The sequence below is a fragment of the Lathyrus oleraceus genome, chromosome 6 (assembly GCF_024323335.1).
Source record: "Lathyrus oleraceus cultivar Zhongwan6 chromosome 6, CAAS_Psat_ZW6_1.0, whole genome shotgun sequence".
Taxonomy (NCBI): Eukaryota; Viridiplantae; Streptophyta; class Magnoliopsida; order Fabales; family Fabaceae; genus Lathyrus; species Lathyrus oleraceus.
This window is the reverse complement of record NC_066584.1, coordinates 64,146,583-64,218,671: the sequence shown is the minus strand read 5'-3', so window position 1 is coordinate 64,218,671 and position 72,089 is coordinate 64,146,583. Positions and strand designations below refer to the sequence as shown.

Sequence of the window (72,089 nt, the reverse complement as noted above, 5' to 3'; positions counted from 1 at the left end):
ACTACTTTCTTCTTCAGATACAGCCTAACGTACGGCTCATTCTGCAGCTCAGATACGATCTAACGTACAATCCATTCTGACCTTCAAATCCTCAGATACGGCCTAGCGTACGGTACATTCCGAGGTGTAGTCTAGCGTACGACTACTTTCTTCTTCAGATACAGCCTAACGTACGACTCATTCTGCAACTCAGATACGATCTAACGTACGATCCATTCTGATCCTCAAATCCTCAGATACTGCCTAGCGTACGGTACATTCCGGGGTGTAGTCTAGCGTACGACTACTTTCTTCTTCAGATACAGCCTAACGTACGGCTCATTCTGCAACTCAGATACGATCTAACGTACGATCCATTCTGATCCTCAAATCCTCAGATACTGCCTAGCGTACGGTACATTCCGGGGTGTAGTCTAGCGTACGACTACTTTCTTCTTCAGATACAGCCTAACGTACGGCTCATTCTACAACTCCAATACGGTCTAATGTACGACCCATTTGGATCTTCAACTCAGATACGATCTAGTGTACGATCCATTCTGATCTTTCATCCCCAACGAAGTCACCCGCCTAAGGGATAACTCATTCTGCAACTCAGATACGATCTAGTGTATGATCCATTCTGATCCTTTATCCCCAGCAGCGTATGATCCATTCTGATCTTTCATCATCAAACTTCCTGGATGGCATCTTTAAGCCCATCTCCATCAGGAATGACCTCTGATTAACAAGTGCAAATTTTTGGGGCATTCTAGTGTTCAATAATCTTCCACCTCCAGACCACGAATGGCGTACATACCATTCTAACTCTCTCGGTTCAAGAATATTGAACAGGGGCAGCTGTCATACCCCAAAATTTGCCCGTTAATATTACAAGGCATTTCTAAGGCACTCCAACTTATTTTTCAAGGCATTGATCTTAAACTGGTTTGCTCGCTAGACGAGCAATTCCTTCGCCTAGCGAACCCTTCGCTACGCCACTCGCCTAGCGAAGCTTGCGAATACCATAAAATTCTGGGCTTCATTCTGAGCCCATTAGGTCATAAAAAGAGCATTATAAATACCACAACTTCAGTGAGAAAAAGGGAGAACGAAAACGGAAGGAAAACGGGAAAGAGGCGGACGAACCGGAACCCTAGCAATCAAACCCTGGAGGCTAACCAAGAGAATTCAGAGCAACCCTAAAGGAAACCCTGAAGGCAACTCATCTGCACAAAGGTTACCTCTGCCCAACTCAATCTGATATCAAAAGTGATCTGCCAATTCAACGTTGCAATCCAATTGCAAACAGGTTTGCGCATCACTACTGTTTTATGCTTCCAACCTGTAATCTCTAAATACATAATGCATCATGACTGAATTTTTGGATATGTAATTAGATTTTGCATGTGAGTTTAAGTATGCCTGAATATCCTGAATGTTTGACCATGTTATTTCTGTAATTGAATGCCATAGGGTTCGGATTCCGAAAATTGTACTGCTATCAAACTCAAAACCCGTAGCCGCTCGCTAGCACATCGCTAAGCGAGCATGTAGCGAGCACTCGTTAAGCCTTCGCTAGGCGAAGCAGCAGCGAACATGACAGTCGCTGAATTTTTTTGTTCTGCTTTGTGCCGACCTGATCCGATTCATTATAATCATGCATTATTACTACTGCTGTGTTTCTTTTGTAGTGCAATTCTCAATTGCACTTTGTCTCGATATTCTAACCTGTTTGCTGAATCTTGTAAGGGCGTACATACTCCCGAAGAAACGGCCTGCTAGGTATTCCACTTTATTTCTGGGATACCCTTATGGAGACATATTTGGAATTGCCTAATTGATTATAATATGGACCTAATTACCTAATTGATTACAACTACCTAATCGATTGTAAAATATTGCCTTTGAATATGTGATTTTGGACCTCTCTTTGTTGCCTTACGATATTACGGTATTATGGTCACGTCCCGCGAATGTGGGGATACACTTAGCAAAGACCCTTCGATTAAATCATCATGTCCCTATAAAATAAATCATAGTCCCTCGGATGTTGCCTGCGAATATATGATTTTGTCCCTCGATGACCCTTCGTTGTAGCCTACGGTTAAATGATGATTGTCCCTTCGAATGCTAAGGTATCCTTACAAATGTTGCCTTCAATGACCAATCGATGACCCTACGATGTCCCTTTTACATCCAAAGGATAAAACTACTTACTTCTCAATAGTAAGGAAAGTTTTACCCTCATAAGGATAGGAAATGCCCATAAAGGCCTTTGGTAGGTATAACCCTTAATTGCTGACTCACAACCTAAAACATTTTTCACACCCCACACCTTTCAAAACATCTTTTAGAAAATCACCACTTGGTATACATTTATACTAGAATCATTATCGAGTTATATTTTTCTAATCAACTTTCAAAACTAAACGAGATAACCACTTTGTATACATTCATACAAGAATCATTACAAAGTTAAATTCTCTTTTCAAAACATTTTCTAAACAATTCACAAACACTTTTTCAGACAAGAAAAAAATAACATAAGTGATCAAGCAATTAAGAGCCCATGGATAACCATGGATACAAAGGGTGCTAACACCTTCCCTTTGTATAATGTACCTCCCGAACCCAAAATCTAATTAAGGTCTTTCCTGTTCTTTTCCACCTTTCCTTATTGGATAAAAGAAAAGTCGGTGGCGACTCTTGCTATCCGCGACATTTGCTTTCCAAAGCAAAACACACCAAAGTCAGTTCACCGTATGACACTCACCGTACGAATGGTTGAAGATGCATTTGCATTCTACAAGGAACTCTCAAACGAAAGTTGGAATGAATGCAAAACATTCCATAAAACACATTCAAAATTATGATCCAAACAATATTGATCAAATGATCAATGCAATTGACAATATGAAAACCATAAAATAAAATAAAAGAATATATATATATATATATATATATATATATATATATATATATATATATATATATATATATATATATAGATAGAGAGAGAGAGAGAGAGAGAGAGAGAGAGAGAGAGAGAGAGAGAGAGAGTACACAAGGATTTGTTTAGGAAATTCCCCAATCGACCTCGCTATGGGTATGTCTGCCCTCAATTCGAATTCGAATTGAGATATTATAATAAATCGTACTTTGCAAAATGTTTGTATACAAGAGATGAATAAATTGAACTCTACAAACCCTAAGTTTGATGTTGACTCTACCACCTCCAAAACCCTTTATCAAATATTGATCAAGTAACCAACAATGATGCTTCAATTCACCTGTTCTTGCTACCTCCTTGCAAGTCACTCCTTGTCCCAAGGATTTCACCTAGTTGAATTAATCCCAAGCGTACACTTGTTGAAACTCAAGATTTACCAACAAAATCCACCGTCTTACGCTACTCCCTTGCAATGCACCCCTTATCCCAAGGCTTTCACTCGATCAGATCTGAATTCTATAATATTGTCCAAAACCTTCAAACCCTAAGAGATCTTGAAGGAAAAACCAAAATTGATTTTCTTATTTGAATCCCTCAAAGTTCTCAACCCAATATTCTCGACACAATAAACCTAATTGGATGTTATCAACCCTAATCTAGATGACACCCAATCAAAAAATGATTATGTGTAGTTTGATTGTATGTATGCATGGATGAAGTTGAAGATGATGAGAATGCTTTAAAATCCTGGGTTCATGTAGGTTTTACTCACTCTAAAAATCTTATTGTAGAAAATGCATGTATGTAGTATTTATATGCATGAGTGATTTAAGGCAAAAAGGAATGCAAAAGGAATGGAAACAAATGCAATTTGATGATTTTTTATATATATGCCAATCTAAACGAGCCATGTGTCGACCTACACAAGTCATGTGTCGACCTATTTGAATCATAGGTCGACCTGTAAAGGTCATGTGCTCCCTATAGGTCGACCTAACAAGGTGGCATATGGAACAGAGCCTACATGCTTTAATAATGTAGTATGGATGTCGGCCTTTACATTCTATGTGTCGACCTGTAGTTTAAAAAGGTCTTCTATAGGTCAACCTATGATCGTATATTTCTATCCATAGCGAGTATTTTTCACCAAAAACCAAAATTTTTATGTACAATACAATATCTTAATACACAATTCTTTTCTAGAACATTTCCAACAATGTTGACATGCTTCCTAATGCAAGAACACTAAAATGCACATCTAGACTCATATGATATTGTCCAATGTACATAAATGTTATTTCCTATTTTTGACATTATACAAAACATATCTAAACAAAAAGCTGCACTCACATGAGTTAGTTAAACTGGCAGCAGGGGGTCTCGACTACTTCATTAGGAAGAAGTTAGACACCAAATACTTGAGAGACATAGCTCAGTTGGCCGATAGAGTTCAAAAAGTCGAACACTTAAAGGCTGAAAAGGATAGGACTTCCAAGTTCAGTAAAAAGAAGGTAGGTTACGTCGAAGTCAACAACATAGGAAACTCATTTGACTTAGAGTATGCGTGTGTGGAGGAGAACGAGGTTAATGTGGCCGAACTAAAGTCAGGGCCTCCTTACACATGCAAGTTGATGAAACCCTCAAATGAGAAGAATCTCGTAGATCCCAAAAATAAAAAACTCATTGCTAGAACATATACCTTCAATGTTACTAAGTGTGACAAAACATGTGATCAATTGGTTGCTGATGGATAAATTGTTGTACCTAAATGGGTTAAAGTCCCACCCTTAGAACAGAGAAAGAAAAAGGATTTTGTGAATTCCATAATTTTTTGGGTCATAAAACTTCTCAATGTGTACTTTTCAAGGACCTGGTGCAAAATGCTCTCAAGGATGACAAACTCAAGTTTGCTGACAAGCAGAAACCAAGCCTAGAAGAGGAAGCTGAAATAAAAGCTAAGGCTCTCTTTGTCGAGCCAGTGGACATCATGGTTGTCGACATTGTTAACAACATTGAGGCTGAAGACAGCAAACCAAACTTCTAGGATCAAGCAACAATGGTTTATCCCAAAGCTGAAGAGGAACTGGTTAATTTTTTGAATTGTTGCTGGTTGAAAGATTCAAAGGTAATGTTGTGTCCTAGGTGGAGCTCTGTGTTTGACAAAGAAGTTGCTAAAGAGATGAATAGGACAAACCCTTACCTAGCCAAAAAGTTTGTCCGACTGGATAAACCCAAGGAACCTTTCTCTAATAAAGGAAAAGGCCATACAAAGTTCTAGGGTAGGACTTATGTCCCTATCGCAGATGCATATCCTAGGGAATGGTTACACCCTGCTCGGGAATCAAAAACCGGTGGGGGTAAATGGAAAGTAGTGAATGTTGATTTTGGTTCCTTATACAAAGACAAATCTCAAGTCCCTCAATACGGGTTTACCTAGGAATATGAAACTGTCATAGGGTATAACCAATGGTTGGAATCTGATGGAGACCATGATTGTGTCAAGCGCGTTGGCTTGGATTTAATCCTATGTGGCTTAAAATAAAATCCTTACGGCCTAGGAGGCCGAATCTCAACAAATACTGGTTGTCAAAGCCATTAAGCCTGAGAACTCTTGGGTAAATCAATATGGCGTTACCGACTAAACAACAGCTTCAGAAAGCCGGAGGTTAGATTGCATCTATGATAATGAGCCTTTGGGGTTCGAGAAAGACCCGAAAATCTCGACCAAGAGAATGCAGGCGCATGATCCTTTGGAAGAGATAGACCTGGGAGATGGGATGACAAAATGGTTGACGTACATTAGTGTTAAAATCTCCCCACACTAAAAAGTAGAAGTAACCAAGGTGCTAAAGGAGTTCAAATATTGTTTCTCCTGGAACTATGATGAAATGCCCAGACTCAGTCACAATTTAGTAGAGTTAAAGTTATCGATCATACCTGACAAGAAGCCAGTGAACTAGACCCCACAGAGGTTAGCGCCTGAAATCATGTCCAAGAGAAAAGCTGAGATTGAGAGATTGCTCAGAAACAAGTTCATCAGACCTGTCAAGTATGTCGAGTGGCTTACTAATATTGTTCCAGTTATTAAGAAAAACGGTACCCTTAGAGTTAGCACAAACTTTAGAGATCTTAATGTTAATATTCCTAAAGACGAATATCAAATGCCAGTGGATGAGATGTTGGTCGATTCCGCGGTTGGATTCGAATACCTGAGTCTCCTCGAATGGGTAATGATGCCTTTTGACTTGAAAAATGTTAGTGCTACTTTATTGATTTAATCAATTTTTATTAGCTTAATTAATTGATTTAATAAATTTTTAATTAATTGATTAAATAATAATTCACTTGTTTACTTGTTTATTGGGCTTGTATTTTAATTGGTTGAGTATATCCCTATTCGACAAAATTTACCCCCATTCTCATGACGTGTAATAATTTTACCGCTTTAATTTATTTTGTTCTTATTGCGTTAGTTAATTGTTAATTCAAGATTAGCGTAAAATCAACCATTTTAAAAAAAATGAATAAAAATAGTGCACGATCCAACGTCGAGCAATTTTCCCAAATCAAACCGTTTTCACCATCGACTTCAACTTCATTTCAAACCATTTTCACCAATGCGAGTGTTTGATCCAATGCCAAGTACCTTTTTCGGCTTAACTCAAATCGTTTCCTAATAAGCGTAACATTGAAAATATTTTATTAACAAAAATGAAAGAAAAGGATCCTTAGAGTCTCGCATTCCTTGAATCTTCAAATGATCGGTCTTGAGGCACACATCTTGGGTTAGACGTTTATTCTTTCTTTCGTTCCCAAAACACTTAATATAAACTTGGACAAAAAGAGGGACCGTTGGAGTCTAGCATTCCATTAGAACCTTTGAACAATCAATTTTGAGGCATATGTCTCGTTCTTATTGAATGTTCGTTTTCCATCAAACAAATTTCATAATGACATTGCATGAAAAGGGCCATTGGAGTCTAATATTCTAGTGAAACCCCAAATAGTTGGTCCTGAGGCTCATGTATTGTTATCCTCGAGTATTCGTCATTCGCCCAAAAAAATATTTCCAATAAACAAACTCATTTTCTTGGCCTTGTGAGACCGAAAACCTTTTTCAAAAGGACATTGTTTGGTCCATCTTAATGCGTATACAAACTAGTGCTTAAGTCTCTACTGCGAGCATGCACGCCAACATTTAACCGTTAGAATGAGATCTAAGCACTTGTCCAATAAAACAAACCAACAAATCAAACTTGTTTTTTGCTCTTGCGCGGCCTCAAAACCTTTTCAGAAATGAGTATACTTTATCCATATCGACGTAAAACAAATAAAGGCTTCCACCTCCAAGAGCGAGCAACAAGGAAAGGTTTAACCACTCGATATGTCTAAAGAGTCACTCCTTAAAAGAAACCAACAAATAATTATTCTCTACAAATAACTAAGTAGCCTTGAGTTCTCTATCACACCTAAAAATACGTAGGAGCAGGATTTTGAAATCTTGTCAGGCACAATAATAAAAAACCTAAAAAAACCTTTCTTTCTTTCTTTCTTTCTCCCTGAGTAGAAGAAAACAATCAATATAAGTTAACATTCAATCGCAAGTTTAACTAAAAGGTTCCCGTTGAGTACAACGAACGTGAGATGTGCTAATACATTTCTCTCGCGTAATCGACTCCCGAACCCAAATATGGTTGCGACGACCATCTTATTTTTTTAAGGGTTTTATTAATATTTTCCCTTTACTTATTTAGAATAAATAAAGTTCGATGGTGACTATTTGAATAATTTTCCACGAGCGTGTGAACGCCCGACGATGGATCATATTTTTCGAGATGAGACACATTGCATCTATTGGAGAGTATATTTTTCATTGATTTTGATGAATACTTCTTATTAACTCATGGTATTTGTTAATTTCACTATGAGTATCTAGGTTATTTTAGATTAGGTCTTTGGAGATGAACCTAATTGTACTTTGTTGGATCATATGACTATTTGAGATTACTTGAATGTTTTTATGTTATAATTATTATTTAATTGTTCTAATATTCATTGTTTTTTGTTTGTTAACGAGCGTGCAAATTAATCTTAGATGATTAAGTATTATTAATCGTAAGTGTACCGATCTGAACTAGGACAATTATTCAACTTAGTAATTAACTAAGAATAGTTAATTATAAGTTGTGGCTTTTGAATTAACAAACTTAGAAACACTTGATTTAACTTTTAATTGGCCTAAGGAATTAGGGAATTATTGTGTAAATTAGTGACTTGCACACCGAGGAATTGGATACAGTGGTCTTGTTCATTCGTCGTGATATTAATGTGTAATTGTTATTCATCTGATACACAATTATCAACGGGTATAATTAAGGGATTTAGTAAAAATATCTAATCATTTTTCCTTATCGAACTTTATTCTGAAAGTTTTACGCATCTTTGTTTTCTTACCAAATCATAATTGAAAATCCCCTGCTATTTGATTTAAATCACATTGTTATTACCTTGTTTACGTTTTTGCAATTCCCGTGGAGACTAAATATTTTATTACTTCGACAAGACTAGTGCACTTGCTAGTTTAGTCCATCAAGTTTTTTGCGCCTTTGACGGAGATTGTTGATAATTTCAACAAGTTGTGCGAAATTTTGAATTTTGAATTATAATTTCATTTTTGTTAGTTTTTTTAGTTTTCAATTTTTATTTTTTATTTCCTACTTTTATTCTGTTTGGTGCAGTGTTACTAAGGTATTGTTTGTTTGTTATGTGGGTTTGAGTTCAATGTTTGATACCTATAGACCCAGAAAATGAAAAAACATTGCACGCGATTCATAGAAAAAAACAAGGAGCATACATGTCACGGAAGAAACGAAATAAGAAAGAGAATACATGGATAATCTACCATGATAGACGCTAGGGGATTATTGTAGAAGGACTAACGTTGGACATATCTCTTTTGGGTTTCAACCGACTAACCTGGTGACTTTTGAATTTAAGAATTATGTACTTTTAAGTTTGAGAGATAACTTGTTCGATGATCAAGATATCAGAGACCAGTGGGAGCATCTTGCTAAATTCTAGGAGACATGCTCCATGTGTAAACCAATGTATGTGATTGGCGATCAGGTAAAATCATATTTGTTTGATTTTTCTTCGACAAGTCGCGCTAAGGATTGGTTGCAATGCATTCCAAATTTAATTATCCACGCCTGGGAAGAACTATAAGATAAGTGTTTAGAGAGGTATTATTCAAATTCTCAATTTATGGAAAGAAAAGATGAAATTTCCAACTTTGATCAGGACGGGTCGGAATCATTATTTGATGCATAGGAAAGGTTCAAGTTGTTACTCCGTAAGTGTTTGAATCATAATACGAGTTCTATGGAACATATGACACACTTTATCAGTGGGCTGAAAACACCAACAAGAATTCTTCTCTCGATGCCTCAGTTGAACGTACATTGAGAACAAAAACAGGTGATGAGGTTAAGACGCTGATTAAAAATATGTGTCAGAATGAGTATCACTCAAGTGATCGAGCGGTGAAGCAAAAAGGTATTCTTGCAGTTTATTCGAACGCAACATTATTAGCTCAAATATAAGTACTTTCTTAATAGTTGGCTACCTCCCAATTAGCCCAAGAAAATGTGAGTCAAGTTCAGATACTCATGTGTGATTTTTGTGGAAAGGGACATGCGACTGGAAACTGTTTGCCAATGTTGATAGTGTTGAAGCCCAATATGCAAACTTTTTTAGAAGAATAATCCATATTCCAATACCTATAATCCTGGTTGAAAAGATCATCCAAATTTCAAGTGGATCAACAATTAAAACCTTGAATACTAATCAACGAGTTCAACAGGTTCCTCAAGCACCTTGATGAAAACCATCACCTCTAAAGGAGATCTTGGTCAACTTCATGAAAATAACCCAGTCAAGTTTTGAACAAGTGAGTAAGAGTCAAGAATACGTGTTTAAGACTCAAGGGGAAATTATACAAAATCAGATCACCATGAGCAAGAACACCGAAGCTTCAATAAAGAACTTAGAGTTGCAAATTGGTCAGTTATCTCGACAAGTGAAAGCCCGAGGTAGTTCAAGTGGGGAATTTATTGGTAACACTGCAGACGACATAAAAAGTGAAATTTGCACAACCATTTATTTGAGAAATAAAGTGGTACCTTCAAAACTAAAAGTGAGTGAGGAAAAGAAAGAATCGAGCGAGGTCGAGAAAAAGAGTAGAAAAGAAATGGTAGTCGAAGAGGAGGTTGAGAAAATTTCTGAGGGAGAAAAAAGTGAGGATACTAGCGAAAGTGAAGTTAAACAATAGACCCTTGACCAATTCATAAATAAAAACACACCTTTCGAAAGAACCAAGAAACAAACCTTGAATGAACCAAATCCCGAGTTACTTGATTACATCAAACCACCTTATTTGATTCTGACAAAGAAATCAAAGAAAGAGAAGGAAGTGATTCAGTTTAAAAAGTTAATTGATATGTTGAACAAAATACATGTCAGTATTTTGTTTTGTGAAGCTCTTGAGCAAATGCGTGTTTATGTTAAATTCATGAAGAAATTTTCATCGAAAAAACATAAGTTAAAACATGATAAAAACATCACTTTAGAAGAAGAGTGCACCACCCAAACTTATTGATCCAGGTAGATTTAATATTTATTGTTTTATTAATTTATTAACTATTGGTTGTGCTTTGTGTGCTTTGACAATCTAAAGAAATTTATATTGACATAGATATTATGTGTCATATTATAAAGAAAATCACAAAATCACAAAATAGCATATATTTAGGAAAATATATTTGAGGTCGTGTATATGTTACCTGTCGTTAGCGTTTGAAAGTGCATGATGCTCTTGCCCATAAGTCATAACTAGGGCTTCTCAATGATGAATTTAGCTTCCCATCTCCGCGGAAAGCCTTGTGCGTACTATAAGGAGAAAATTAAGTTAGATTGAAATATGTACAAAAATCGTAAATGATATTTATGTTTCATTTTCACATGTCTATTGCGAATTGATTATATGAATGTTTTAAGAGATTCGCAAAAATATTCAAGGAATTGTCAAATTCAAGATCGACACAAATGATAATTACAAATAGATCCCAAAAAAAAATTAAAACCAAAAATCAAATAATTTTAAATGTATTAAAATTCTACTTTCTTTTTATGAAAATGGCTTGCATCCAATTAAATCTTGAATTAATTTTCAAAAGTAGTTCAATCCGAACCATACTTATTTATTTTTTATTAATATAATATAATATAATATAATATACTTATTTATTTTTTATTAATATAATATAATATAATATACTAATTTATTATTAGTTTGTTTTAAGATTAATTATTAGGTTAGTCTATCTATTTACTTTTAGTATTTCATTTGTTTCAAATATAATTAAGTATTCTTATTTTAAAATTTTATTTTTTAAATTTATTATTTCATTTTTATAAAATTAATATTAATAAAAATTATAATTTTCAATTTAGATATTAAAAAACCGATTCAAATTAAAACTAAATCGCATGAAATTAAATCGATTTGATCAATTTTTTTAATTAATTACTTAAAATCAAGACTTAATACTCTTTTAAATTTTATAAGTTGACGTGGATTTTATTTTAATTTATATATATTTTTTTAAAATTATGAATGTTAATTTTTCTTTTTAATTCTTAAAATTAAAATTTACACAAAAATTTAAAGAAAAATTCATAGAAAATCTACGAATTTTTACTTTAAGAACAAAATTAAAAGACATTAAATATTTAATGACTTTATTAAAGAAAGTTACAGAGACAAAAATATCAAAATATTATTTAAACTTAAAATTAATTAAATCATGAGTAATTTTATATTTTTCTCAAAATAGAAACTTAATTATATAAATAATTTATTATTATAAATTTAAAAAACTTAATTATACCTATAGCTTATTTATTTTAAACCTCTCACAAAACTAATTTTTTTTATTTTAAATTTTAAATTCAAATTATTTTACTTTTCTTACACTCATTTGCATTCAAAATCGATGACATATATTTTTAATAGAAAATTAGTGAAATATGGAAAATTAACAACATTCTATTAAAAATGAACGAATTATCAATTTTAATGGTAATTCAGCCAATATTTTTATAAATCCATAATAAATATACAAAAAATACTCATGAAAAAGAAATTAAACTCGATAATTAAAATAAATTTTAATAAATATAAATTCAAATTTTAAAGTTCAAAAGTTGAACAAGTCAAATATAAACATCTAGTGAATATATATATATATATATATATATATATATATATATATATATATATATATATATATATATATATATATATATATATATATATATATATATATATATATATATATATATATATATATATATATATATATATATATATATATATATATATATATATTAATTTATCATGAAAATTAGATACATAGTTTTATACATAATTCTAGATTTTTGGGTTATATATAGATTTTGTTGTCTGAATTCATAAGATTAGGTTACTCCATGAAAGTACATCTTGAAAAAAATGAAGTAGGTGCCAAAAATCTCCTTTTGAAATATTAATAGTTTTATGAATCAATGATAAATCCACATTGTTTTTATTAGAACCTTGAATAGTGATTGAAGTTGACATCTTAATGTAGAAAACTATATATATTCCTGTTTGGCAACCGACGGTTTCGTAAGAACTTACCGTCCAAAGCTTCTAAGTGTTCCACGTGCATTCGAAAATGACGTCATAATTACGGATGATGACGTAAGGGTCAGCCGCTACATGACTAGGGACGGCGGCTACCACCGCCACGCGGAGAAGAGTGAGTAGTTTGAGTGTCAATGTTTGAATTACTGAAGAAGGAAAAACGATAGGGACAGCAGGTGATGGTTCCGTTTCGGAAATAGTGGGACCAGTTGTTGAAGGACGCGTGGGTAGAACAGTAGTGTAGGATGAATACATTTGGAAGTATTAGTAGTATCATTTTGTGGTGCTCAATTGCTAAGCATTTCTCAACTTTTTTAAAATCGTCAACCCATTAAGAGATATAAAAATGTTGTGGTTCTTTAAAGGACCTGAATTCATAGCTGTATACAAACATTTTATCTATGAGCTAAATACATATTTTTAAAATGAATTATAATGTGAAATAAGCTCAATTATTTATTGACTTGGATATTGAAATGTTAACTTTTTAGGTCCATCCAACGCAATCGCATTATAGATATACAACAACATCCCCTACAAGAAAATTGTATTTTAGCGTCGACCAAAATTCCTTGCTGAATCGCTCAAAATCAACGCTAGAGTGGGTTAGCGACAACCTAGCGTCGGAGTTGAGGCGGACACACTAAAGGTGGAAGCAAAATGTAATGTTGAGTCGTCGCTATCTTAAGTGACAACTTTAAGGAACGCTGGCGTGATGCTAAAATTTAAAAATCGACGTTGTAATATACTCATTTTTAATTTGTGACGTCGGTTATAGTCGACAGAATGTTTTATGTAGCGTTGTTTATAGTGACACTTAAAAATATTATCTTCAATGTGTTAACGTTGGTAGACAATCTAGATATAACTAGTTGGCGTCGGTTAATGGAGACAATATAGTGTTGTGTACATGGTGTGTAGCATCGGTCATGTTAAACGATACATGTATATAATCGTGTGTTTTAGCGTCGATTATAATTGACGCTATTGGTTTTGTTTTTTTGTTGCCATTTATTTTTTTAATGAAACCTATTTAAAACCACATTTAATTGCTACATGATATTTTTTTATTCATATTATTCATTGATATATCATCACATCAAAATACCAACACAAGATATCAAACTTGTGTAAATCCACAATATTGCTACATTAATTAAGATGTCAAAGTTACATCAAAATATTGATACAATATATCAAACTTGTGTAAATCCATAATATTGATACATTAATTAAGATGTCAAAGTTACATCAAAATACCATCACAAAATATCAAACTTGTGTAAATCCACAATAATTTGAACAAGTTATAAAACTAAGAAAAAGACAATGCATAACAACAATGCATTAGCTAAAACTAAGGACAATATCATTCTTTAAAAGCAAAATACATGTAGGAGATGGCATGGTATGATCAATTGATTATGACTCAACATCTATAACTCATTTCCTCTAGATCCATCGCCTGCTCATCAGAGTCATCATCGTAATGACCATGAGTATTAGGATGGACACTAAAAGGAGCAACGGAAAGACACACCTGAATCGACTGTCAAGCAAACAGCTATTTCTGAAATTCTTCAATTTTCCTTTTCAAATCTGTTGTCTCGGCTATAGCTATGTCTGCACATGCATTAGCTAATACAACCTATTCACGTGTTATAGAAGCCCCAACTCTAGCCACCTCAATGACTTGGTTATCCGTTCTCTATTCTGGTTTGAAATTGTCACTTGTGTCAAGACACTCCATACTGTATGTTGACCGCCATTCGGGTAGTTCCGTAACACCGACCTCGTGACTTACCGTCGACAGCTTCTTTCCAAAATTATAGCTTTTCTGACTCATCCACATTATTATCAGTTTGAGTGTCTTGTGTTAGATGATTCACATAATATTCATGCAAAACACAAGACAAACATGTTAATATTACAAAACAATAAAAAAAACATATAATTGTGGAAATTAAACCATTGTCTACTAACAACAATCATTAAAGTTATTAATTAAAAATAGGGGAATCAAAAAACATTCTATTATGAGAAACATAACTAATCAGTGAAGCTCCATTGTCAATGGCTTAATGACCATATTAGCATCATCCAGCACCGCTATTAACATTAAAAAAAATTATTAAAAAAAAAGAGAGACAAACAAAATTTGTGGGGGATTTGAATATTTTTCACACTAGCATTAGCATCGGCCAACACCACCGCTAATGTTAAAAAATAAATAATTCATTAAAACAATAAGAAAGGAGGCAAACAAAATTTGTGGGAGGATTGAATATTTTTCGCATCAATATTAGCATTGGCTTCCACCGCCCCTAATAAAAAAATATATATAATATTTAATAAATAAATGAACATTAAATGAATTACTTTAAATGGATTAAATTGAATTCATGATTAGCGTCGATTTAGGCCGACACTAGTATCTAAAGAAACACAACAAGTGATTTTTAGCTAGTAGCGTCGGCTTATTGAGACATATATGCAACGCTATTAGCGTCAGGGTTAGGACTGACATTATTTTATTGAGGCTAAAATGTGTTTTTCTTGTAATGATCAAGAATCTACACCAACAACTCTGGTTCTTGAACTAAATAGTGGAGCCATATGTGAGAATCAACTTTTGATTTCTGTGAATTTCCACAATAAGTTTCCTTATGATTCAATCAAGTCTTTTCTAATTCAATCAAACATCTTCTAATTCAAACCTGAACTGCTTTAATAGTAACGCTAAGATGAAAGCAACTTTGGATCTCATTTTCAAAAGATACTTTGAAATCCTCCAATTCAAGATCACCTTCAGTCTTTGTCATATATGTAATTGGTGGAGATCAATTTGAGATGGAAGAATCTTCACCACAAGGTTCTTTCAAATCAGCGTCGCTAATTGGAGAAGCATTAGATAAACTTGATTCCCTTTGGACCATAGAAAAAAAGAGAAATTTTGAAATTGATTTCAAAACAAAAAACTTTCTAGTAATGTCCTTGATGATAAAAAACTTCTTTATGTTTATAATTTCAAACACACCAAGAGAATGTGGTATACTCTTGAAATGATATATGGAGTTTCCCTAAGTATTAAACATGAGGAAATGAACACATGAGGCAAAAAAGATGAAAGTATATTTCATAAGTGTGTTTCTAAATTTAGAAATTATATCGGATTGCTTGTTACTAATAAATATAAAAAAATAAGAATTGGAACTATAATCCATTCGTTAAATCAAAAGATAAGAATGCTCATGAATTTCAAGAAAAATCAAAGATAAGTGAAATCATTGAAAAGTTGAACGAACTAGTTCAATTACTCAAAGATGAAGGTGTAAGCTCAAGAACTGAAAAATATTCAACAACTTCATCAAACTCCTGTCAAACAACTCGCATGGTCTCCTTCGAAAGAACAGAATCAGTAGTTGAACGGTCCTCGGAAGACTCAACATCAAATGAAGGAACTTCGTATGAGAGAGGATGTGAAGAAGAAGCATCGTTTAGTAAAATCATCAAAAGAAAAAGAGAAGAAGAATCAACCTCGGGGAGAACCATAGAAGAATACTAGTCAAATGAAGAAGATGAAGTTTGCTTGAAAGCATCTTACAAGAAATATGATTATGAGATAACTTAACCATCATATAAACAATTTTTTAAAATTAGTGCTAAGTTGGTTGAAGAAAATGATAGGATTAAAAAATGAAACTTAGACCTTAAGAAGTATCTAGAGTTTCTTGAAGAAAGCAATAAATAATTTAAGTTAGAAATGACTAATATTAGAAACTCAATAGAAACCCATGAGACTAGTGTCTCTTTGAGAAAGGAAGTCACAAATTTTCATGAAACCCTAGGTAAATTTACTAAGGGGAAAGAAAACCTTAAATTGATCCTATCACGTCAAAGGACCTCCTTAAATAAAAGTGGACTTGGATTTAAACTAGATAAAACACCCGGTAAAGGGTTAAATAATAAGAAAAAGAATCGACTCATTTATAAATGCTTCCACTACAAGAAATTTGGACACTTAGAGACTTTCTGTTTTGATAAGATGAAAAGGTATAAAGGTAACAACCTTATACCTTCTAGAAGAACTAGAGCACCTGAACCCAAGAAAATCTAGGTATCAAAGGTGAAACCCTAGTATGTTTTACAAGGATGATTTGCAGTTATAAGCCTTATTGTATATAAAGTAAAGTTGCGCAAAGCAAAAAAGATCAAACCAAGGTTTCTCGTTGAGGATGATCTTAAAATATATGATCCTCGGTGATCGACTAACCTTATAGTAGGTTGAGTGGATTCGTCTGGGGTGAACATATTTGTCGGACATGTGACTTCACACATAAGAGAGAGAGAGGGGGGGGGGGGGGGGGGGTAAATTATGTGTTTTAGAAAACTTAATTTTGAAAAACTTTTAGGACTGAAATTAGAGTTTGGAAACATTTTAGAAATGTTTTAGGATTAAGCAACAAAAAATAAAGTTCAGAAAATAAAATTTGAAAAATAAAGAGTTTAAGGGAAGATAGAAGAAGACCATAAATTATATAAGCTCAGTAAAAAAAGACTTAATAATGTCCCCAACATTTGATCTTGAGAGTATCCAATAAAGTTAAGAGTTTTTAGTAGGTTGAAATCTCTAACCTCTTATACAAGGAAAATGAAGTTTGTGGCTAACTTCCAACCAAACAACAAACAAGAAGAGAAGCGACGAGTCTTTCTTCCAAATGATGGGTCAAAGCGGTTAGTCTCATTTCCAGAAGAAACTTGGAGTGGTTTGTAACACCCCAAGTTTTCTAAGCATGAGTATGAAACATTAATCTCTTATCACTAAACCTAATGGTAAATGGATGAGGGAATAGTAGAGGAATCAATGTGAGATTAGCTTAAGAAAGAGAATGGCATGCTTAGAAATTTCATTAAAACATGAAGGCTAGACTATAATTTTGAAAGGACATAATATGAGTGGAAGACCAACTCAAGTGCTAACTCCACTCTTAATTTCTCTTCCCTCTAAATCAGGAAAAAGAAAAGGAATTAGAGAGAGAGGTGGATAGTGAGCACGTGAAAGAGGAAGAGGGAGTATGGTCTCAACTTCTTCCATGGATGCATGTAAAAAAAGGTTGAAGATAGAAATGATTTAGCCTCAAGAAGCAAGCTTGGTTTGATCATCAACATCATTACCTCTTTCACCTCTCAAGGCCAAAATCTTCATTCAAGGTGATTCCTTAGATAGGACCTTAGGGAAATATTGGGACTTGCATGTTTGGGTAAGGGTTGTGAGAAATTCCTTGAGGCGTGTCATCTATTGATTATATGTTCCAAATGTGTCAACATTTGTACATGCATGTTAAAGTATGATTGGTATTCATAATATGATCTTTGCATGTAAGAAATTTAATGGTTTATAGAAAACCACTTATTAGAATAGACACCCTTAGAACATCATGAACATGATAATGGTTTTGAGAAGAGTTCTTTCATAATGCCTTAAAAGTTAATGCATGTCCTATCAATGTCTTGCTCTATTATGTTAATATCATTAGAACTTGATTGGTGAGTGTTTTACTTGATTTGGATTGAGAAAACCATGAAAATAATATGAAAATCTGGAATTTCACAGGTTTGATTCGAATCAGAGAAGTTCTGATTCGAATTAGAAGCCTTTTGGTTGGATTCAGGTTGAAATGATTCAAATCAAATTTAACACTTGATTTTGATCATTTTATGATTTTTTCACTTCTGGATGAAATGATTAGAATCAAATTTAACACTTGATTCTGATCATTTTCTGATTTTTCATTTCAAGATGAAATGATTCGAATCAAATTTAACACTTGATTCTGATCTTTTTTCTGATTTTTCACTTATGGCTTAACTGATTCAAATCAAATTTAACACTTGATTCTGATCATTTTCTGATTTTTCACTTCTGGTTGAAATGATTCGAATCAAATTTAACACTTGATTCTCATCATTTTCTGATTTTTCATTTCTAGATGAAATGATTCGAATCAAATTTAACACTTGATTCTGATCATTTTCTGATTTTTCACTTCTGGCTTAATTGATTCAAATCAAATTTAGCACTTGATTTTGATCATTTTATGATATTTCACTACTTACTGAATTGATTCAAATCAAATTTTACACTTGATTCGAATCATAAGGCATATTTTGCCTAAATGTTGTTTTTGTTTTCATCATAACTTATGTTTCATAACTTGGATTGGAGTGTCGTATTTTGCTTTGGAAAGTTACTCCAATGATCTATCATATGATCAATAAATATTATGTTTTTATATCAGTTGGTGAAGCATGATTAGTCCATGTTTTTTTATATGTTTATACACTAAGTTTAGTTACTCTAGTTACATGCCAATGTGATGACGTTACTTGTGATAATACCATGCACTGATGTTAGAATAATATCTTAATGATATGAATTATTGGATGCATGATCCTTTCTCACTTCAAATGGTGGGCATATGCCGCCATTTTTATTGTAAACTATCTGAAGTATTATGACTTAGTGGATACGATGATATCGTCCATTTATTTCCCCTTGTTTGTTCGTTCGGGTGGAACGTTCAGAAATGTTTGGTTTGGATATGCTTGAATACGGAGTGGGCCTTTATTGATAGGTGGTAAATAGCTTACCCTTAACACATATGAGCTATCTTATATAGTACTTGTGGGGCCCAATTGGGCGTACACTCACTTGTTGACTCACCCGAGGTGTGCTTGTAGGGCCCAATGAGGCATACACTCACTTGGATACACACATAAGGGATTGGTATGGTGGGGTCATATTATGTCGCCACATAAGCAATGTCACTTTGTTACTCACCATTGGCGGGGTTGTGTAGCCACTTAGGCGTAAATCCTTCATTACTCACTAGTGATATTGTCCAGTGGACTTGTGTAGTCATGTAGGTGTTTTGGAATTCACAGTTAACTCACATGTGTATTGATGGTTGATGGGGTTGTGTCGACACATAGACAATGACACTTAGTTAATCATCACAAATGGGGTTTTGTAGACACATAGGTGTAAATCCCTCGTTACTCATCTGAATCATCATGCGATGAGCTTGTGCAAGTCACTTGATGCTAGGAACTTGGTTACTCATCAAGGGTGTGCTTGCATGGCCTAGTAGAAGGTGTACATTACTTCGGGATTCTATCATACATGGGTACGGGTATGCATATGTGGTTGTGCTAACCTTGTTATGAGTTGGTGATTTTGGAGTTGTGTAGTCAAGGGACTTCCAATTCGATGTTATGTTGATAACCTAAAATTGGGTAGTCAAGGGACTTCTAATTCGATGTTATGTAATATATGTGTATTCCTGAAAATATAAGTAAGGAAACCTCTAAGCAATGGTGGATCCGTATATGACTATGCACCCTGTAGAGCCGGGTGGACCCATGAGATATGATGACTCACTAGGATTTAGTAATCTCGCCTCAATCCTATTTTTTTAGGTTACCGGTTAAAGTGAAGAATTTGTGAGAAGGTCAAGATCAAAGACTTGGACGAGCTAATGGCTTGAAGGTCGTACCTGGTCTTATTTTTCGTTGTTCATTCTATTATAGACATATGTATTGTATACATTTTAGCTATGGATTGCATTGTATACGATTTTCTTATGTCATCTTTAGCTTTTGTATGTTCTCAATACCAAAATTTTAATGTCTTAATGATATGGTTCTAGACACACATACTAGTGGGGAGTTATAGTTGGTATCAAAGCAGGTTGATTCTCGACCTAGCCATGAGATATCATCGACAATTATCTTCTTCCTCATATGTGTGTGTTGCTAGCCTAATTTCTACTATCATTGTATTCAATTGTTGAGCCTGATCAACTCACTGACTGTGTACGTGATTGATAGGATCACAACGGAGCCACCACGAGGACGTGCAACATCCGAGGTGAATCGAATGCATGTAGTAGAATTCGGTTAAGTAGGGGAGCGATGGAATTTCCAGGCGTAAGTGGAATGTCTAATATGGAATAGTCTATAACCTCAACTTTCATGGTAAGAGTTAAGGGAACTAGAATTTTCAAGATTTTGACTGGAGGAAGTGCACCTTTCATATGGTCCATGTAGGAGAGGAAGTTCAAGAGACACATGTAAGAAGTCTACGAAGGGGATGAACTTTGACTCAGTATGTTTGATTATCCAATCATTATTGCCAGTGACATATATGATTTGAGAACCTGTTGAATGGAGAACTTTGGGTGTTTAGATACAGATATCAGACCCTTTTGGTTGCCCTGGTGTGCAGGAAATACTTGAATCGACGAGGTGTTGGATTATAACTCTACTCAATTTACCCTAAGCAATAAGAAGTGATATAGTTAAGGATTTGCAGAATATGTGAATGCGTTGTTTTCCAATTTGGGAAAATCATATGTACCAAGTTGGAGAAGGGATTACTGTATCTCATTCCTTATTTTGACCTGCCTAAGTCCTAAACTAAACTAGGCGGCAATTGAGGTGAATGAATGTGCGGAGTATAGTAGGCCACGTTCCCTGCTAGTTATAGTTCATCTAACCCTGAGTAAGGTCGTAGAACTACACTAGGCATCGAGTGATTAGGTGAATAGAAACTAGTGGTTATCTAGAGAATTAGAGAGATGATTGCAGACTATGACATTAGTTGGAGCCATGGTGTTCATGCTGGTAGTATAATCATTAGAATCTCTTATGTGTGTTTTAGGTGGATGATCGCATGCGAGGCATAACCTTACGAGTTAAGTCTTATCAAGTCAAACCTATCTTGTTGTGTTCAGAGTGAGCAATCCCTAGGTGTGTGACACTCATAGGCTTTAGCGTCCTAAGGAGTGGGACTTAAAGAACTTGAAAGGAGATGATCTCAGTGGAGACTTGTACAGGCATCCGTCTGTCGTGACTATAGGATACAGATGGAGAATTTGTGAGAAGCCCGGGATCAATAAATTTTGATGAACTGATGGCTTGAAGACTGATAAGTTCCAAAATTGTGTTAAATATGTGTGTAGTTTAGTGTCACTTATTAACTTGTCTCATTTGATTTTCTTAGGTAAACCTCAAATTTTGTGTAAATATTGTGTAGTTTGCATTTTCATGTAAATATCTTTTGTTTGATCAAATTTGTGCAGTTTTGTAGGTTTTATAGCCTATTGGAAGCCTTAGATACTTGCTAGCACAAAGCAAGACCCAAAGATCTATTTTGGAATATTCAAAGTTTTGCAAAGTGGGCTTAGCGCGGTCCTAACGTGCTTAGAGAAACAAAAGGCAGGAGGAAATTGGGAGATTTGTGCTAGGAGTGTGCTTAGCGTGAATCAAGGTGGTTTAAGTGTATTTTTTCTGATCACGCTAAGCAAGCTATACACGGGCTTAGGGTGATTTCACTTTTTTAGCCCCTATATATTCATTTGTACACATATTTTTTAGTGAGGGTTTTGGGAAGTTTTAACCCCAATTCCATCACCATCATTTTTGTGGAGATTAGCGTAGAAACAACATTAGGGGTTACAATATTGAAGATCCGGAGTGCGATTTGCATCAATCTACTACACGTGGATAAATTCTTGTTCATCTTAATTCTTCTCTTTGTACCTCTCTTATTGGGTTTGTATGTAAGTTTACTTTGATAGTATATATATTTATTAATCATGGTGTTGTATACAATCTATTTTATGAATCTATATTGATATTATCCTTGTTTACTTGTTTATCTATTTATTTGAACCATTATTGAGAAATACTCTTCGAATCTAGATCTAGGATAATCATCTATTAGACGCTAAACTTTAGACATAGATTTAGATCTAACATTCACATTAGTATTAAATCTTAATGCTCCGTATTATTTGATAGGCTGAGAGATCGTGGATTAGACAATACGGCATAACTCTCGTCAGCATTGCAGACATGGACACTGATGTGAGCGATAGATGATGATATTGATAAGTGCTTTAGATTGTGTACAACTGATTGGTAGATTTGCGTATTAGATAGGTAGATGAAATTCATTCATGACGTGTTCTCTTCGTTACTTTAATTACTTGTGCATGTGTTTTACTTTACGATCTTTTTACTTTCAAACTCTTGCAAACATAAGCTTAGAAACGTAGAGACCGTTAAAAGGCATTTGATTCCGCATTAACCCCTGTGGAGACAATAAAACAAAATACTTACTTTTGCTTGCTACTTTACCACAACCAACAAAATGGCGTCGTTGCGGGGGATTGGTGTTTAGATATTGAAAGTATCACAATAGTTTCTATCTTTTTAAGCTATGTACATTTGTGTATAATATATAGATACTTGCATATAAACACCTATATATTGTATAGATACTTTCTTTGTACTTTTTTCCATACTTGTTTATATTATATATATATATATATATATATATTCTTATTTTCCATCATATTTGCTCAAGTGTTGGTTATGGGTAGCTTTTGGGTGAACAACTAGCCACACAAAAGAGGCAACATGGAGGAGCGTCTAATACATAAAGGCGTCGAGATAATGACGTAAAACAAGCGCTTGTTGGGAGGCAACCCAACCTTTTAATTCTTTAATAGCTTTTCATTTAGTAGTATACTTATTAAAGAGTAAGAGTGGATGGAAAGCTTAAAAAAAATTGGCATTTTTGAAAAACCTTGTTTTGCTGATGTCGCTTAGCGTAACTAGAGGGCGCTTAGCACGCTCTGCTACACATGGAAAAATATCTTATCCTTTTATCCACTTTCACCTAGGTCTTTTGACCCATTTTGAACTTATTTTGTTTTATGTTTAGTAGTAATTTAATTTTAAGTTGTTAAGTTGTTAGAAAATTGTTTTGTGTTTGTCCAAAAAGCTTGTCTTTGATTGGCTTGAGGAAACATGGAGTGATTGTTTCAAGTTTGAATGCGTCATCAAGAAAATGTTATGGTAATGATAAAAGTTTGAAAGGAAAGTGAATTGTTAAGGTAAATGTTTAATGCTTTTTATAACATAACATGAATATGAAACTTAGGCTTTATGTAAATGCCATGACATTCATTCTTTTGCAATACTTGTTCATAACTGAATCACTTTAGATCATATTCAAATATGAGGAGCCTTTCCATTGTTCACTATATGCATAGGATACCAATAATTCTTGTTTTAACTCGTTTGAATTATGTTTAATATTGAATTTATGTTGATTTGTATGAAAGCACTAAAATGATCAAGGCATTTTGTTTGGTTTTGAGCACAACCACTTGACCAAAAAGTAGCCTACATTGTGAGTGAGTGAGAAGTTGCTTACCCCTTTGAGCCTTGTGTCAGGATCCATTTTGATGTTAACTTGTGGAACTTGTACATAGCTAATTAGTTCATTGTTGATTTTAGATTGGATTCTGAACTTTTTTCTTGAACCCTCAACCATAAATTGTGGTTTGAATTTTTAACTTTGCCTTAGAAAGTTCGTGAGCAATCACATTACAATGATTGGTTGCATTTAAGTTGGGGAGAAAAGGTTGGTTGCTATGAGGTTGAGAAAGAAAAAGAAAAGAAAAAAGAAAAAGCATTGAAAAAGAAAAAAAAGAAAATAAATTGTGCTAATAAGTGAGTGAAAAGGTGTAACAATTGTGCAATGAGAGAAACATGAATGAAATTTGTGAATGTTTGAGATTGTGAGAAATGATCACTCTCACTTGATTAGGAAAGCTTTTGTTTCAATTACCTTGAGATAAGACCTTTCTTTGTTACCCAAGCCACATTACAACCCTTGAAGTCCTTGTGATTTGTGTTTTATGCTTTCGATATGAATTTTTCGGATAAATGAATAATTTGATCTAGATGTTAGTAAGATTATTGGGTGTGAGTCAAGTCCCTCATATTTGTTCTTCATCCATCGATGAAGTTGTATGTTAGGTGTGATTCATCTTTGAAAATGTATTGCTTTATAATTTTTGACATGTGTTTTGTGCTTAGAATTTGTTTCACAGTCATGGTATTATTGTAGTATAGTGGTAAGCATTGCTTAGCTTGTACTTTTGAAATTTGAACCATGCATTTGTTTCAGTTTGTAAAAAGTTGTTTGATCATAAAATCTTGGAGGTTGTTCTTGTTTCTTTAGGCTTGTTAGATTCTTGTTTGAAGATAAACAAAGTTTTAAGTTGGGAAGAGTTTGATAAGTTACAAAATTGTGTTATATATGTGTGTAGTTTAGTGTCACTTATTAACTTGTCTCATTTGATTTTCTTCGGTAAACCTCATTTTTTGTGTAAATATTGTGTAGGTTTCATTTTCATGTAAATATACTTTGTTTGATCAAATTTGTGCAGTTTTGTAGGTTTTATAGCCTATTGGAAGCCTTGAATACTTGCTAGCACAAAGCAAGACCCAAAGTTTCATTTTGGAAGATTCAAAGTTTTGCAAAGCGGGCTTAGCACGGTCCTAGCACGCTTAGAGAAACAAAAGGCAAGAGGAAATTGGGAGATTCACGCTAGGAGTGTGCTTAACGCGAATAAAGGCGGTTCAAGTGTATTTTTGTTGATCGCGCTAAGCGATCTCTGCACGGGATTAGCGCGGTTTCACTTTTTCAGCCCTTATATATATTCATTTGTACACATTTTTTTAGGGAGGGTTTTGGGAAATTTTAACCCCAATTCCGTCACTACCATTTTTTGTGGAGAGTAGCTTAGAAACAACTTTAGAGGTTGCAATCTTGAAGATCCAGAATGGGATTTGCATCAATCTACTTGACATGTGGAAACATTCTTATTCATCTTTATTCTTCTCTTTGTACCTCTCTTGTTTGGTTCTTATGTAAGTTTACTTTGATGGTATATATATTTATTAATTACGACATTGTATACGATCTATTTTATGAATCTATATCAATGTTATCCTTATTTACTTGTTTATCTATTGATTTGAACCGTTATTGATAAATACTCTTCGAATCTAGATCTAGGATAATCATTTGTTAGATGCTAAACTCTAGACATAGATTTAGATCTAACATTTGTGTGAGTATTGAACCTTAATGCTCCATATTATTTGATAGGCTGAGAGATCGTTGAATAGATAATACGGTAGAACTCTCGTCAATGTTGCAGACATGGATACTGATGTGAGCGATACGTGATGATATTGATAAGTGCTTTAGGTTGTGTACAATTGAGTAGTAGATTTGCATATTAGATAGGTGGATGAAATTCATTCCTGACGAGTTCTCTCTGTTACTTTAATTACTTGTGTATATGTTTTACTTTCCGCATCTTTTTACTTTCAAACTCTTGCAAACACAAGCTTAGAAACATAGAGATCATTGAATGGAATTTGATGTCGCGCTAATCCATGTGGAGATGATAAAAAATTACTTACTTTTACTTGATGCTTTACCGCAACCAACTAAGACCATACCTGTTCTTATTTTCCGCTGTGCATTCTTTTGTGGGCAAATATATTGTATACATTTTAGCTATAGATTTTGTATGTTCTAAGTACCAAAATTTTTACGTTTTACTAATATGATTCTAGACACATACTAGTGGGTTGTTACACGGTTAGTCTTCAAGCTTCAAACTAAGATTTTAGATGGGATGATCTTGAACCTTGGAGAGATTTTAACATCTTTAAGACCCTAATTTTGACCCTAAGATCCCTCATGGCATCATATCATTTGCTCAATGCATTACCTCAAGGATCATAGCATGTGTGGCTCCTTAACCCTAGAGGTGGGACTTGTGTGAGTGGTTTGAGACCACCAAGCATGCTTGAATTGTATACTATTGCTTTTATTACTTTGATTACTAACCAAAAGCATAAAAATATGTCACTAACTCTTTTTGTTTTGAAGCTCAAGTGATCATGTGCCACAATGCTCCTAGGAGGCTCCTAAGCTCAATGAAATGGCCAGATGAAGATGAGAGAAAGCATGAAAATGGTCTACAAAGCTCTTAATCATCATATATTGCTCCCAAGTATCTCAATTTTCCAATTTGATCAAGATAACCCAAGGGGCTTGAGGATTGTTTCCCAAGGAAACCCTAATTCAATTGTGCTTCAACTGTGCCTTGCTCATGAAGCAACCTCAACCTATGATCAAATTCAATCAAGGGAAGTTCTTTCATTCATTATTTTATGCATATATGAGGTTATGCGAGTATCCTCAATCATTCATTCATTAAGATTTGAAGTTTGGCCTTGAGAACTTGACCAGTCAAGTCATCTGACTAAAATGAGGATCACTGAGATACAACTTTTGATGTTGAAAGTTTTTCCATTTGAGGCTTGCATCATTGAAACAGAAGGGCTTGGAGTTGTTTGTTTTTGGAAAATTTTTCAAAGACATGTTTTGTACCCCAAACTTCAAAGTCAGTTTTCATAAATTTCCAAACTTCAAATGGATTTTTTCCCAACATAACGTTTACTCCTTATGTCAAGAGCTTTCCAACCATTACTCACATGACCATTTTTGGATTCTCCATGTGGGACTTTAGAAGAGGTGAATGTTTATGTTCAATTTTGCAATTCACATTATAACTTGATGTACAAGCTAATGCCAAGCCAGCTGCACGTCCGAATTATTTCCACTTGAGCTCATCTTGCATTTCCATCCATTTTTGGGCCTCACATGCGCCTGTATAGGCCCATGCATGGAGGACCCAAAATTCATGCACACGAGCATTGCACCTCATTTCCTCAAGCTCAGCTATAAATAGAAGTGTTATCTCATTCAAATTTCAACCTCAAGGTGATCTGAAACCCTGCAGAATTCAAAACCTAACCTTACTCAAAGGAATTTCAATTTTCATTTCTCAATTTCAAGCTTGAATTTCAAGACTTAATTCCTTAGCCTTGCATCCTCATCACATCTCCAGATCAAATTGGGATCAAAAGCTTGAAGAGACCGTGTTGTTCAAAGCTACATTTCAGAGGTATATCACTCACCTGTTTTGATTTGGATCTTGCTATACCATGTGAATTGCTTGAGTTTGAATAGTTTTCTGAAGTCCTCGAGCAAGAGGCAGGCCAGTGGTGGTCTTAATTTCATGAATTGTGACATTTCAGATCAAACACCATGATCTTCAAGCTCTTGTTTCTCTGTAAATAGAAACATTGAGGAAGATCCAAGGTTACAGGGGTGATGTACATCACCCGAGCTTCATTTTGATGCCTGGCTTGATTATTTTGGTTAACTTTTGAAACCCTGCGCGTGGTGGCCAGAGTTGGTTCTCTGGCCGGAGAAGATGGTGGTTTCCACCACCATCCCCACATGGATGCTTCATGTCCCTCAGATCTTGCTCAAATGTTATAATCGTGGCCATTGATTCATTTGACTTATTTTAATTCCAAATGTGATGCGCTTGACTTAAGACCATGGTGAGACCGCGCCTCTGGACCGTGTGATGGCGCCACGTCAATTAGTGAAGCAAATCCAATGGCAGTGCAATTTTCCTATTTTCTATTTTCTGTTTTATTTCCATTTAATTCCTTTTATTTTCAAAAATTCATAAATATTTTATTTGAAGTTACAAAAATATGAGACCAATGGCAAAAAAATTCTTGAAAAATCTAGTTTCATATTTTGATTTTTAATTATTTTTGTGACTTCATTTAATATTTTTTATGAATTATTTGGTTTTAATAGTTTTTAATTCATTTTAAATACTTTTTGATATCTGAAAATTCCAAAAATATTTTCTTAACACATATGAATCATGATGAGTCAATGAAAAATAGTCTCATCAATTTCTTAATTGATTTGAGATTTATTTGAGATTTTAATTCATATTGTGTTATTTGTATTGTTTTTAATTGTTTTAAAATAGTTTCTTATTTCAAAATTTGTTGAAAAAGTTTGTCAAACCTTGTTTGACCATGTTAGACCTATGAGAATTTAATTGGACTTGTTTAAGTTGATTTGAATTGAATTTGAGGTTTGACCATATTTTGTTTATTTTAATTTTGCATTTATTTTACTTCCAAAAATACCAAAAAATATGGTTGACTTGTTGACTTCTAATCTTCATTTCTCTTCTGTTTAGCATTGGTTGATGATGATTTGATTCACTTTTGACCAATTGCATTTGACTTTTGAATTCTCCTTTTATTCATTTCATCTTCATCTTATTTCTTCTTATTTTGGCCAATGAGTTAATGTCTTATGGTTAGTCTTGACATATGAGAGGTTTAACCTTCTTTGATCCAAATCATACTCAACTTGATCCATGATCAAGTGAGTTGATTTGTGTCCAAGATAGGTTGCTTCTTGGTCAAGCAAAAAACCTAAAGTCTATACAAGGATTTCCTCTTTTCTTTTGGCATGGCAAGTTGTAGGAGCTTGGCTTACTAATCATGATCTCTAACTTGTGTTTATTTACCTATAGTTTTATTGAACGACCTCAGATAGGTGTGACTACTACATTAGTCCACTTACGATTGCTTAACATAGCGCTAAATTGTCTTATGACCAACTAACATAACCACTAACTACTAACTTTAATTCAAGCATTTAATTTCTTGCAATTTACTTTAATACAATTTACTTCTTGCTCATTTATTCATATTGCTTTTCATTTTGCTCACTTGAGCACATATTTTATGTTTAAGCCATTTTCCCTTTGCTCATTTGAGCTCATTATTGTATATAAATATATTGTTGCTTTGTGTTTGTTTTGTCTTTGTTTGTGTAAACCCAATGCATAAAGGAGAAAGGACTTAGAATTAGGACCTTACCCATGCTTAAAGGAGTTCAAGAGCAACTAGGTCTCATGCCTTTATAATGCTAAACTTGTTGAAGAGTAACTAGGCCTCATGCCTTTAGAATGCTAAGTCTTAAAGTTGACTTCAAAGGACTTCCTAATCTAAACTCATTCTTTGTCCATTCCTCTTATTGTGTTGTGAACTTTTGATGTTTGTTCTTGTGTGATAGGGATTCCATCTTGAGATGGTAAGAAGGACCATTGTCATGAGTAGCCAAGTTAAGAGAGACAAGCCAAATGGAGATCCTAGGAGCTTGAATATAATATTTGTTTAATTGCTTGAGTGATTGCTAAGTCCAAAGGAAAGGAGCATCTTGAATCATCTCTATGATTTCAAGAAAAGGAACTCCAAGGGTTTCATCTCTTCTCTTATCTTTGTGTGCTTTAGGACTAGCCCTTCTCTTCTTCTCTCCACTCTAACCCAAGCCAAATTCATTTATGTGCAAACTTTGACTTTGTTTCAAATTAAAAACCTAGGCCTTTTGCCTTTGATTTTTCAAACTCTTTTCTTCAATACTCATTGTGAATAAACCTTAATTCAACTTTGACTTCATTTTGTAAATAAATCAAACTTGTAAATATAACTCACTTCAAGTTGATTTTGTGGTTCCAATGTCCATCTTTGCTAAAACATTTCATAAACATTAGCCATAGGTTTGAGTTATCATAGTGGTTGATGTAAACCTCACCTTATCCTTAGTGATTGAACTATAAGTCTTCCATACTTATTATAGGGTTAACCCCTCACTAGTATGTTGAAGTTCTCCTCACATGGTGGATTGTCGGTTTAGGTTGAGTTTTCTCCCTTTGATAACAAAAGACCTTAAGGCTTTTGATCTAATCAATTCACTAATCTTTGTGATTTTTACCCCCGAACTACGAGGTTTTGATCCTACCTTTGTGATGGTACGTAGGCAATGGGTTCATCCAATCAAACAACAAAATTATAAATATAATCTATTCTTTTCTCATCTCCTCAATCTTTTGCACATATTTTCACAAATACCAACTTACAACACACAAAAAGAGGTTCCCTTAGAGTACTAAGGATGTTTTGGGTGCTTAAAACCTTCCCATCTCATAACCAACCCCTTACCTAGATCTCTGACATTTTTATTAGTTTTTGATTTGATAAAACTTCTTACTTGGCTTTTGTTCGCTTTTTAGCCTTTCCTTTGGACAAATAAAAGTGTGGTGGCGACTCGAATTGTATGTTTACTTTTGGTTTAATCAATAAACCTAAAGGTAATGAATACCTCGCTACAACATCGGGCTGAGCTCGCAAATTGAAACTTGGTCTTATACAGGTCTAACCAAGAACCTGTGAGATGTTTACAATAGACTAATCTTGAAACCTAAACAAAGAGTTGATCACACAATCCTCAAACCAAATCTTTTCACGAGTTTAGCTTTGAACACGAAAAAAATAATCCCTAATGGATAAATTGTTCAACCAAGGTAACAATAAACTTCCTTGGTGAACTTACAAATCTACCCTTTTGGAATAAAAATTTCCTCACCCGCAAAATGGCTTTCTCGAAAGCGCTAAGACAAAAATTTAGTGAGAGAAAGTAAATAAAAGAATTTTAGGGAGAGAGAGTGAAAAGTGAGAAGTGGGGAATGAGAGGTCACGTTTCTGGATGTAAAAATATATAGAAAGGGGCCTCTATTTATAGGCTAAATGTTGACACAAAAAAGGAAATGTTTTATGGCCATAATTGATGTGCCAATTGATTGGCATCATGCACCATTTGATTGGTAGGCCTAAAATTCATCGATTCATATGTTCAAAAAGAAAAGAAAAGATATTCAGTTGTTACCCATCATTAAGACGTTGTCTTAATGGCTTAGGGCATATTTTTGAACTAACCCAATTGATTGGGTTAAGGTGCCAATCGATTGGCAAATAAAAAAAAATCCCAAAGCTTTTATGATAACTTCTAACTCATCTGGCACAACTTCAAAGCATTTTCGAAAATATTTTCTTGAGAAAAGAAAGTTTCAAAGACTTGTTTGTGTGTGCGTGTGTGTGTGATTAACCATGCACTTTACAAGAAATCCCTTATGCTTTTATAGTGCAACTCAAACGTATTGATGTAAGCTTTCATAAATTTTAAGCTTGTTAGTTGTAACACCCCATTTTTCTAATTTATTTATTTTATTTGAAGTTGTGTGTATTTAATTATTTAAATTGATTTGCATGTACACTAGATGGTGTTTGAATGGTTAATATTAGTATTTGAGGCTTTAAGTTGGTGGTACATATCATAGTTATTTAAACAAATAATAGAGTTAATAATATTAGAAGAATGTAAATTATTATTATTAAAATAATTAGAATCTAGTTATTTTATTTAATATTTGAATAAAATAGAAAGGTGGAAAATAGTAGAGAATAAGGGAGAATATTATTATTATTATTATTAAAATAATAATTAGAGCTAAGAGGGGTATTTTGGTGAATAAAGGAATAAGCGAGAACAAGGTGAGAAATTGCTAATTAGGGAGATTAAGTCTCTAATAATAAGAAGTTAGTAAGGGTTTGGGATTAGTACGTGAGAAAAACAGAATTGGGAGAAGAATAGGTTAGGAGAAAGAGCAAAGGGAAAACTCCATTGTTAGAGCTTGTTGGTGCACTTTGCTGAAAAATCCAAGGTAGGGGATTACTCTTAATATGGTGTAGATTGCATGATTGGGTAGAGGGAAATCCTTAATCCCAATAGGGTTTTTCACGATTTTTCTCTTTTTGATGAATGAATAATGAACATGAGATAAATTATGTAATTGTATGATTATGTGTTGTGTTGTTCAATTTTTGTGCACTGTTTTGCCATGAGAATGATGTGTTATTGTTGATGGAATTGGTATGAAAGTCTGTGCATATGTGTGGTGTGGTTTTGATGAAAAAGGTATGTTAAATCCATGATTAATTGATGAATTTTCAAGATAATTGATGGATGGATGATGTATTGATACTAGATGTTATTTCCCTTGATGTTCATGTTCTTTTTTGGGTCAAGGCAGATGAAATCAGATTTATGATTTGAACTCCAGTGGAAAAATTAAATTTCTGCCTTCTGCTTTAGGGTGATTGGCGTCACCCTAATGACGCCCTGGTCTTGATCGTTTTAGAGGCGCTGATGGGCGTCAGCTTCCTGACGGGTAGACCGTCACGGTTCCTAGGTTTAATTAGTTAAGATGATCATCACAAGGGTGATGTGTTCGGTAACGGGCGTCACCTTGGTGATGGGTAACTTGTCACGCTGCTAGAATGAGCGTCATTCGCTCAGTTGTGTGGAATTAACTTGTTTTTCCAATTTATGATATGTTGTTATGAATCGCTTACTATTTGGCCACTGTTTAGAGGTTTATGATGTTGTTTATTATTATGTTGTTTAATTAACTCACTTGTTTGTATGGAGAATGTTGTTGTTGTTATTATTGTGATTATATGGTGATCATTTAGTGATATTGCATGTTATGGTGAATCATGCATCATGCTGTACGAGCTTCAGTCCAGTTTTGGTGTGCTCTGGTCTGATGGTGTGGATTCAGGAGCGAGTAGCTGGTTCCATATTGGAATCAATTAAGTATTACCTATGGTTATGGTGGTGAGTTTGGTGTGCTTTGGTCCTATGGTGGGGATTCAGGAGTGAGATGGACTTATGTTATCCATAATGGTACCACATGCATTGTTGAATCATGGTGTTGAGTACATCACATCCATTGTTTTCATACATATCTAATGTGTATGTTGATGTTGGTGATTGAGAATACTTTGGGGATGTATTCAATTGAATTGTATTGACTAATTGTTGATGTTTGTTTAGGCTACTCTTGTTGTAATACCCTAATTTTCACACCTAAGATACCTTATCATTTGTATCATTTGCACAACATCATGGTCATCAAATACTTTTGTGTATATCCTTATACTTTACTAACCCCACAAAAATATAGAAAATATATATGTCTTACTTTACTTTGTTTGCAAGTTAGGGTTTTGGCATCAAGAAGTACAAGGGATGGATCAATCAAGGCTTAGTGGGATCATAGATATATCAAGGTGATCAAGAGTCTCCCTCCATCAACAACCAAAGTTTGTGCCCACCTCAATTCAAGTTCATCAAGCCACAATTCATCTAACACTCAAAATTAGGGTTTTAGTCAAAGTCAGCTTAATGTTGGCTCTTTGACCAAAGCATGATCCTATGGATTGAGGCATGACCCAAGGTATTCAAATGTGTACTCATAACCCACTCATACAATTCAGATGGCTCAAGAGGTTAGATTCACAAACAAATGAAAGTTTGAACACAACTGATGAAAAAGTCAACAAATGCTTAAAGTCAAAGTTTGACTTTTATGATTTTTAGTCAACTATGGACTTTTCAAGTCAAGGATTATGAAAATATGATCATTGATCATTTGATCAAGTTTAGTCAAGAAAATCAAGGTTACTTGTGAAATAGGCAAAGATGGAGAATTTGAAATTTTTACCAAGTCCCTAAAAATCATGTCCAAGTACCCAACTTTCCAAGGCCATAACTTGTGATCCAAGCCACCATTTTCTTTGCTCCAATGATCAAATTAAACAAATTTCTTCATACTTCAACTTTGTCATAGGTGATGAAGCCTCAAAAAATGCACAAATGAGGAGATATGAGGCCATGCAGTGGATGATTCATTTGTTTGCCAAGTGATAAAACACTTGGTGAAATTTTCAGCATGTTGACCTAGTCAAGTGAACAACTTTATACCAATTTTTAACCAAGATCCCAACTGATTCAAGAAAAGTGATCAACATTAAAGTTGTAGATCATGATTCCATCTTTCCAAAATGTCCAAAATCAAGAAATTCCCATGCCTGAACTAAGAGAATCGAATTTGGAAAGACAACCTCATGGAATGGTTCATAAGTCAAATTCCAAGCCAAAGTACATTACAAATCCAAACAAATCCACAAGTACACGTACTTCTTGCTTCTAAATCCCCCATAATCAAAATATTTCACCCACTTTTGAGCTATTATTCAAGTAACTAAACCAATACACAATGAACTATTCCACTTGTTGCACAAAGTAGCTTTAATCCAATAAGAGGTACCATTGAGCTCCCAAATGGACTTAGATTTGATACATACCAACTCCAAGCCTCAAGTCAACCTATATTCTTCAGCAAGGACAACACAAAACACTTCATGAACTCCTCTTTTTTTCCATGCTTCCCACTTGGAGAATTGTGCAAGAACCAACCAAGCAAGCAATGAAGTACAAACCATGATTATTTTATGATATCTGAGGCTTCTTGACCCCTCAAGGATCCCTATGAATAGAGGACAAAGCTTCATCTATACATACAACAAGCTTTCCAATAAAAACTCCATTCTTGAGATCTTTTCAACCTTAACCTCCATTCTCTCATTTGGCTCGTGTATTCTGCAAACCAAAGGTTCCAATCATCTTCTGGGAACTCATAAGCATTAGGAGAGGCATCAAACAGTAGCTGGAAGGAATGGTGAAGAGGCATTGGACCTTGCTACAATAGGTATATTCTTTCACTTTGAAACTCATCATACATACGTCATTTCATTTTGATTTCTGAAGCAAACATGTAGTATTTATTGTGTTAAGAAGGATCATTAGCTTACATGTCATTTATATTGTTGTTTATGTGAATTTAAGTTGCTTGAAACCTAAAGTTTCAGTTCTGGTTTTTATCTTCGTGTATCTTCATCTTTGAGTATTAGATAAAACCTACCATACCATTGTGTTCCTTACATTTTTCTAAGCAATTTTTATCTTTATTTCATGAAAAATGGTTGAGAAATGAGAGAGATATGATTGATGGAAGATTGGAAAAATAATGGAGAAAAAAATGAAACTTAGAGAGAGAGGTTGAAGATGATGCTGAGTTAGCATTGAAAAAAGTCAAATGATACGTGTTATATAATATATACAAGTGTTTGCATTTTAATTAAAGGATGTGTAGCCACCCCAATGGTAGAACTGCGCGTCCAAAGTCACTTGTAACTAAAAGGTCTGGGTTTTGAATCCCCCTCGCCCCAGACTTTGGTTTTTATTTTTTCTAAACAGTACATGGAACCCCAAGGACGTGGATTTGAACCTGGACAATGTAATGTTTATTTTTTCTCACTTGTTAAATGTTCATTTTTCTTCATAACTTCAAATATCCATAACTTCATGATCCCTTAACATTTTTGACCCATTCTTTTTGTCACGTGTTCATGAGAATGTCTATTTTATGATGACACCAAAAAATCCCAAAAAATGTTATTTATTTAACCAATTTTTATTGGATGGAAAACATGTTGTTTTTAAGTTTATTTTAAGGATCCTAAACAACTCCTTTGGTCCATCTCTTGTTTTTCTTGTCGTTGAATGTTTGTATGATCATAGAACACTCTTTCAAGTGTTGATTGTTATCCTTAATATGTTTGAACTTGATTATCTTCATACAATGTATCAATTGATTCACCTTGAAAACATGTTTGAGTGAATGGTTAGGAGATGATTAGAGTTTCCACTTGCTTATTTCTTATTCATGCCATGATTAGGGTTTAGGTATAAACTTGTCCATAACATGCTCTTGTTTAACTTGTATGCATATTGATCCACTTAGGATTTTACTTTGTCCATACCATGTTCATATGATACATGTTTGAATATCCTTCTCTTGTCACAACTTGACTTGAAAACCATACATCTTGATTATGATACTTGTCTTATATGGTTTAATACCCTTGTTTTGAGTAATGTACACTTGTTTAAAACATGTCTTGTAATTTTATCCCAATTTATGATGTTATATCCATATCTTGTAGTTGTTTATCACTTCATTCAAGTATTTCCTTTATAAACTCCCATGATGATTGAATACGTATCTCATACTTGTTCATGTGCTATCTCCTGTGGTGTTATGTAAACCTTTGTCATGTCTCATTTATGATCATCATACTTCAAAAACATGTAAGTAGCTTGTTCATGGCTTACCAATTTATGTATTTTTATGTACCTAAATCCAAGGGAAAGGATATGTTGACTTCTTAGTCATATACTGTCTGTTTGTTTGTTGACTTTATTTGTTCATTCATGCATTAACCCTACCCTATTTTTAAATTAAAACACTCATTCAAACCTTGACTTACCTTTAGTCAATGGATCTTTCAACTACACTTGAAAATGCTTTAGTACACATGAAGCATTTCAAACATAACACTTGACTTACTTTTAGTCAATGGAACTTTCAATTACAAATTCTTTAATACGCATGAAGCATATCAACTCAAACTTTGACTTGCCTTTAGTCAAGTAAAACTTTGCAAAAAAATTTTTACCCCTTTATTATAGTAAAACTTTGACTTGCCATAAAAATGCAAACAAATCTTAAAAAACATAGATAAAATCAAAAGGTTCCCGTAGAATATTATAGATGTTTAGGGTGCCAATACCTTTCCTTTGCATAACCAACCCCCGTACCTTCGATCTCTACTTGCGTTGCTCCTAGTTTTACTATTTGCTATGCATGTTTATTTAGGAATTATTTTGAATCTTTTCCCCTTCCTTTGGAAAAATAAATTTTCGGTGGTGATATCAATGTTTTACGAGTCAAGTTAATCCAATAGCTTGGTCTCCGATTCTCACCGCGACACTTGCATACTTTTGCACCATTATATATTATGAGTGTATTATCACCCCCTTTGTTGTTTTTGTTGTTTTGTGCTCCTCCTTGGGTTACAGAAGAGCAAATAAATAAGTAGCTTCTCAGAAGCTGAAGAACGGTGTTGAAGTTGTTCTTCTTTCTTTTTCCATCTATGTGTTTATTTAGATTTTGTTTCTCTGATTTGTAACACTGGGCGAGCGAATGTTTTTTTTTTGCTATTCGTTATTAATTACGATGTTCTTGATGCTGAAGGCATTTTGCCATAAATATGTTTTATGTTATGAGGATTATTTGGTTATTGAGTTATTTCCATTGTGTTGAGCCTATGTTAAGGCGCGCATGTGATGATAAGTATTTAAATTATGCATGTTTTACATAACTCGTGTTGTGGAGAAGGTTTATATTGTGTTTGAGTGACACCCATGTGTATTATTGCTTTATTTTTCGTACATTCCACATTTCAGGGTTTAGGGTGTTACATAGTGGCATAAAATCAGGTCGGTCTATTCGGCCAAGTTTTTGACATGTTAATTGTCCTTAGTATGCGACACGTGTGTGTTCATTATCGATGCATTATTTATTTTGATGTTTGTTTGATGGTGTAGAGAGTAATGGCTGGAAGAAACAATTGTGTGATTGTTAATGCTTTGACAAGGGGTAGCAAAATCATCAAGGTGGTAATGATGAGTTCCTTGGACTGGAAAAATTTCAAAGAAACAAGCCACCGAATTTCAAGGGAAGATATGACCCAGAGGGTGGTCAGGCATGGCTAAGAGAAATTGAAAATATTTTCTGAGTGATGGTTTGAACGAAAGTTCAGAAGGTGATTTTGGTACTCACATATTGTTTGAAGAGGCTGAAGATTGGCGGGGTAATATGCGGCAGAGACTGGAAGCTGTTGGTACTGAGATTACTTGGGTTGTGTTCCGAGTTCATTTTCTAGGGAAGTACTTTTCAGAGGATGTGAGAAGTAAAAAGAAGATCGAGTTCCTCAAACTTAAGCAGGGGGAATATGATTGTTGCTGAATACGCTGCTAGGTTCGAAGAGCTTTTGAAGTGTTGTCCTCACTACAATGGTGTTACTGCTGAGGGTTCAAAGTGTATCAAGTTCAAGAGTGAACCACTTTCTAAGATTAAGCATGGAGTTGGGTACTAGGAGATTCGCCGATTTCCTATGTTGGTGAATAAGTGTAGGATTTATAACGAGGATAGTAAGGCTCGTTCTGCTCACTATAAGAGTATTGGTGAGAAGAAAGGGAGGAATCAATATCATAGGAAACCAAATAGTGCTCCAACTGACAAAGGGAAGCAGACACCTTCAGATGAGAAAAAGCCAAGTGAGGGAGAGACTTATGCTTCTGTCAAGTGTTTCAAGTGTGGTGACTTGGGCCACTGTGCTAATGAGTGCAAGAATAACATTTTGAGGTGCTTTAAATGTGGGAAGACAAGTCAACGTATTGCAGATTACAAGAGTGTTGGCCCGACTTGTTATAATTGTGGGAAGTTGGCTGGAGGGAAGGTTTTTTCTTTGATTGTGTCATAGATTACTAGCTCAGACAAATTGATTTGAGGTGTCTGTTTTATTAATGGTATTAATCTGATTGTTATTATTGTCACGGGTACAACACATTCATTTATTTCTCTTGATTGTGCTGAGAGGTTAAGTTTAAAGTTGTCTTATATGGTTGGGAGTATGATTGTTGATACCCTAACTCTGGGTCCCGTAACTACTTCGTGGGTTTGTTTAAATTGTCTGTTGGATATTTATGGTAAGAGTTTTATGATGGACTTAGTTTGTTTACCATTAAATAAACCCGGTGTTATCCTTGGAATGATCTGGTTGGAGTTCAACCATGTTCCTAAAAATTGTTTAGACAAGACAATATCATTTCAAGAGTTTGATGCTAGTGATGACTTGTTCATTTCTGCTAAGCAAGTGGACGAGTCTATGAAAGGTGACGCTGAAGTATTTAGGATATTAACTTCTATGAAGGTTGACAGCAAAGATTCAACTTGTGAATTACCAGTGGTGTGTGAATTTCTAGAAGTGTTTCCAGATGATATCAGTGATTTGTCGCGAGAGCATAAAGTTGAGTTCGCTATAGACCTAGTACTTGGTACTAGTCCTGTGTCGGTGGATCCTTATAGAATTTCTACTTCAAAGTTGAGTGATTGGAGAAGCAATTGGAACAACTGCTTGAGAAGAAGCTTGTTCGACCGAGTGTTTCACCATGGGGAGTGTCGGTGTTATTGGTAAAGAAGAAAGATGGTAGCATGAGATTGTGTGTTGACTATCAATAGTTGAATAAGGTTACAATCAAGAACAAGTATCGACTTACGAGGATTGATGATTTGATGTTTTAGTTGGTAGTTGCATGTGTGTTTAGAAAGATTGATTTACGTCGGGTTATCATCAGATTCGTGTGAAGTCGAATAAATTTCGAAGACTGCGTTCATGATGAGGTATGGTCATTACGAGTATTCAGTAATGTCATTTGGGGTGTCCAATGTTCCTGGAGTGTTAATGGAGTACATGAATAGAATATTTCATCCGTACTTAGATCAGTTTGTGGTGGTATTCATCGATGATATCTTGATATATTCAAAATCTAATGAAGAGCATGTTGAGCATCTGAGAGGTATGTTGCAGATCTTGAGAGAGAAGAAGTTGTCCAAGTGTGAATTCTGGTTACGAGCCATGAGTTTCCTTGGTCATGTGATTCCTAATGGTGGTATTGATGTTGACCCATCGAAGATAGATGATATGTTGCAATGGGAGACTTTAAAGTATGTTACAGAGATTATAAGTTTACTTGGGTTGGTTGGTTACTATAGGAAGTTTATTGAAGGATTTTCGAAGTTAGCATTGCCTTTAACTCAGTTGACTCGAAAGGGTCAAGCCTATGTTTGGGATGTGCATTGCGAAGAGAGTTTTCAAGAACTCAAGGAGAAGTTGACGTCTGTTCGAGTTTTGATTTTGCTAAATCTAAGCGAGTCCCTTGTTGTGTATTCTGATGCCTTGAAGATGGGTCTAAATGGTGCATTGATGCATAATGGATAGGTTGTGGCTTTATCTTCTAGACATTTGAGGGTTCATGAAAGGAATGATCTTATGCATGATCTAGAGTTCATAGTCGTGGAGTTCGTGTTAAATATTTGGAGACATTATCTGTTTGGCTCCATATTTGAGGTGTCTAGTGATTACAAGAGTTTGAAGTATCTATTCGACCAAAAAGAGTTGAATATAAGGCGGAGACGATGGCTCGAGTTTCTGAAGGATTATGATTTTGGGTTGAGTTACCATCCGGGTAAAGCCAATATTGTGGTTGATGGGTTGAGTAGGAAGTCGTTGCAAATGTCGACGCTGATGGTTCGAGGATTAGAATTGATCGAGCAATCCAGAGATATGAGTTTGGTATGTGAAGAAACTCATAACAATGTAAAGTTGGGTATGTTAAAGCTGACTAGTGGTATTCTTGAAAAAATTAGAGAAGTTCATAAGATCGACTTGGGATTGGTTGATCGGCTCGTGTTAATTAATCAAGGAAAATAGGTGATTTCAAAATCAACGAGAATGGTCTGATGAAGTTTAGAGACGGAGTTTGTATACCATATGTGCCATAACTTAAGAAGAGTATTCTCGAGGAAGGTCATATGAGTGGTTTGAGTATTCATCCTGGTGCCACTAAGATGTATCAGGATTTGAAGAAATTGCTTTGGTGGCCAGGAATGAAGAAGGAAGTAGCTGATTTTGTTTATGCTTGTTTGGCTTGTCAAAAGTTGAAGATTGAAAATCAGAAGTTGTTGGGTCTGATGCACCCGTTGAGTATCCTTGAATGGAAATGAGACGGTATTTTCATGGACTTTCTGACAAGTTTTCCAAAGACGGCGAAGGGATGTGATTCCATTTGGGTTATTATGGACAGGCTGACTAAATCGGCTCATTTTATACTAATTAAGACCAATTATCCTTTGGAGAAGTTGGGTGAGTTGTATATTGAGAAGATTGTTAGCCTACATGGTATCCTATTGAGTATTATGTCAGATAAAGATATGAGGTTTACATCAAGGTTTTGGAAGAGTTTGTAGGGAGTGTTAGGTACTACTAAAGTAGAGTTCTGCTTATCATCCGCAGACGAATGGTTAGACGAAGTGAACCATCCAATCCTTGGAGGATCTATTGAGGGCTTGCGTGCTAAAACAAGGAGGTGCTTGGGATAACTACTTTCTGCTGATTGAGTTCACTTACAATAACAATTTCCATACGAGTATTGGAATGACCCCGTTTGAGGCGTTGTATGGTAGGAGGTGTAGGACACCTCTGTATTCATATGAATTTGGTGAGACTGTTGTGCTTGGATATGAGATTGTGCAGTAAATGTATGAGAAGGGAGGAAAGAACTTAAGTTCCAAGAGAGAGACCATGTGTTTTTGAGAGTTTACTTTGGTAACTAGTGTTGGTCGAGCTTTGAAGTCTCGAAAGCTCACACTATGTTTTGTTGATCCATGTCATATTTTGCAAAGGATAGTAGAGGTGGCCTATCGGATTGCCTTTCCACCTCTGCTTGCTAATCTTCATGATATGTTTCATGTATCTTAGTTGAGAAGGTACATTCCTAATATGTTTCATGTGATCCAAGTGGACGATATGCAGGTGAGAGATGACCTAACTATAGAGGCATCGCCCGTGCAGGTAGAGGATCAAGAAGTGAAGCAGTTGTGTGGTAAGGAGATTGCCTTGGTGAAGGTGGTGTGGGGATGACCAGCCGGTGGAAGCGTGACTTGGGAGATGGAGAGCCAGGTGAGAGAGTCGTATCTGACTTTGTTTCTTTCAGGTAATTTTTTAGGATGAAAATTACTTAAGTGGAGGAGAGTTGTAACACCCTATTTTTCTAATTTATATTTTTAATCGAAGTTATGTGTATTTAATTATTTAAATTTATTTGTATGTACATTGGATGGTGTTTAGATGATTAATATTAGTATTTGATGCTTTGAGTTGGTGGTGTATAGCCTAGTTATTTAAATGAATAATAGAGTTAATAATATTAGAAGAAAGTGAATTATTATCATCAAAATAATTAAAATCTAGTTATTTTATTTAATATTGGAATAAAATAGAAAAATGGAAAATAGTAGAGAATAAGGGAGAGTGTTATTAGTATTATTATTAAAATAATAATTAGAGCCAAGAGGGGCATTTTGGTGAATAAAGGAATAAGTGAGGACAAGGTGAGAAGTCACAAATTAGGGAGATTAGGGCTCTAATAATAAGAAGCTAGTAAGGGTTTTGGATTAGTACATGAGAAAACAGAGTTGGGAGAAGAAGAGGCTAGGAGAAAGAGCAAAGGGGAAACTCCATTGTTAGAGCTTGAAGATGCACTTTGCCGGAAAATCTAAGGTAAAGGGGGGATTAATCATATATGGTGTAGATTGCATGATTGGGTAGAGATAAATCCTTAATCTCATTAGGTTTTTTTTCAAGATTTTTCTATTTTTGATGAATGAATAATGATAATGAAATAAATCATGTAATTGTATAATTATGTGTTGTGTTGTGCAATTTTTGTGCACTGCTTTACCATGAGAATGGCGTATTCTTGTAGATGGAATTGTTATGAAAGTGTGTTCATATGTGTGTTGTGGTTTTAATGAAAAAGGTATGTTAAGCCTATGATTAGTTGACGAATTTACATGATAATTGATGGATAAATGATGTATTGATACTAGATGTTATTTCCCTTGAGGTTTCTGTTCGATTTCGGGTCAAGGAAGATGAAATCAAAGTTCTGATTTGAACTCCAATGGAAAAAAATGCAATTTCTACCTTCTGATTCACCCTAATGACCCCTTGGTCTTCATCGCTTTGGAGGCGCTGACGGGTGTCAACTGCCTAACGAGTAGACTATCATGGTCCCCGAGATTAATTGGTTAAGATGGTCATCACAAGAGTGACGTGTTCGGTGGTGGACATCAACTTGGTGATGGATAACCCATCACACTTCCAGAACGAGCATCGTTCGCTCAGTTGTATGGAATTGACTTGTTCTTCCAATTTCTGATGTATTGATGTGAATCGGCTAATGTTTGGAGGTTAATGATGTTGTTTATTATGTTGTTGAATTAATTCACTTGTTTTGTATGGAGAGTTATAGTGTTGTTATTATGGTGATTGTATGATGATCATTTAGTGATATTGCATTTTATGGTTAATCACGCATCATGGTCTACGGGCTTCGATCCAGTTTTGGTATGCTCTGGTCTGATGGTATGGATTCCGGAGCGAGTAGCTATTTTCAAATGGGAATCGCTGAAGGGTTACCTATGGTGATGGTAGTGTGTTTGGTGTGGTATGGTCTTATGGTGGGGATTCAGGGGTGAGATGGACTTGTTTTGTCCATAATGGTACCACATGTGTTGTTGAGTCATGGTGTTGAGTACATTGCATTTATTGTTTGCATATGTATCGAATGAATACATTGACGTTGGTGATTGAGAATACTTTTGTGATGTATGCAATTTAATTGTGTTGACTAATTATTTATGTTTGTTTAGGCTACCTTTGCATACTTTTGCACCATTATATATTATGAATGTATTCTCTCCGCTTTGTTGTTTGTGTGGTTATGCGGTCTTCCTTGGGATACAAAAGACCAGATAAAAGAGTAGTTGCTTATAAGCCGAAGGATGACATTGAGTATGTTCTTCTTTCTTTTTCTGTTGATGTGTTTATTTAGATTTCGTTGCTCTGATTTGTAACGCTAGACGGGGGAATGTTTTGTTTTGTCATTCGTTATTAATTGCCATTTTGTTGATGATGAATTAATTTTTCCATAACTATGTTTTATGTTATGAGGATTATTTGGTTATTAAGTTATTTCCGCTGCGATGAGCATATGTTACGGCGAGCATGTGATGAGAGGTGTTTAAATTATGCATGTTTTACATAACCCGTGTTACGGAGAAGGTTTATGTTGTGTTAGAGTGACAACCTATGTGTATTGTTGCTTTATTTTTCGTACATTCCTTGTTTCAGGGTTTAGGGTGTTACATCATATGCTTCATTCTTATGAGACTTGCTTGCGCTTAAAATGAGGCTTGAGTTATAATCCATTTAGATGACATCATCAGAGAATCAAGTTTATTCATTCTTATTGACCTGGTTTCATCTTTAACCACTTTTTGGTTATCAAGGACTTGTTGTCATTATCAAGACCATGTTACATCTTTAATAGTTGTCATCATTAAAAGCATGTTTGTCTTCAATGGAAATTCCTCGATTAATAATTTGCAAAACAAGGTTCCACATTCTCCCCCTTTTTGATGATGACAACACATCTCTCAGGGAGGTGGATAAAGAAATATCAAATATTTGTTTAGATTAATTATACTCCCCCTATATTAAGTAGAAAATATACTCTACTACCCCTAAGAGTATACTTCTCACTATTTATCGAAATAAAAAAGGCAGGTATATATGCATTCGATAACTTAAATATGAAAACATATTGGCAAATAAACACTTAGGAAAATCAAGAATATTTTATTTGATTTAAGGGAAAGTACAAAAGAAGGGAAACTTGCAATAAATAGTCAACCAAGACTAAATAATAAACACTTAGTTCATCTCATCGTCATCCTCACTCGACACTATATGAGATATAAGGTTTCTTCTCTCCATTTTCTAAGTGAGCTTGTTAATATTTGAGTGCATTTTATGTTGATCATCATAGATTTCATTGAGAGTGTTTGAAGAATATGGAGGCAGGTTGTTGCTTCTTTGTTTTCTTCCCCTTCTTGGAGGTAGTGGAACAGGTTCTCTTCCTTGGATGGCTTGCCCCATTTTTCTTACAACCCCTTCTCTTATCTTGGTGTGCACAAACTTCGGTTCTTATTCTCCAAATTCATAACCAATATAGGTCATTATTTTTGTGATTACTTCATCATATGGTTGAGTTACATTCTTCTTTTTTCTCTCCAATAAGTGATGAAGTATGGCATCTACCCAATTTTTCTCAATTTGGTTTTCCAAAAACCAAACTACAGGAATATCTGATTTTTGGATGGTGCTAAATTTACTTTTCCTTGGGAAGAACACATGATTCATTTTGTAGTGAATTAGTCTACTATTTGGGCATACAATACCGACAGTGATTGGGATGTGATTCTAAAAGAATAATGAATGTGAAGAGTGTGCGTATGAATGTCAACATTAAATTCATTACCTTCAAGATCAATTTGATCATAATCTTGTTCGATGAAAGGAAGGTTGCATACCTATACAAAATCTTCAAAAGATAGAGTGATGAGGTGTTTCTTGACTTTGGACTCAATAATATCGTCTTTGTATGTAAGATTTGTATAAAACATTCTTACAAATTTGGGGTATCTCTATTGAGTTTTATAAAAAAAAATAACATTTCTTAGCCTCACAAACTTGAAGGCTTCCGTGAAAGAGAAATCCTTGAAGAGTTCTCCATCCAAATTATGATAAATATGAAATTCTCTATCAGCATAATGCCAATTAAAATTGTTCTCTTGAGCTTGAGTGGAGAACTCTTCGGAAAAGTAGGAGGGTGGTGATTGGGAGTGATGGATTCTTTTTTATTCCATTTGAGGCGATGATAGATGATTGAGAGAGCCGAAGTGTTTATGATGCAATGCACAAGAGAAAGCATGATGATATGAGAATAATGAGAAAGTTACATATATTTATGGTCTTTGTCCAATCGATTGGAAGGTTGTTCTAATTGATTGGTAACTTCAAATTTTATGAGTTACTTGTTGCAAATAGCCATTACATTTAAGTCTCATCCAACTAGCCATTATGGTGTTCTCTAATATTCTAATTTATGAGTTTTAGGATGATCCAATCTATTAGATCATAGTGCCAATCGATTGTTCAAAGTGGTTAGTCTCTTATCCACAAGAAACATGGAGTGTTTAGTCATCAAGCTTCTAACTGAGATTTTACATGGGCTGGTCTTGAACCTTGGAGAGCTTTTAACATCGAGTTGAGCTCGCAAACTGAAACTTGGTTTTATACCAGTCTAACCAAGAACTTGTGAGATTTTACCACCAAGTTGACCTCGAACCGAAATAAGCTTTTAGCACCGGGATGAGCTTGAACTGGATCTTGATTTTATACTGGGCTAACCAAGAACCTATGAGATTTTAACAGTGGGTTGATATCAAACTTAAACGGAGGATTGATCACACAATCCCCAAACCAAATTTTCACAGGTTTAACTTCGAACCCAAACAAATAATGCCTAATGGATAGATTGTTCAACTGAGGTAACAATAAAACTTCGTTGGTGAACTTACAAATCCACCCTTATAGAATTACAATTTCCTCACTCGCAAAATGACTTTCTCAAAAGTGATAAGGCTAATATTTAGTTAGTGAAATAAATAAAATAGTTTTAGAGACAGAGTGAGAAGTCAGGAATGAGAGCTCACGTTTGTGGATGTAAAAATATATGGAAAGAGACCTCTGTTTATAGGCTAGGGGTTGGCATAAAAAAGGAAAAGTTTTATGGCCATAATTGATGCATCAATCAATTGCCATCCTGCACCAATTGATTGGTAGGCCTAAAATCAATTGATTAATAACTTTAAAAAGGTAAGAACGCTTAGGGCACATTTTTAAACTAACCCAATCAGTTGGGTTAAGGTGTCAATCGTTTGGCAAAGACAATTTACCTAGAGCTTTTTTGACAGCTTATAACTCATCTGGTACAACTTCAAGGCATTTTTAAAAATAATTTCTTGAGAAAAATAAGTTTAAAAGGCTTGTGTGTGTTTGTGTGTATGTGTGTGAGAGAGATAGTTTGTGTGTGTGGGTGTGTGCGTGCGTGTGTGCATGTGTGGGTGTGTGTGTATGATTAGCCATGCACTTTACGAGAAAACCCTTATGATTTTACAATGTATTCACTCAGACGTATTGAGGCATTCTTTCATATACTTCAAGACTTGTCAGATGTTTCATTCTTGTGACACTTGCTTAAGCTTGAGGTGATACTTGAGTTATATTCCATTTAGATTCCATCATCAAAGAATGAAGTTTATTCATTCTTATTGACCTAGTTTCCTATTTAACCACTTTTTGGTTATCAAGGTCTAGTTGTGATTATCAAGGGAATGTTTCATCTTTAATAGTTGTTATCATCAAAAACATGTCCGTCTTAAATGGGACTTCTTTGATTAATAACCTGTAAAACAAGGTTCCATAATATCCATCTCGTTGTTTGAACCAACTTTTGCATCCAATGATTCGTAGAGAAGGACACGCCATAATATGTTGGTATTCCATTTAAGTATATGTTTATTAAGACCTCTTGATATTTGAGAAATGAGATGTAAGTAAAGCTAGGCAGAGGTGCAAAAGAAAAGGAAAATCCAACACAAAGGCCCAAAACCAAAAATGTTGAAAATGGGTAGCCAATTTATTGGTATCAAGCCCCAATCGATTGGATGATCTCAAAATTCAAATATTTGAAAAATGGTGCACACACCAATGGCTAGGTGGTCGAGAAATAAATGAAACAGATAATTACAATGTCTAGCTCTCAAAATTGAAAGGTTCCAATCGATTGGCACCCCCGTCCAATCGATTGGACAATCCCTATTAATTGAGGTGACTTTTCTCTCCTTTCTCATCTCACCCTACCTATTTTGTGCATTGGATTATAAATCTCTAAGCTCTCTCGATCACTCATCATCACCTCAATACTTGGATAAAAAGCACTTTAAAAATTTCCTCTTTGTAGAAGCCTTTAATGAGGCCGACCCAAAGGACTTCATTCTTGAAGTGCCTCATGAACGATATTCTAAATATGCAAGAATGTTCTACTTGAACCTAAGATAATCAAATGGTGTTATTAGCTCCGAAGTTGATAAAAACCATATTTCTCTATCCCTTAAATAATTTGCACAAGCTTGCAACCTACCTTTCATCAATCAATATTGCAATCAAAATGAAAATGAAGGTAATGAGTTCAAATTTGATCTCCATGCCCAATATATTAATTGATCAATCTTCTAGGATTTCTCCATTCATTCTCGGTATTGTATGCCTAGGCAGTAAAATGATTCACTCTATAATAAATCATGTTCTTTTCTCAAGGAAAAGCAACTCGAGCACCATCCAAAAATCATATATTCCTACATTAGGTTTTTGGAAAATCGAGTTGCAAAAAATTAGGGAGATGTTATGCTTCATCATATGTTAGATAACAAAAATAAGAACATGATTCTAGCCTATTGTAAATTAAAAAATATCCTAGCGTACTCTGGCTTTGACTTGGAAGAAGAGGAACAAAAAATTCTGCACTCAAAAATAGGAAAAGGTATTATGAGTAAAATAGGATATAATATTCATGAAAGAGAAATAGTTTCACTATCTCTAAGAAGTGGAAGACAACAAAGAAACAATAACCTCCTCTCCATCCTCCTTAAACTTTATCAATGTTATTTGTGATGATTGAATGTCAATACACTTAAAGATTGATAGACTCATGAAAAATAAGGAGAATTTAAACCTCACATCTCCAATGGTATCTAGCGAGGATGATGATGAGATAAAATAATTTTTACGTGCTTATTATTAGTTGTTTCTTTTTATTTCCTTAGTTGAAATTTCCCTTTTTCTAATTTCCTTGAATTAAATAAAATGTTTCTTTCTCTTTCTTAAATGGTTGTGTGTCAATATGTTTGCATATTTTAATTTTCGTAATGCATCTTTTACCCAACATTTTGATTTTTATAAAGGGGGAGAAGTATAATCTCAGGGGGAGTAGAGTATACTCTCTACTTAACTGAGGACGAGTTTAATCACACCAATTATATATTTGTTTATGTTTGTTACCACCTCCCTGAGAGATGTGTTGTCATCATAAAAAAGGGGGAGAATGTGGAACCATGTTTTGCAGGGTAAGTAATCAAGGATGCTCTAGATAACTTGTTCTTAAATGGTGAATATGCTTTTGATAATGACAACAAAAAATAGATATACATAATGAAACATGTAAGGATTCAAGCATAACAAACAATCAAAGATGAAAGCAGACGAAGTAGGGTTTGATGATCATAGCAAACATCCTCTAATGGTGGCACTCAACTTGAATAAGTATAAAGCCTCATCTCCAAAAAAAAATCAAGAAAGTTTCTATATGATTGAGTTACCTGACAAGTATTGAATCTTTAAAGTATCAAAGATAGGAAGTGTGAAAGTTTGCCCTATCGCGTCTGAGTGAACAATATATTGTAAAAGCACAAGGGAATTTTCGTAAAGTTATATGGATAAATCACACACACTGAGTGTTAATATTTAAAGTTTATTTTAATTAAATAATTATTCCTAAAAATATTTTGAAGTCGTGCCAGTTGAATTACGAATTGTCTCAATGATTTTGGACAAAACTTGCACTACCTAATCAATTTGCATTCATACCCAATCAATTGGGTTAATGAAAACATTATCCTTAAATATTTGAGACAATGTCTTAATGAAAGACAACAACTTTATACACTTTCCTCCCTTTTTAAACATCCTAAGCATTTAATTTAAGACCTTCCAATCGATTGGAGCATGGTGTCGATCAGTTGGCGTATTAATTTTGGCCCAAGAATTTTTCCTTTTTTGTGCCACCCTCTAGCCTATAAATAGAGGTCTTTCCCTTCATGTTTTTACATCAAAAAATGTGATTCTTTTATCTCACACCTCACTCTTTCTCTCTTTAAAATATTTTTCACTTTCTCTGACTTGAATTTAGCCGTAGCGCTTAAAAAAAGTCAGTTTGTTTAGTGAGGTATCTTTTATATTATGGAAAAGGAATTATTGTAAATTCACCAAGGAGTATTTTCGCTTGGTTGCATAATTTATCAATAAGGGATTGCTTGTTTGGGATCAAAGCTAAACCATAAAAGCTTTGGTTTTGGGGATTTAGATTCTAAGTCGTTGTTTAAGTTTGTAAGCTAAGTCTCACTAAAAGCTTATTTTGGTTCGAGATTAGACCGATTCAAAATATCAACTTGGTTTGTGCTTAATCCTGGTAAAAACCTTAGTTTGGTTTGTAAGCTCAATCCAATCAAAAGATTCCTTGGCTTAAGATAAGTCTGGTTTAAAATCTCAGCGATTTGTGGTCAGTCTGGTCAAAACTCCAGTTCTGTTCGTGATTTTAGACAAATTCAAAAGCTCACTCTGGTTTGTGATAAGTCTGTGGAAAATTCTGGTTTAGCTTGGGGACTAACAACTTCAAGTTGTTATTTGTAAAGAAGACTAACCGCTTCTTTTCGGTGTTCACTATTTGGTTGGAAGTTAGCCTGAAACTTCATTTTTCCTTGTATAAGGGGGTTCGAGAGTTCAACATATTAAAAGGTCTTAAGAATTATTGGATACTCTCAAGATAAAATCTTGGGAGAGTATTAGGTCACTTAATTTTAATCAAACCTATATAATTTCTGGTGTTACTTCTCTTACCCTTAAAACTTTATTTTCTGGTCCTAATTTCTAAAAACATTTTCTAAATGTTTTAAAACTCGGATAATGTTAAAGAAATTTTTTCAAACTCCCATTTTTCTGAAACACACAATTCACTCCCCTCTAGTGTGTGGAGTCATATGTCCAACACTCTCTTTTGCACGTTCATCCTTACCATCATCATCAATCCACATACTCAGGTATTAAATCTCTTCTTCTTGTTTATCTTTTACCCTTTATGGGAATAAATATTATTAGAGAGCTAGATGAAAATAACAACTCCATATAAGCTACTACCCGCGAGAGAGTTTTGGATACATGGAGACGTTGTGTAAAATATGGGAGGGTTATTTTCATACCTAATTTGAACAACCACAAGAATTAGGAAAATAGGTTTACGAGAGTACGTGGAAAGTTAATCGTTCCACGATGATGGTTAAGGAGATCGGTAAAAATCAATTTCCACTATATTGGACGGATGATCATGTGCCACTAAATGGCTACAATCGTAACTTCTTGAGTGAGACAGAGAGAGAGGTCATTTAGATATTGGAGGAGTTCATTATTGTAAGCTATAGGGAAGTGGTGGAGTATGATTAAGGTGATGATAGTGAGAAGAAGACTGGCAATTATTTTTGTAAGTTTGATGTTTCTTTAGGGGTTTTAATCAGACTGTTTATTTTAACTAATGTCTTTTTATTGCTTTCAAGGAGGATGGATTCGATGACCATTGGTGTGAGGAAAACCCTTCATGCTAGGAATAAAGTTAAGTGGGTAATAAGTGATCCAATAACCACTATATTAACCTTGTTGACTTGTTAGGCCATGGAAAAAAAGAGTGGATGAGGGGGCAATTATCCTTTCTCCCATGCATGTGAATACTATCAAGCATGGCTTGGCTGAAGGGATTTCATCTCCAATTATGGGTACAAAAACATATATGTTTCTAGCCTAATGAGAATATAGAGTTGGACGCCTAATAAACCAAGATCATTGATGGAACACACACAAGGCAAACTACTCCTCGACTCCTTTGGGGAGCAAGGTGGTATCGTCCCTCTGGAAACTCAATTGGGGTATGGGTAGATGTGTAATTTACTAGAGACCCATATTCTAAGGAGCCTCAGGCTTAAGTGTATAATTTTTTATGTCTACAACTGATCGGTAAATTAGCAAGTGTACTAATCTTCCAATAGATTAATAAGGGAAAATCCCAAGTGTCGATCTCAAGGACTGCTTGACGATACAAAGTTCTGGTCCTAATTAGTTAAATAAAAGCTTTGAGGGGTTTTAGATTATTTGTTTGAATAATTGAAAATAAAATGAAATAGAAGGTAAAGAAAGCAATTAAACAATTTAAATGATATTATGAGTGAACATTCTAGGGAAGGTGTATGATTGGATTCATCAACAACAGTAAATTAACCTTGCAATAACTTAATTCAATAATATTTACTACCGATCCTTAAGGGTGTTTACTCCTAAGTTCTTAGTGAGAAAACCTTTAATCATTCAAATTAATCCCATGTCCATAGTGAATTACAAATGAATTAAGCATTATTTAATCAAGAATATTCCGGTTTCCACAAGGTATCCCTTGGACTAAGTGATATCTACTATGAACTACTCATAATTAAGCGTTAACACTAGCGGTCCAGCCTAAATATTAACCACATATCATCCTCAATTTGTCCAAAAGAGAAAGCTTAAAGCACAAATTATTTATCAATAAAATATCACAAAATTAAAGTCATTACAATGTTGAAATTTAGAGTTGTATCATGAATCCAAATCATAAACTCCCCTTAGCGTTAAGGGGTTTAGCTAATCATAACAGTAAAGAAAAACATAACAGAAAGTGTAGACATTACAAATCAATGGAAGAAAAGAGGTCTTCAATCACTAAAGTTCATGAAATCCTTGATCCATCACAAATTCTTCAGTACTTCAACCTTCAAAACGCGTTCTCTGTACTCAAAAATCGTCCACCGCTCTGAAATTTGCATTTTTCCGGCTAAATAGACAAATTCTGGGCTTTTTCAGATCTGGGTCGTTCCATACGCGTATGGCCTCCACCTATACTCTTATGGCTCACTTTTTAACTACCTCATACGTGTATGGCCCAGGGTAGGACGTATGGCCCAACTTGAGCCATATGCATAAAGCTATTACTACGTACGAGGGTTGCTGGCTATATGCCTATGGGCTATCCCATACGCATATGGGCAGAAGATTTAAAAATCCCCCTTTTCTAGTGATACGTGTATCCTGGGGGGTCTGGCTGAGTGGCCATACTGTTGGTGTAAGCCTTAGAGGCCAATACTTTTGGTACTTATATCGAATTATTTATTAATAATAAAATGCTTTTTCTTTATTATGTTTGTTTAATAAAGTCCCTAGAATAGATAGTCCGTTTAATGTATCAAGTGTGACTTAATCATAAGATCCCATTAAACATAAGGACATTATTCTTAAAGTATCTGTAGTCGAGCTTTGTTGTGAAGTGGGATAACATTAAAGCATTAAGACTATTATGTATATAGACTGATGATCACATCTCATGGATCATGGATGAATAAGTATGAATATTAGGAGTAATATTTATACTGGATTGACCCACTATGATAATACCATATACAATGTTATGCAAAGTCTCATAAGTTATTCTCCTGGTGATAGTGGTGTATACCACCCTTCGACCTGAAACCACTATGGACCCTAGATGTAGAGTCGAGTGCTTTATTACTGATCAAACATTGTCCGTAACTGGATAACCATAAAGGCAATTGATGGGCACTCCACGAAGCATGCTGAGGGACATGAGTGACCTAGATGTAATTTTCCCATCCTGCGTAACAGGATAAATGTCTATGTGCCCAATATTGAACTAGACAAGGATGACACGGTATATGCCTTGTGTTCAATATAGACATAGGGGCAAATAGGTAATTATACACATAAGTATCATCACAAAAGGATTTGTAAAAACACATGACATTTTCGTGTCTTGGGTAGCAGTGATGTGTTGCTAGATACCGCTCACTTTTTATTATGTTAAATACGTGATTTAATATAATTGCTAATGTCGTGAAAACCTACAGGGTCATACACAAAAGGAAGGATTGATGAGAGATAGAGTAAATAAGGAACACCATAAGGTACGGTGTACTTAATTGAATTGTAGAACATCATAAGATACGATGGATTTAAGTAGAATACGAAATATGGTAAGGTACCACGCGCTTAAGTGATTTTAGCATATCATAAGATATGTGCCACATACACTTAAGTGGGATTTTTAGCTTGTAGGCCACTCAAGTGGTTCTATAAATAGAACCCTTGTGTAGAAGCATTAGTGCAGTTGAAATTTTGTTTCTCTATCTCTCTCACTCAAAGCCTTCATTCGTAGCAGCTAGCATTGAGATTGAAGGAATCCGTTTGTGTGGACTGAGTAGAGGCGTTGTCACCATTCAACGTTCGTGATCACTCCTTAGATCTGCATCAAAGGTTTTAATCACCACAAGAGGTAACGATTCTATCACCGATCATGCCATTCGTAAGGATCATTAAAGGAGAAAACTTTGAATTTCCGTTGCATTTTGGATCACTATTCTTCTTCACATACGTGTATGAGAGCCCTCATACGTGTATGGGCAGGAAATATGTAATTTTATCTTTTTTCCTCCTGCCCATGCATTGTCGTCCTATTTCTTCTCTTATCAAGCTCCTCTTTACTCTTCAGACCTATAAACATATGAAACACTACCTCAAGCGTGTAAAATAGCTCAGAATCACTGAAACCTTAGCAGACCAAGTCATGATAAAAATCTACCAAAATAAGCTTAAACTACTGACCACACTTACATCACTTCACATGCTTTTTAACCTTCAAATGACAATAAAACTAACATAAATGGTGACTGATCACAACCCTAAACTTAGCTTGTTGCTTTCCCTCAAGCAACTTTTAGCACAAAAACATCATGTCACTAATCATCAACAAAATAATGATGTAAACACATACCTCTGAGATCTTCTATGGTTCTCTTTCATTCCTACCTTCAGTTTGGATTGATCATCAACATCGAATGATATATCACACCAACACTTGATAACACTGTTTTTCCTGACAGTCCTATTCTCACCCTCACTAGTTCTCTCAAGTGTGAATCCATATACACTCAAAATTCACAGTGCACATTACCATATCAGAGGCTTGCATAAGCTCTCTTTCAATTACCAGATACACACTACACTCACTTTTTGATGTCTTTTAAGGTTGTAATGGGGCTAGGGCTACAGTGGGATAATATATGGATAAGTAGGTTGATGGTTCATAGTATTGTAATTATTTTTTCACCATGTTCATTCCAAAGTGTCACTACTAGAATCTCTTAAACTTTGATTTATATTTGGTCAGCTAGCTTGGATTTCTCATCATTTTTTTTCAACTGAGTTCTCCTTCCGGTGAGTGCTTTTGTGTATACTGTTTTTTTTCAAGATAAGCTATTTTTCAACTTTTTCTCTTTTCCAAGTGCACTCACCATTATTATTGCTACATAGCTACCCCAAACTTAAAGGTTGTTATTCCAACAGTAACCCCAAACATGGAATGAAACACAAAAATAAAAGACAAAACTCTAAACAGGTAGGGAAGTGTTTGGGCCATGGGCTCATGGTGTGGTTTAATAATACAAACAATGGGGATATAGGCTCAAAGTGGGTTAACAAATGATACATTAACATATATGATGGTTAGAAAGGCACAAGACTTAAACAAACAATGTTCCTCAGTGTGTGTAAGCATGCAATGGGTATCAGAAAAGAAAAAATGCAAGTTTTAGATGATAAAAACATACATGAATGCTCTCTCACAGGATGAAAATTGTGTTTGGTTTTTTATGTTCTCACCGTATTGGTAAGAGCTAACAATGTCCACAATGCCTCTGGTGTGATGTAACTTCACAGGCTTTCACAATGACCCTACAACCCTTCTAGTAAAACTTCCATAAAACCACATCAAATCATTTCAAAGATATTATGATTGGTTGGTATGGTCATGGATTTTGCATCCAAACTTTATCTGGGTGATCAGAGTAAGCCACTCATGTTAGTCATCATCACTTAAATACAAAAAACATAAAAATGAATTAACCGAAAGAAACCTGATGTAATATTCAAATATAATTTTTGGGTAGTACATCATAACCAAAATAAATAAATAAACAAAAATGAAATACATCAATATCACTAAAAAAGAAAATAATCTAAAAAATAGAAAGAAAAATAAATGAATCCTCCTCAGTGCCCCTATCTCTATCCATCATCTGAGTGTCATAGCCTATCATGGCATTCCGTCACCATAATGTGTAACACCTCAAAATTTGCCCTCCTCTTCTTGGGACTAGTTTAGCATATTGAATTTCATGTTTTAGGACATTAGGCATTTTCATATTGCATATCATGTGAAATAAACAAGTCATCCTCCTAAGTCTTTCTCAGAAGATAGAGAGGTTAAGAGATTCAGGCCTGAGGGTCTCCATAAGTTGATCACCAACCATCTGAGGGTTTGTGTTGGGTTAGGGTTTCCTGATTCTTCAGAGGTTGAGTATTATCTTGGTTGCAAGGGTACATTATCATCATCATGGTTATGTCATCCTCAAGGGGTTCATTGTTCATGCTCAGACTCCTCTGGATTAGGGTTTTGACCTCTGGTCAACCCTAATCAATTGCATTCTTCCAATTAGTGATTTTCAAGGAGATGAGGTATTCTATGGAGAGGGGGATCACATGATCATTCTATTGAGCTTATATGAGCCAAGGTTCATTTTGAAGCAAATTGGCCAAGTATTAGAGGCTCAAAGTCCACAGTGCATTTTCAAGTCATCTGAGGACCTAGAAAGTCAACAGAAAGTCAACTGAGGGCTAGGAGGGGGAGAAATGAGTTTCAACATCTCATTCATGTTCAAAAGAGGTTCATTTGTCATTACAAACACTTATCTTGAAGAATTTGAGGTCAGATCGAAACTTTCCAAAAATGGAAAGTGACCTGTAATTGGAAGTTTCCAAAAATGGAAAGATTCTGGTCCAAATTCAACTTGATTTTACATCATCAAAGAAGCTTCAAATGAAATTTTGTCCAACATGAAAGTTTAAGATATTTCTCTCCCATTTCCAAAAAGTCCAAGATCATGAGCATCTGATGAATGGTTGAGGAGATATGATCAAATCATTGCCAAGTGTGCTTGAAACTTCAAAAGGCCATAACTTTTGGCTCATAACTCCAAATTGAGTGCCTCTTTTTGCACTTTGCTCCTCATGACATATATTTTCCAAATCATTCATGGCATTGCATGAAATTTCATCATATAATCATTTGCACATTCATGACCATTTTGGAGGGAAATTTGCAAATTTGAATTTGGTGCATCATGGGAACAAAATACCATTGCCAACATGTGCATGAAGTGATTTTAAGTGAATTTGATCATCCATTTGCTACTGTTCACGTGTACATTTGCATGGCACCACCAATTTTCCAAAATTTGTCATACACCTTATTTTTGCTTAATCTCAACTAAACCATGCTTAATTCTAATTAGGATGTGATTAGTACATGGTATATAAGATAAATCATAACAGAATTGTTCATAATTCATCATTCTAGATCTAGATCTCATTTTCCCTCCAAATTTTCTCCAAATTAAAATTCAAAAATTCTTCGAATAACACATCATTTTTATTGTATAATCTTGCTCCTGGATCATCATTTAGTGCAAATTAAGTGCTGGATTGGAGAATTTGGTGAAGGTTTGTGCATAATCCATACAAGAACAATGAACATGGAAGCTTCCATCTGAGCTAGATCCAAACAGTTACAAGCCTCCATTCACCCATAAAGCTTCATAACATCATCTCAGGATTGATTTTGGAGCTTGCCAAGCCTTGAATTGCTCGTTTACTCATAATGCTCTTCAAGAGGTAGGTTTTTCGAACCTCTTAATTCTCCAATATTTTGCCATGTTTATGTAGATCGTTCACTGCTGGTCATGCTGATATAAACACTTTTTGAAATTCTGGTGTAGTCAGAGTTTAGATGTTCTACTCCAAGTAATGACATCTGATCTAACATTGTTACTAATACAACAAGACAGTTATACAAATTAAAAACTAGTACTGATATGCACACATTCACAGATGTCACGACATCTGCTACTATATCACCATAGAATGGAAGAACACCCAGTTTTGTCCATCTGGTACAAAGACACAGCATAGATCAAACATATCACTTACTTCTGTTGAGCCTGCACAGTTATCAGCATGATGTCTCAACATTGATTTGAACATCACCTGTTACAGCATTACCGGTTGACCTTATTTTATAACGGACAGAATTATAAAGTGCAGAAGGTAAAAACACAAGTAATTGTTAACCCAGTTCGGTGTCACACACACCTACGTCTGGGGGCATACCAAGCCAGGAAGAAGATCCACTATCAGCAGTATTAATTCAGAATTAAACTCCCCCGTTTACAACTCTTCACTTAATCCCTACCCAATGCAATCTATACCTAGGAACTCCTAGATAGAAACCTCCAGTTTCCATTCCTATCACTACAATTACAATGTAATGCTAAACAACTTGAACTTGCTTCACAGCTTCATTCAAGACCATAATCACTCTTGCCTACAGGCTTTGAGTTACAAATACTCTCAGCTTTGACCACTGAGAAACACATGGTAACCTTCCCACAAGTTGGGAGGTTTACCTCACACACACCCCTAATTTTTCATTCTAAGAGGCTTACAAAAACTAGATTACAATATGTTATTTATAACCTAATCACCCAACTGGATTTGGGCCTTCAGAAATCGCAACAAACTTCTCCTTTGCTGTTACAAATACAGCAGAAAAATTCTGCTACAAACAAGGTCTTCAATCTTCTAGTTCCTAAAATATCTCCATATTTAGTTCCTAAAATATCTCCATATTTAGTTCCTAAAATATCTCCATATTTAGAAACGGTTTATTCTGATTGAGTCTTAAAGACCTCCACAAAATAACGCCACATAGGATTCTAACTAATTTCCACATATTAGGGTGCTAACAAATAGGCTATTTGTTAGGTTCCTTAATTGTAGCTCAGTTGTTAGTTTCCTGGATTTTAGATCAACCGTTGGATTCCTGAAGAATAGCCTGAGAAAAATCCTGAAACAGAAAAACTAACCATCCTACAATTTAGCGTATGCTGTCAGGAATGAATGTCACAACATTCAGTTTGACGTCCACATCATAGACCATATGCTAAGTCTGTTTTTCCTGAAAACAGACTGTACAAAATGTTGTAATGTACAGGACCACTCAGTCCATACTTTAGTATCAGCTTACATTAATAAATGTCACAATATCCAATTTGACATTTACACAAAGAGCCTTATGCCATGGTCTGTTGTTCTCCTGAAGAACAGACTGAGATACATACTGAAATGTAGCAGAAAACCAATCTGCCTATTGTTCAGTATACGCTGTCAATGATGAATGTCATAACATCCAGTTTAACATTCAGACAGTAGGCCTTATGCCAGGTCTGTTATTTCCTTGATAAACAGACTGAAAATAAATACTGAGTTATAGCAGAACACCACTGTTCTATTCCTCAGTATCTGCTGACAGGGATGAATGTCATAACATCCAGTTTGACATTCAATAAATCCTATATTAGCTAAACCTGCAGTATACTACTCAAGTATGTCATGACATCAGCCAAGACATCAGAGTACATCTAGATATTCTAACATACAATGCAGTCAAACAAACATCTCCACAGCATGTCATGACATCAGTCAAGACATTAGAATCTAGCTAGTGTTTTACCATACAATGCAGCCAATTAAACATCTACACTTTTGAATTTGGTTTAGATTTGAAGAAGTTATGTTAGATTAAAGTTTGATGTTCATAGAATTTTTTGTTCGATTTGCTTTGTACATTAAGAATTAGGACTAATAAATGTTGGATTCATGATCTACATGCCAAGACGAGTCCAATGGTGTATGCATTATAAAAATCTGGAAAATTTTTATTGGTGGTTACTGTTCACCCCCGTCTCAAGGTAGGAGACAGTGGTTTCCACCGTGAGCGCCACCGCCTGCAAACCCTAGGGGCGGCACTCCAAAACGGCGCCGTTTTGTTCAGCAAGCATGAACATGCTTCGATTCTCCCTGAGTGCATTTCCAGATTTTCATTTTAATTTCCTTGCCTTTGGCCAAAAACGGCGTCATTTCAAGTCTAGCGCGCATCCTCACTTCGATTCCCATCTCTGGCGCTTTTTCAAATTAGCCTCATCATTTATTTTTCCCTCCAAATATCATGTACATATGTCACATTTTATTTCATATATTTCCTCCACATTCAAAAAATCATTAAAAATTGAAAACACATTCAATCAATTCCCAATTTTTTGCAAAATGTTCATGTGTTTGTCTATTATTTTTTGGTGGTGGTTTCATGATTTTACCACTTCTGGATTTTTGATTGTGTGGAATTACCTGAACATGTATACATATGTGACATGCTTCATTCTTTCTATCATGAAATGCTCAATAATGATCCAATTGCCATGAAATTTTGTGTGATGATTCCTAATATGATGCTTGACCTTTGAGGATTGGTTTGGTATTTTTCTCATTTTTCATCTCTGTTTTATGCACATGATTGTATGGTGTGATAATGTGTGTCACACAATTTGATGTCCTACTTGTGCATTTTCATTTTTATGTCAATTGAGTTCTATTGATTCTAATTTTTGGCATGATGATTGTGTTTGACATGTTATATGCTCATAAAAATTTCCATAATTGTTTGATTCATTTCTGTTTTAATTTGGAATTTTGAATCTTAATGTCCAATTGTGTGCCTTGAAATTGCCTTTGTCTTCTCTTGCTCACTACATGACTTTGCTTGATGCTTTTGATTTGGTCCTTTTTAGGACATGTTCTTGCTTGATTAAACATGCTTCATGAGAAATTCTGGTTGCTGTTTTGACTTTTTACTTTGCCTTTGACCCTAGCCTTAGTGCTAGTGGTTTGTACTCACATTTGAGCTTTGAATTTCAGGTTCAAGCATTCATCTCCATGATTGATGTTGCCTCATCATTTGAGCTTGGCTATTTGCTATGTTTGCTAACCTTTGGTTCTTATGTAGGTCCTTTGGTGAATCACTTGAGTGTTTGCCTCTTATGGCTTACATGTTGTACATATTAGGATTGTCTGTCTGTTGTTATCTGTTAACTGTTGGTTGTTTGTCTGAATAGAATACTGATGGTTTAGCTTTTCTTACAGGTACTTTAGCCGCTTTAACTCATTATTTGAGTTGCTTTGCTTTGCTTGTGGTTGGCATACGACTTAGGTAATCTCTTGAACTCCATGTAGTCTGGAAGACCTGCTATCTTTGGCAGGCACCTGTCTGAAGCCCTCCTTAAGAGGCCATGTTCTTGTTTGTTTAATTTTGTGCTAAAGACCTCAATGAGGCATGGTTACATGTAAAGACCTCCTAAGTGAAGAGGCATTGGTAGATAAAAGGGGTGTGCAATCCATCCCCTACTATTCAGTTGAGTCTTTCATCTTGCTCGCACTACGTGCTGATGCATTTTGAATAAACACCTGAATCTTGTATATAGAGTCAGTCATTATGGAATAGAGTCCCTCATTCTGGACTCCCACACCTTCTTTGGTTCAAACTCACCCAGGCCCGGGTTAAGAGCTTTGAGGTCTAACCCTCATCTCCCATTTCATCTGCTCACCCTGACGGTCAATGTCAGTGGTTAAGAGCCTCAGACACCTTTCCAGTAGGCTTGTTTGTCGAGGTTGATATGACCCATTGACTAAAGCCCAGCCTTGTATGAGCCGCTTGTTTGTATATAGCGTGTGATGATTGCTTCTGATGTTTATCTGCTTTTGCTTCTCATCTCCTTTCTGTAGGAGTCGTATGATCAACTTTCGAGGAAGTTGAACGTACGTAGAGATAGACTTGAGTTGACTCACTGCCTGTGTGAGTCAAACTCTTGTTAGAGACCTCAACCTAGGGTTATAATTTGCATGATGACTATTAGGCTCGAGTCAGTCTCCTTTTTAGTCCGTTATTTCCTTGGTCTCTGGTTAGGAGAAAGTTTATCCCCTGTTAAGGGGAACTATGTTGCCCTGATCCTCATACCAGATGAGGTACGTAGGCAGGAGATCGTGCGAGATCTCTCCGGGCAAACCCTTTTTCTTCTTGGTGTTTGCTTGACAACTTTTAGGTCCGAGTACCAGACTCCCTGTTAGTCTGTGTGTTCACCCTTTTTCTTTTTCAACCCTTTTGTGTTGTGTTTGCTTGGAGTTTGATGTAAGCCCAGCGATTGGCTTTCGGTTTCCTATTTGTTGTGTGCTTGGAGTCTGATGTAATTCCAGCGATTGGCATTCGGTTTCCCGTTTGTTTCTTTTGTGGAGTTGGATGTAAGACCAGCGATTGGCATTCCGTTTCCGGTTGTGTGTTTCGTTTGACGTCTCAGCGTCTCCTTTCAGTGTTTTGTTTCGGCGTGCGTTAGCCGAACTACGGTAGCTCTGATTCTCATTCCAGATGAGATACGTAGGCATAGGATGCGATATCCTAGCGAGCCCGCTTCCCATTTCCCCGAACTACGTCGACTCTGATGTTTGTTTCTGACAAACTACGTAGACCCAGGATGTGACATCCTGCCGAGTCACCTTCCTCCGGCTTCTTCCATCGGTGTTTTATTCCAGTGTGTGTGCATTCTTTTTGAGCAGTTATTTAGCAACCTTATTCTATTCTTCTGAGCATGGATCCCGTCGAGTACGACGGACGTGAGGGGGTGCTAATACCTTCCCCTTGCGTAACCGACTCCCGATCCTTGCAATCTCCGATCGTGAGACCATTTCCTTTCCAGGTTTACTTCGAGCGTTTCCTTTCCCTCCTTTGGGGATAAATAACGCACGGTGGCGGCTCTGTGTCTTTTCCCGCCGGTTGTTTTTCGCATTGCGACAGCTGGCGACTCTGCTGGGGACTATAGAAGTTGACCTCTGGCTGGTCCATCTTCCCTAAGCGAGTCAATCCTAGCGCTCTCGAGGGTAGTTTTGGTTGCTTTTATTGCTTTATTTATTGCATTTATGATTATTATGTTGTGTATATATTTGCATAAATGTTTGCATGCATCATGTTATCATTATGCTGGATTCTGTACAGGCTGGTTCCTCTGATTTGGGGTGGGTGTTCTAAGTGAGGCTAAAACCCAGGCCCGAGTATACACCTAGGATTAGTGTGGTCTCACGTTCCTCACATGTTGGTTGGGCATGTTGTTGTGACGTGACATACCACAAGTCGGACGAGGTTCTTTTGAGAGAGCTTTTCCATAGTGGAGTTTCCACTATGGTTGGGTTACCTCTTCTGAGCTATTGACTTCGGTGATCGTTCTTTCCCGGATCTTTGGTTTAGACGATCCTATGAGAGCTACAGCGGCACACCCGAAAGGGCAAACCCGTTGAGTATCTTGCCCGATTGTCGAGACCATTATCCGCCTTAGGATGACCTGATTAGAATTTACCTGTGAGGGGAGGGTTTGATTCTTACAGATGAATGTTCTGATGGTGACTTTGATGGTGACTAATGGTTCAGTTATTGATCTGGGTCCTATTTTTGAGTTGGATTTGTGGATTTATTTCTGAGACGCCGGAGTTCTGTCCACGGTATTTATCAGTGGGGATCCGTTTATTTCAGGATTCCCTGGGTTGATTCAGATGATTTTGTTGTTATCAGATCAGTGGTTCTCCGGAGATGATGGTGGTATATCCTCAGGTTCCGTTTATTTCGGAACTCCTAAGTCGGATTTGTGATTACTCAGTACCTCAGATGGTTGTGATCCGTTCAGAGACCGCGGCCTCAGTGCAGTGGATGTTTAGACGACTTGGAGGATGGCACAATGCATTGCATTCATGCATCAGCATCATTCTCATTTTGCATTTATCCGCATCTAACTCATGTTTATCCATATACAGGGGACATTCTTGATTGAGATCCTGGTTGAGAGACTTCTCTACTCATATATGAGGCCCGGTTTGAAGGACGATGTTGTCTACAGTTTCTTTGATCCAGAGATCGGTGTGCTAAAAGAGATGATAACATTGATTACGCCTGACCATGTGGGGATGTTCCGTGAGACTTATGGTGGTATTCTGAAGATGGTTTTCAGGCTCACTGACAGGGATAGGAGTGCCATCCATACTTTTCTCCAGTTTTATGATCCTGGTTTGAGATGCTTTGTCTTCCCGGATTACTTGTTGGGGCCTTTGATGGAGGACTATGCTGGTATCTTGGGTATTCAGATCAGAAATAAGGTTCCTTTTTATGCTACTAAGGAAGAACCTGATGCTTGTGGGATCTCCCGTGCTCTTTATTTGAGCCCCGAAGTGACTAAAGGAGGTCTGAAGGAGAAGGGAAAGTTGCCTGGTTTTCATCTGAGTTTCCTGGAGGCTAAAGCCAAGGAGCATGCTGTTTTGGGTGATTGGAAGGCTGTCTGTCCTTTGATTGCTGTGAGCATTTATGGAATCATCATGTTCCCTAATCAGAAGAACTTTGTGGATATTAATGCCATTCGGGTGTTCGTTCAGAGGAATCCTATTCCTACCCTGGTTGGGGATGTTTATTACTCGGTCCATAATCGGAACGAGAAGAGGCGTGGGGGATTGATTAGGTGTTGTGTTCAGCTGTCATACAAGTGGTTCATGGGGTATTTTCCTTCCAGGGGTGCTTTTGTTCTTCTTGACCATACTGTAAATTGGGCAACCAAGTTGATGGGTTTGCGAGCCAAATACATAGCTTGGACTCACAGTAGTGGGGCTGGACAAGATTTCATTTGCAGTTGTGGGAGTTTTCCCAATGTGCCTCTTATAGGAGTTCAGGGTTGCATTAATTATAACCCGACGCTTCTTAAGAGACAAATGGGATTCGCTATGGAGGTTCCTCCTCTCAAGAGTGAGATTCAGGAAAAATTTTACTTCCCGGTTGAGGGTAACCAGTCATCGTTGAGGCAAGTGTCTGATGCATGGCTCCGTATTCAAAGGAAAGGCAAGTTTTCTTAGGGTAGAGCTAATAACAGGTCTTTTCCTCCATTTGATGATTAGCTCAGCAAGAGAGTGGAGCTCACGCATCTACCATTTCCTGTGGGTGATCCTTGGTATCCGTTGATTGAGGAATCCCATTCTTCTGTCAGTATGGAAGAGTTCCTGGAGATGAAGAGGGAGAGAGATCAGCTTCATACAGAGAAGACTGAATTGGAGATGAGTGTTGCTAGAATCCAAAGGGATAATCAAGAAATCAAAGGGAAAATAGAAGACCAGGATAAGAGACATGCTCTTGTGGTGAAGCGCTTTGAGATAGACACCGCTTATTATGGCAAGGTCAGCCAAGCTTTAGAGTCATCTACGAGGGAGCACGACATTACCAATGAGAGATTAGCTAGAGCTTTGAAGGTCATTGAGGATGAGAAGAGGAGGCAGATCCTTGTGAAGAATCAGAGGGAAGCCAGAGTCAGAGTCCTTACCGCAGAATGGGAAGCAAAGCTGAAGATTAAGGAAGCAGAGAACGTGAAGATCATTACTGAGAAAGATCATTATATTACCGAGAGAGATCATTATCTTGCTGAGAGGGATCATTACTTCCGACAGATGAAGATTCACCAGAAGGAGGTGGGGAGATTGCAGCAGGAGAATACCGAGCTCAAGTTCGCCGTGAAGTTTACCAGGATGGTTGATGATGTAGGGTCTTCTGTGGGACCTTCGTCAGATTAGACCTTTCTTATTTGTGTTGGATTACCGTCAGGCATGCTGACGGAATTCACTTGCTTGTATTTTCTTTCTGATTATGGAGAATTGTATTTGATCTGTATCAGACTTGATATATGACTTTCGCACGTATTGTGCACTCTTGATATACAGTGGTTATTATCATTCAGTGATTGATCTTCAAGCTTTATTTGTTTGACTGTATGCACTCACACAGCACACACATGGTTGGGTGATATCTTTGTTAAATCATAATTATTTGCTCTGTATGGCAAACCCAGATGATTGATATTAGAATGTTGCTGTCAGATTATTATCTGTCTCGATGAAGCCAGGATCGAAAGACAGATTGTTCCTCATATGGATAGACATTGCATTCATGCATGAATCATAATAACTTGTCTTCTATTTTGCAGGTGTCGGTTTCTAACGTGCTTGATTGTTTCAGGAATCATTGCTCGCGCACGTAGAATCATTCCCTTGCATGTAGCACGTCCACACAGATACCCTACCAGGTGCAACAAATCCAAGCTGATGGATCTACCCAACGCAGATATTCTCGAGTTGAAGGAGAAAATGGGTGGGCTGATAAACGTCATGCAAGGGTTGGCATTGGGACAGAAAGCACTTGCTGATAAGGTGGAAAAGCTCGAGCGGGCTTCAGCTGCTAACAGTGGTATTAATCTAGAGGGGGTCTCCAACCACGGTCTTGGTGGTTCTAGGGATGATGGAGATCTCAGAAAGAAGACTACTGCTGGGTTGGTGATCAATAATGGTGGTGGTTTTGGTGCTGCTACAGGCGGTGGACCAGGTCCGGTGGGCAATAACCTGAAGGATAGTCTGTTTCCTCCTTTCTTTGGGGCTGAGGAGGATAGAGAAGAAGACCAGTTCTCCGTATTGAATGAGCAATTCGGTCAATATGGTGTTCAACCACCAAACAAGGAAATTCAGGTGCTGGCGGAGAAAATTAGGTCTCTAGAAAGCTATGCTACTCCGGGGGTTGTTAATATGTCGAACATGGGGCTGGTTGAGGGGATTGTGATCCCGCAAAAGTTTAAAGCGCATGCGTTTGACAAGTATAATGGGAGTTCTTTCCCGGAAACTCATCTCCAGGCTTTTGTCCGAAAGATTTCTGCTTATACAATGGACCAGAAGCTTTATATGTATTTCTTCCAGGACAGTCTGTCTGGTGGGTCTCTAGAATGGTATACCAAGCTGAGGTCATCTGATGTCAAGAGCTGGCAGGATCTAGGAGATGCGTTCTTTAAACAATATCAATTTAATGCTGACATGGCTCCTAGCCGTACCCAGTTGCAGGGTATATCTCAGAAGCCTAGTGAGGGGTTTAAAGAATATGTACAGAGATGGAGGGAGTTGGCTGCCCGAGTCCAACCTTCGTTGGTAGACCGGGAGATGTCTGATCTGTTTATGGGTACCCTTCAGGGGACGTTTGCAGAAAGAATGGTAGGATGCCCGGTTACCAACTTTGCAGACATTGTAGTTGCTGGAGAAAGAATAGAGAGCTGATTGAAGCTGGGAAAGATACAGGGTAGCGCTTCGTCGTCTGGATCGAAGAAGCCCTTTGGTAATGGCCAGCGAAAGAAGGAGGGTGATACAAGTGTTGTGTATACCCAAAGAGGACAAGGTAGGGATCGTTACTACCAGCACACTCCTGCGGTAACAATTCCTGCTGATAATCAACAACAACAACAACAACCACAGCAAAGACAGCCATTTCAACAGAGACCGCAGAGGGGCGGGTATCAGGTGAGAGGGCGAATGAATGATCGTCAATTTGATAGACCACCTTTTACCTACTCTTTCTTTTTTTAAGAAATTGAAAGATTTGGGGTTGGTCCAGCTGAGGACGTTGGCTCCATTGAGACCTGATCAGAGGCCTGCCAACTATAATGAGAATGCCAAATGTGAATTCCACTCTGGTGCCCCTGGATACAATGTGGAGAATTGTAAAGCTTTTAAGCATGTTGTCCAGGACCTGGTGGATTCTAAAGCAATTAATTTTGCACCATCTCCGAATGTGAATGCTAATCCCATGCCCGCGCATGGTCAAATGGGGGTGAATGCAATTTCTGAGGATGGGAGAATCTGGGTGACGAACGTAGATCAGTTGAAGACTCCATTGACTGAGGTCAAGAGACAACTGTTGATGAATGGGGTCTTCCCGGGTTGTGATGGTTGTTGTGCCGCGTGCACTGTAGCCCCTAATGGGTGTGTTTTGTTGAGGGAGGCTGTCCAGAAGCTGATGGATGAAGGAAGCCTCAGATTTGAGAAGGTTGATTTGGGGAGGGAGGATGTCTCCACCATAACCATCTACTTTGATCCGGTCGATTTGTCAGCGCTGGCAGATGCGACTCCAGTTACCATCACGGTACCTGGGCCAATTCCTTATGACAACGATGATGCTGTACCATGGGATTATGGTGGAGAGGTATACTATAATGGGGAGAAGCAGAAAGATCAGGCTGCAGGTGAAACCACCGTTTCAAAGGTGGATAATGTCGGACCTAGTGGTTTCACTCGCAGTGGAAGGTTGTTTGCACCTGATGCTTTGAGGAGTGGGGAGGGAGAAAAAGAAAAGAAAGATAAGGTCGAGGCTTTAGCCAGGGCGAGAGGGAAGCAGGTGGTGAGCGAGGGTACTCCTGTGGTGACACCGGCGCCTGGTGGGGCGGAAAAAGAACTTGATGATGAAGCTGAAGAATTTTTGAGGATCATCAAGAAGTCAGAGTATAAGCTTGTTGACCATCTGCAGCAGACGCCATCCAAAATCTCAATCTTATCTCTGCTACTGAGCTCAGAGGGGCATAAAGAGGCTTTGTTGAAAATACTGAAGAGAGCCTATGTTCCTCAAGAGATAACGATCAATCAGCTAGAGACAGTGGTGTCCAATGTCAATGCCAGCCATGGGCTGGGTTTCACTGGTCTGGATTTGACGGTGGATGGGCGTAATCATAATAGGGCATTACACATTGCAATGGAGTTTAAAGGAGCAGTATTTTCGCACGTATTGGTGGATACCGGCTCATCACTCAATGTGTTGCCTAAGAAGGCCCTGGCGAAGTTGGACTGTGAAGGGTTGATCTTGAGGCCCACAGACCTAATAGTTAGAGCCTTTGATGGTTCTAAAAGGGCTGTGTTTGGGGGAGTGGAGCTCCCTGTAAAGATTGGGCCCGAGGTGTTTAAATCCATATTTCATGTCATGGATATCCAGTCGGCATACAGTTGCTTGTTGGGTCGGCCATGGATACACGCTGCTGGGGTAGTGACTTCGACTTTGCACCAGAAACTGAAGTACATCTGGGACGGGCAGGTCGTCACCGTTTGTGGGGAGGAAGACATCTTCGTCAACCACCTATCATCGTTCAAGTATGTTGAAATGGATGGTGAGATATGGGAAACACCAAGTCAAGCATTTGAAACTGTCAAGGTGGAGAATGCCACTTTTGTCAAAGAAGAGAAGAAGCCGTCCATTTCTTCATATAAGCAGGTTGCTGATGTGGTGAAGAGCGGAGAAGCCCCAGGTTGGGGAAAGATGATTGACATCGCCGCCAAGGAATACCGGTTTGGGGTTGGTTATCAGTCGGGCCGAGGCTCGTCTAGGAAGAACAGGGGTCGTCGTCAGCCTTTCACGTTCACCAGTGCTGGAATGCTGGATCCAGATCGCATCTGTGCGGTGGGTGAAGAGGTCGACAATGATTGCGAGCTAGATCAATGGATAAAACCGTGCGTACCAGGGATGGAGATCCAGAACTGGAAGGCCGAAAAGATTATCACTGTCACTCTACGTGAAGAGTAATATTTCCTGTTTTTCAATTCTGTCTGCATGAAAGCCATACGTTTTGCCCGAAACGTAATGGTTCATTGTAAGGGCCACCTCATATGTTTCATTTTGCAAAATTTGCATCATTAATAAAAGGATGTTTTACATTAAAAGCGGTGTTCCCTGTCTTTCATTTATTTTTGCAGTTTAAAAATAAACAAAAATAAAAATGGCAATGTTTGTTTTCATTTTTCTTTTCATTTGCTTCGCTCCGGTTCTAAAGCAATGCATGAATCAACATTCATGCAGATGCGATCATTCGCCGGATCTCATTGATAACAATCCTGTTACACTCTCATATGACTTCGACAATCCGATCTATCATGCCAAAGAAGAAGGCGAAGAAGATTGTGAACTGCCGGAGGAATTAGCCAGGTTGTTAAAACAAGAGGAGAAGGTGATTCAGCCGCATGAGGAGCAAGTTGAGGTTGTGAACCTGGGTACCGAGGAGGTCAGGAAAGAAGTGAAAGTTGGGGCTGCTTTGGAGGCGAGTGTTAAGAGCAGAATGGTAACGCTGTTGAAAGAGTATGTTGATATCTTCGCCTGGTCTTATCAAGATATGCCAGGGTTGGATACCGATATCGTGGTGCACAAGCTACCGTTGAGAGCGGATTGTCCTCCAATGAAGCAGAAGTTGCGCAGAACTCGACCCGAAATGGCCATGAAAATCGAAGAGGAAGTGCATAAGCAGTTGGATGCTGGTTTCCTAGCCGTCACTAATTATCCGCCTTGGGTCGCAAATATTGTGTCGGTCCCAAAGAAGGATGGGAAGGTGAGAATGTGTGTGGACTACCGGGATTTGAACAGAGCTAGCCCGAAGGATGATTTCCCATTACCTCACATTGATGTGTTGGTAGATAATACAACTCAGTTCTCGGTGTTTTCCTTCATGGATGGCTTTTCTGGCTATAATCAAATCAAAATGTCGCCAGATGATATGGAGAAAACAACGTTCATCACCCCGTGGGGCACTTTTTGCTATAAGGTGATGCCATTTGGTCTCAAGAATGCCGGTGCAACCTATTAGAGGGCCATGGTGACTTTGTTTCATGATATGATTCATCATGAAATCGAATGCTATGTTGATGACATGATAACAAAGTCCCAAACAGAAGAGGGGCATCTGGTAGATCTGGCCAAGTTGTTTGACCGGTTGAGACAATTCATACTGAGGTTGAATCCGAATAAATGCACTTTCGGAGTGCGGTCCGGTAAATTGCTGGGGTTTATTGTGAGTGAAAGAGGAATCGAGGTTGATCCTGCTAAAGTAAAAGCAATACAAGAAATGCCTGAACCGAGAACAGAAAAAGAGGTTCGTGGTTTCTTAGGTAGATTGAACTACATTTCACGGTTCATATCTCATCTAACAGCCACGTGTGAACCCATGTTCAAATTGTTGAGAAAAGATCAAACGGTCAGGTGGAATAATGATTGCCAAGCGGCATTTGAAAAGATAAAATAATATTTGCAGGAGCCTCCGTTTCTGATGCCTCCTGTGGAGGGACGACCATTAATCCTATACTTGACAGTCCTCGAGGGGTCTATGGGGTGTGTGTTGGGGCAGCATGACGAGTCTGGTCGAAAAGAGCATGCGATTTACTACCTTAGCAAAAAGTTTACCGACTGTGAAACAAGATATTCACTGCTCGAGAAAACTTGTTGCGCTTTGGTATGGGCTGCTCGCCGACTGAGACAGTATATGCTGGTTCATACCACTTTGTTGATTTCCAAGATGGATCCGATCAAGTATATCTTTGAGAAGCCAGCATTGACTGGACAGGTTGCGAGGTGGCAAATGATTTTAACTGAATATGATATCCAGTATACCTCTCAGAAAGCAATCAAGGGGAGTGTATTGTCTGATTACCTCGCCCAGCAACCCATTAAGGATTATCAACCGATGAAGTTTGAGTTCCCTGATGAGGACATCATGTTTCTCAAATCGAAAGATTGTGAGGAACCAATCCCGGAGGAGGGGCCTGACCCTAAATCCGAATGGATTGTGATGTTTGATGGGGCCGTTAACGTGAATGGTTGGCCATGGTGTTCTATCTGAACAAGGATGGGGTTTTGTATAAGCGGAATTCTGATTGGGTCTTGCTTAGATGTGTTGATGACAAAGAAGCAAGCCAATTGATGAAAGAGGTGCACGAGGGGTCGTTTGGTACCCATGCCAGTGGGAATGCAATGGTGAAGAAGTTGTTAAGAGCTGGATATTATTGGATGACAATGGAGGACAAGTGTTTCAATTTTGTGCGGAAGTGTCATAAATGCCAGATTTATGCGGATAAGGTGCACGTGCCTCCTAATCCGTTGAGTTTGATGTCGTCTCCGTGGCTGTTTGCTATGTGGGGCATTGATATGATTGGAAAGATTGAGCCTACGGCTTCGAATGGGCACCAATTCATATTAGTGGCGATTGATTACTTCACCAAGTGGGTGGAGGCAGCCTCTTATGCGAATGTGACAAAGCAGGTCGTTGCCAGATTCCTCAAAAGAGACATCATTTGCAGATATGGGGTTCCTGAGAGAATCATTACTGATAATGGTTCTAATCTCAACAATAGGATGATGGCAGAACTGTGTCGGGAGTTCAAGATAGAGCATCACAATTCTTCTCCTTATCGTCCGAAGATGAATGGGGCGGTCGAGGCAGCTAATAAGAATATCAAGAAGATTGTGCAGAAAATGGTCGTGACCTATAAGGATTGGCACGAGATGTTGCCGTTTGCATTGCATGGGTACCGAACCTCGGTGCATACATCTACTAGGGCAACGCCGTTCTCGCTTGTATATGGGATGGAAGCGGTGCTACTGGTTGAGGTTCAGATTCC

The 72,089-nt window shown here is 36.4% G+C and overlaps 1 protein-coding gene across 1 annotated transcript; it reads left to right on the top strand.

The window, feature by feature from the left end:
• The first annotated feature begins 38,777 nt into the window (after positions 1-38,777).
• Positions 38,778-39,353, top strand: LOC127094041 (uncharacterized). Its single transcript, XM_051032912.1, has one exon. It carries the CDS (start codon positions 38,778-38,780, stop codon positions 39,351-39,353), a length of 576 nt encoding a protein of 191 aa, XP_050888869.1.
• Positions 39,354-72,089: the final 32,736 nt, after the last annotated feature.

What these genes read in the sequence shown, in the direction of transcription:
- LOC127094041 (XM_051032912.1), top strand. Translation starts at nt 38,778, where the DNA reads ATGGTTGGGAGTATGATTGTTGATACCCTAACTCTGGGTCCCGTAACT.